The sequence below is a fragment of the Pararge aegeria genome, chromosome 2 (genome assembly GCF_905163445.1).
Source record: "Pararge aegeria chromosome 2, ilParAegt1.1, whole genome shotgun sequence".
Lineage (NCBI taxonomy): Eukaryota > Metazoa > Arthropoda > Insecta > Lepidoptera > Nymphalidae > Pararge > Pararge aegeria.
Window position 1 is genome coordinate 7797122 of NC_053181.1, and position 72089 is coordinate 7869210.

The 72089-nt window shown below is 34.5% G+C and overlaps 1 protein-coding gene across 2 annotated transcripts; it reads right to left on the reverse strand.

Annotated features, from left to right (window-relative positions):
• Window positions 1-43339: 43339 nt before the first annotated feature.
• On the reverse strand, window positions 43340-46786 carry LOC120631479. 2 transcript variants are annotated; one of them, XM_039901091.1, is made up of 3 exons: window positions 46212-46786; window positions 46055-46123; window positions 43340-45816 (listed from the first exon to the last, which is right to left on the reverse strand). In XM_039901091.1, exons 1-3 carry the CDS (start codon window positions 46261-46263, stop codon window positions 43838-43840), a joined length of 2100 nt encoding a protein of 699 aa, XP_039757025.1. In that variant the 5' UTR covers window positions 46264-46786; the 3' UTR covers window positions 43340-43837. The 2 variants fall into 2 exon arrangements, with proteins under 2 accessions (XP_039757025.1, XP_039757033.1); XM_039901099.1 differs by lacking the exon at window positions 46055-46123.
• Window positions 46787-72089: the final 25303 nt, after the last annotated feature.

Below are 72089 nucleotides of genomic sequence, written 5' to 3' on the forward strand. Positions count from 1 at the left end.
CGGTGTGTCAATTTAATTTAAAATCGGTTAAGTTGTTTAGGAGTCCATCGCGGACAAACATCGTGACAGGAGATTTATATATATTAAGATAAGATTATAGGAGGTACTCGTATATTTACATGTGCATTCATACACATTTTATAAACGCTGAACCTCAACCGTTATACAACATAACTTATTAACTGCCAAGTGCTAACCGATAAACGAAAGGCAATCAGAGAAAAGCCAAAATGTTATTACATTTACATTAAAACTGAAAGGCTCAGTGAATATTTTAATCGAACGACATACTAACCACCCAAGTACCGCAAACCAATGGCGACCTCCCTGGTGCAACGGTGCGCTCTGTGAATTTAAGTAGGAGATCCCGGGTTCGATTCTCGGCAGGGGATATTTGGGAATTTAGAATTTCAGAATTTTGTCTGTCTAGTAGCTTTACCCGTGGCTAGTTACCACCCTACCGACAAAAACATGCCGAGTTTGTGGTCAAGGGCTTGTAGAGGAATGAAAAAAAACCAATACCAATGTGTAATCTATCATAAATGTGTGTGTCTGTATATCCGACTTCCGACAATACACACATCGCAATCTAGCCCCGAAGTAAGTGTAGTTTGTGTTATGGGTACTAAGATGACTGATGAATATTTTTATGCGTAGTCTATATAAATACTTATAATATAAAGATACATAAATACTTTAACAATATCAGTATTAATATAATAGGTAGGTACTAATACTAATATTGTTAAATGCTTAACAGGTATTCACAATACAAGATCACCTAGTGTAGGTCGATTTTGGTTAAAATAATAAAAATTACTAATTAATTATTGATTTTTTTGAGTGTCTTATATATCTCTCAATTTTGAATATGGGACCAGAATTTTTTTTTTTTTTTAATATTTGAATTTTTAGGCACGAGGCGTCTGCTATTTTTATATTTTATACTTTAAAATATTTATATCGCTCCTGTATGAGTATGTGTGAGGACCCAAACGATCAGTGATTTGGGATTAAGAGGCATTACTAACATATTCCTAAACGGTTATTCAGCTATAAGGTTAGACTGCATCATCACTTCAGTTGAGAAAAAAATGGCATTTGTAGTAGTAACATAAATATGATTTTATTCATGACCAAAAATCTTCAAAATTATTATTCTATTGATGCGGGTGTAGAATGATTATGTTCAACACCCTTACACAAGGACTTAATTTCGTCTCCATTGTCAGTAGGACTTGTATAGGTCTCAACTCATTCCGGATACGGATTCTTCGCGTCGTGGGCGTGAAATGTGAGTGCGGCTATTCGGAGAAGTATGTGAAACGTTTAATAGCAATTTGGAACCTAAGCGAAAGTGATACAGCGTTATATTGCCTGCACGTTTTGATTTGTTTCCATTTACGTATAGCATCACGGGTTTTATGCACTAAAATCATAAATCACGCATTTATTTCGTGAGGCACGGTTTGCTGTGGCCACAGTACGTGCTTATCTGTTATTTGCAGTGGAACGCAGCGCTCCGACGATTTTGGTAACATGTTGATAAATATTGGAGGGAAGTTTTCGCATCCGGCGTATAACGATTGTATGTAGGCCTCTATAAAGGCTTAATAAGTCTCGTTTTGTGAATATTGAGCAAGCATTCATTTTCGAGCGTTAGAAGCTTTATTTATATTAAGCGGTGACAGCCTAATGCTTCGGACTTCGGCTTTGCTTTCGCGCGGGCCGAGTTACTTTTCTAAGTTATGTGCATTTAAAGCAATTAAATATAACTTGCTTTAACGGTGAACGAACATCTTCAGAAAACCTTAATGCCTAAGAGTTCTTTATAATGTTTTCAAGCGTCCACCAATTCGTACTTGGCTAGCGTGGCGTGGCGACGGCCTAAACACTTCTTATTGTTGGAGGACACCATATTAATAGTGGGGCGGCAATGGGTTGATATGATGACAGTTTTTTTTATGTGAAACATATAGATGGCGAGGGTAAACCTGATTTTTGGCGTGGCGACACAGGCCGTGGCGACGCATCGCCACGCTATGTGATTGAATTTTTGTATTTCGTATGTAACAATAAAAATGGATATTAGTTTTGTAATAAAACATTCATTATTATCCGACTTACAAAAAGGAGTGGTTATCCATTTGGTTGTATTTTTTTTTGTGGAACAAATTTTTAATGTAATCTTTCGTTATGCAATTTCTGCAATAACTTACAGAAAACAATTCCGATGTTTCACATCTGCCAGGCGTCCCGTGACGGCTCACACGTTTTTTTAATTACGAGCATTTTAGCGTATGATGTTATAATATTATGTCGGCCCCAAACGAGGTGGACAGATGACGTCAGGCGAGTCGCTGGGAGCCGTTGGAGGCAAGCGGCCCAGGACCGTGCATTGTGGAACTCCCTACAAAAGACCTATGTCCAGCAGTGGACGTCAATTGGTTGAGATGATGATGATGATGATGATGATAGCGTATGATAACATGAGATACGCTACGGTCCTGAAAAGTAATACCGCTATGCTTACTTCTGCCGTCAAGCAGCATTTTTGAAATGCTGCATCCAGCTCTGAAACGCAAGGGTCTAATTACAAGGCTTAGCACCTAGCAGCGAGCAGCAGCCCCCGACCCGCATTGGAGCACGCAAACTTGAATTGGAGCAGCGTGGTGGGTCTATATCGTTCCCACCAGTGAGGCGTTAATATGCTTAGGGTGAGGCTTAACACTTTCGCCTCAGGGCGATGCAGGACGCGTTTCTTGAAGAGTTTCTTCTTGTTTGAGGAGTTGCTATGTTTATAGGAAATTGTATTCCACATCCGTCCGGTAGACCATCTACATTATTACTAGAAAAAAAGCAAAACGAGGTCCTGCGTTCGAGGTTGGGTAGAATATTGTAAATTTATGACTAAGTATTAGATTTTTCTGTTAACTGGTAACAAGGTAAGTACTATAATATGTTAATCTGTCCTAGAAAAATACCCGTTGGGAAAACTCTTTCGTCCTACCGTGAGTCACTCGAATCATAATAATTTAATATCGCAGATGACTCAAAAATAAAACCTTTTCTATTTAACTGGAATGTGGAAATCTACTTGTAAATTAACTTGTCGCTAATTATGCATAAACAGCGTATAACATACGAGTAAAACCTCATTACAAAGAAGCAGGAAGGGCGCACTGTATGATGTGTGAATGTAATTATTAATTATATATCGTATGTTTTTAAACTTATCTATAATCTTAACAACGGCATTTAATTCATTTGATATGTGACACCGGTTTGTGAGTTTATGATATTATATTTGAATATGAAGTGGTGACAAGTGCGATGCTACTTTTTAAGAAAACATAGTTTTGTAGGTATTGATTGAACACCTCCCTGACGCAGCGGTCAGCGCTCTTGTTTTAAGTTCGAGGTCCCGGGTTCGATTCCCGGAAGGAGCAATTTGAATTTTCTGTTGTCTGGTGTGGTCTGGTGAGAGGCTTCGGGTGTGGCTAGTTACCACCATACCCACAAAGAAGTGAATTAGCGTTCCGGCATGATGTTGCGTAGAAACCTGATAAGGATATGGTTTAAAAATAACTGCCTAACATACTCCCTAACATCATCAAGCGATTTAAATCTCGATTCCTGCCAGGAGTAATTTGAATTTTCTCTGGTATGGTCTGTTCTGGTGGGAGGCTTCGGGTGTGGCTAATTACCACCCTACCGACAAAGACGTGCCGTTAAGTGATTTAACGTTCCGGTACGATGTTGGAGACATGATTTTAATAAGTATAACTGGCACCCCCTAACAGGTTAGCCCACTTGAGTTAGACTGCATCATCAAGGGCTACTAATGATATAATTTTTCTTCTTACTCGTGTAAATGTGGCACACCCAGTTTATTAGGATTGCTATTAACAAACCTAATAAATAATATATACCACGATATAATATATACCACGACAATACACACATCGCCATCCAGCCCCAAAGTAAGCGTAGCTTGTGTTATGGGTACCAAGATAGCTGTTGAATATTTTTATGAATACAATACATAAATACTTTTAATATTCTCGTATATATAATTATAATATAAACACCCAGACACTGAAAAATATTCATGCTCATCACACAAACATTTTTCAGTTGTGGGAATCGAACCCACGGCCTTGGACTCAGAAAGCAGGGTCGCTGCAAACTGCGCCAATCGGCCGTCATAAATGAGGATAAGTTTGTAAGCGTTCGTAATTGTGTTATCTTACCAGATGGAAAGAGCTTCTTATTTCACTGGTGAAACTTCTAAATATTTCTCGAAATGCGTCTTTCGAAGTGAATTTGTCGTGCGCACCTCCATCAATCAATGCTGCCAGGCAACTCAGGCTGGAATTGCTTTCATATCAGCAGATCTTTTTCAAATGCGTTTGATATATTATCGTCCTCTTCAAAATATACCATTAAGTCTTTTGGAATGATATTTTAACGTGTTTAGGAATCCGTACCTAGAGTGTGCTAACGAGTCTTCATAACTGTCAGCGAAATTCTTAATACTATAATATTATCATTTTCAATTGTAACTAATTGAAATTAGTTAAACTCAATCCTAATAACATTTCTTGTCTATCTTAGTTTAAGAGTAAAAAGGTAACGGACAAACAGACGTTCATTATGTGGATCAAACACTCAGTTTCAAGATTAAAAATGTAAAAGCTTTTTGACAGTGCCATTACATTTTTTGTTCTTAAATACACAATAGTCGATAAAAACAAATTTTACGGGAAACAAATGTGTATTTCATTTCAATTTGTGAAAATAAAACAATATTTATTTTGTGCACGAACATGTATTTAATTCGATAGATACCTTATGGGTGATGTGTTAGCAAAAAAAACTTCTTAAAATATTTACGTATTCGTTAAATATGTCAATTATAAATGAATCTATGTCTCCAGAATGCTGATAGATGGACGTAACTTCAGTATTTATTTATTATCTTGATCTCATCAACATGGACTTAATTATTTAGTCAATGAATGAATTTTAACTACAAAAGAACCTATGAATATATTCATATTAATTGCAGACCTCTATTTTCGGAAATCTTTTTGGTGGTCAGCTTAAATCGAATATAACAAAATACAGTAATTATACCTTGGCATTAAAGGTAACTAGGTATAAGAGTTAAATTGTTAAAATGAAATATTTTTTGAGACACGAAAGGAAAACAAAATAGCATTACAGTATTAATAATATACGAGCATGATATTTATATTCAGCTTTATAAAAACACTTCTTTAGCAAAATCGTTAAAACCAAGAACTTTTAAACTGTTTAATTTGATAGTATGAATTTTGCTGAACAATGTTCGGGTTGTGTCTAGAAACGCTGTTGAAACTTAATTATAGTACTCAAACTTATTTAACTAAATTGGAGTAAGTAAAGAAATCAAAATTGACTTCTGTCAACAAATAAAAAAAAAAAAATTAAAATGCACTTATTGGGATATACTTAGTCTTTCAAAATCACTACATTTTACTGGATCATATCAATTTTTGTGTTACTAACAACTCCTTAGGTTTTTCATTTTATATTTTTATTTATTTTATTTATTACTACGTAGGTATATAACGTACTATCCACACTAACTTATACATCCTAAGCCACACACTCTAAGCCACACACCCTATGTCAAAAAAATAACCTAGGTTACATAATAAGGTATCAGCAGCAATTAACAGCAGCGAAATAAACTGAAAAAAATTATTTAGTTTGTATCCTGGAGCCGGAGATGGAATCATTTTAAACCCGAGATAACAAATAGATACTCCAAATTAAAGACAAAAACAAACTACGACAAACTCCTAGGTAATAGACAGTTAAGTAATTGTGCTTCACTATAATAGTACTCACTAGAATCCAGTTGTCACCACCCCAGCTCCCGCGGGTTTCGTACGAGTCGACTAATGGAATATAACGGAGAAAGAGAAGCAGCGTCTTCTGTACTGCTACTGCCTTCTTCTGCGATAACCTACCCGTTTGAACAAACTGATATGATATTGATATTAATATTATTATCTCATCATCTCATCAACGGATACTCCTACTCCGGATCTCCCCTCAGAATAAGACGCTTTTATACGTAGCGCGCTGATTTGGTGGACTTTACATGCCTTTGAGAACATGATAGAGAACTCTCATATAATTATAATTTAGCATAATATCACTATCATACCGCAAGATATTTTAGTATTATTATAATGCCACAGACGTTTCCTAATAATTAATGTGAGTGCAAGTCAGAACTATGTGGGCGGTAAGCCACTGGCGTTTATGACATATCCAATTAGCAGCCCATCCGGGTAAACTAATGCCCGCTCTGAAACTCTATGGTTACGGTTCCTTCAAACAAAATTTTAGAAATTATAAATAAGGCATTCGTCTGCTTCAGTAAATTATGTTACAGAAATCTTTGACGGTTATTTGTGACGCGAACCAAGAACATTGAGACTGATATACCTAAAGGTTTAGAAAACTTTTCTATGTATTATGTTGTTGGACTAAAAGCTGTTCATGGTAATTTTTTTTTATCTATCCAATGTCTACTATAAATAGATAGATGAAAAACATCCAACCCTCCTGCATCGCTAGTATGGGCAGGAGACAATTATCTCCCCGGGGAAATAATAAAAATGTATCTTCTCCCACAGCTTTATCGACTCTCAGAACACTGGCGTACAAGTGGATATAATATCCAAATAATATATATGTGTATTAATAAACGGGGGTAAACTTCTCCTATTCCATGTGCCAGTAATTCAGCAGGTGGACACGTTAATTATATCCCCTGTCAGGAGATATAATCCCCTGTCCCGGAGATATAATCGGGGGATATATTTTTTATCTCCTGCCCGTGCTCCTGCTGTCACACTTTTAATGGCGTCGATCCACCTTGCTGGCGGGCATCCACACTTAGATTGCCTGTTCGCGGGCTCCACTCTTGGACTTCCCAGGTCCAACACCCATGCACTTATGACTAGCATAGCCTGCTTATTGTCATTTCAACCCTCTGATATCTTAAGCAATTTAGTCACTTGTGTTCTCCTGCGGATCTCCTCGATTCTTATTTTATCCTTCAGGGATTTACCTCTGTACAGCTCTTATAACTACTTACTACTTAAAGGATACTGGATACTGTCGAGAATGACATATACTCAATTATGCACCTATAAGGATTCTATTGTAATCGTAAGACGGAATTCACTGGGCGTGAAACTACTGGTGTCTGACATATCCAATTAGCACAGCGTCCGGGTGTTAATACGGTCGTACTGTCGCTTTGATTTCTTCAAAGGGATTTAGTTTAGTATAGTCCTTTGGTGCATTTAAAGTTTATGTAGTCTACACAAAACGCATGAAGACTCTTTTTATTATTCGTCTAATATTATATGTGACACGTTACCCTATTAAATATAAATGTCCAGCATATATTAAAAAGGTACCTGCATGCTTAGTTTTACATAAAAAGTAAGACTTTGCTCACGACTATAAGTTTTTCCCAGAAACCAGAATCTGGGATAACAATCAGTCTAGCAGGATAAAATACCGTAACAAACCCCGACTGAAATGCGAGCAAAAGTAGTAGTATTATTACATTATATTCTTCTAATTAGGATTGAAAAAAGATCGTTAAAACATTGATTGATATAAGAGGATACTAATTTAAGGAGTCGATAGGTGGTTAAAAAATACATTAACAGTATGCGATACTAAATACGACTCTTACTTGAGACTCCATTAATTTTAATACTTATTTACTTAATTTAACGTTTAATGACATTTTAGTGTCGGTGTTTTACAATAAACCTGAATATATCCGAATCATAAACCACATGTCTTAAGTCGGTTTGATTTTCTCAAAAAAATAAGATGTAAATTACTATACAAATGAACTCGTATATAAAATATAATAATTTCCAACAATTATAATAGAAACCGTAAGGAAATTAATGGTAATTTCTTTAAGTTTTTATTTTTATTCTTGAATAAATCCAAAGGCCTTAAAAAATATTGCCCAAGCCTAATAATTCAATTCAGATATTTCTATTAAAAAATTATAGGAATAAGTCGTTATAGCTCACAACAATCACACAATCCGTACTTGGCCAGCGCAGCGTGGTGGGCTATTCCATGTTATGATATTTTAAATCCTTTCACTTATTGAAGAGAAGGCAGGGCCCAGAAGTGCAGCTGTAAAATTACAATATTTGGAACAAAATCAAATTCTTTTTTTTCCACCGACCTAAAAAACGGACGAGTTTCTCATTTTGACTAATTGTTTTTTTTGTATATTTGTAACGCAATTACTTCGCCAATTTTATAAACCGGTTTTGATGATCCTTCTTTTATTTTGTGTACCATACCTCAGAAGCGGCCCCATGTTAGTAATAGACGGGTTGCGCTTCCTTATTGGTATAAAGTCGGTAAGTAATTTATAAATGAGCTGATAATGAAGTGCCGGGAGAACTCCTCAGCCATTAACGCCCCAGCTTCGCGAAAAGCAATATTTAGTCAAAGGTTATGAGTATTTGACATTTGGCTTTATAACTTAGACAAGTATAATTGCATCACTAAAAATTACGAAAATAAAACCGTATAAAAAGAATAGTATCTATGCCAGGTAATTTTATATTTTACTTGGGACCGACTTAAAAATGGTGTAGAATTACATGCTTTTTAGTTTTTTTAGATAGCCGGTTTTTTTGTTTGCCAAAAAAGTATTGGAATAAGCGTATCGCAGATATCGTTGCAGCATTCTTTTTCATTTTGTTTTATGTTAACCGTTGTGTTTATTCTAGTGCTTCTATTACTTGTACAAGTAGACAAATATTTAAAAAAAAAATTATAATACTTGTCGATACTATATTTATGAGGTTGATCGAAAAAACTAAACGGGTGACTTACTGACGCCAGGCGCGCCGCGCAGCGGCAATAAATTCAATAAAAAACCACATTACAGCAGTCCAGATGTCCTGTACGAACTGGTTTGGTTTATTGCGAAGATTTCATTAAAATTCGGTGATCTATTATAATCAGAGCACGGCAAGGTCGTTCCTTAATGAGATTCCGCAAATTCCTTTGGCATCCTACAGCGAAGTTTGTTTTCATCGCGGCCACATTAAAAGAAAAACATAAACAATTAAAAACCTAATTTTAACAGGAAATTTGCATTAAATACAGTTAATTTTATTTTATTAAAAACCTTATAGTATATAATCGTACATTAATGGTGGTGTAGGCGGCTCAAAAAATAGTGCAGAAGGTCTTATTGGAGCATCAGAACCTGTTGCCCTAAGGTAAAAAAAAATATATGTACAGGTACATCCCGTAAAAGTATAAATAGACCACTGCGCAGGTTTACCGCCAGTGTTTTTTTTCTTGACACCTACAATACATAGAAAACAAAACGCAAAAAGTGTGATATCTTTTACATTATTTTAATCGACATATGAGAGACAGTTTTCTAACGGCATACCTTAGAACATTATGAACTGTCGAACAGAAATATAATTCTTTTAACCGGACCTCTTGCTCGCACTTATGGGGCAGGTAGAGTTGTGTGTTGTGTATTTCAAATACTCTTAACCTACCTTAACAAAATAAAAGCAGGCTAATAGCGAGTTGCAGTTAAACACGTCAGGTTCAGTACTAAAATTCACTATTAAACACTACATAGTACCTACATACATAGTATTAACATTACTAAAATGCACAAAACATGCAAGAAAAAACGTTTCTTGTATTAATCTACAATTAAATTTTAGTTTTTTATTATTTGTTGAATATAGCAGAAAATAGAGAAGAACGCATTCTGTTAAAATTTCAACTCACCAGTTGATCCAGTCAACTGACAGACAGACAGCACTGACGATCGGAGGCTCAGTAATAGCATTACGTTAGTCAACCACTATCGAATATCCAGTGCACAGCAACACACCTCATTGCTCAATTATTGAATATCAACGTAGATAAGTGACTGGAAATTATTGCTAATTGAAACTTATCTTATCTTAAAATCAATTGCCTCTAGAGGGATAGGATCCGTTCATTGTATTAATCTCACAGTTTATTGCTTAGGTTCATTCTCTCACGAAGCCTCTGCACGGTGAACTCAGGCGCTAAGAACTGAGCTTTTAAGACATAAAATAAGTCAATAATACAAAAATAACGAACTATTAATTTACTAGAAAAAATAGCTAATGTTAAAAGGTAGAGTAAACAACCAATTTAGTGCGAAATTTTACGTTTAGTTCTGAACCAAAATGCAATATGAAACACTACATAGTATTAACAATCTTATGATCGATAAAAAAAAAACGGACGGACAGACTAAAACAGACAGCGGTGGCTCAGGATCCTCTCCGCACACTTCGGGTGTGGAACCCTAAAATATATAAGTATCAATGATTTTTATACAGCGTATTTATTAAACGTTTATCTAAGTTATTCACATACATTTTTTCTAGAAATTTTTCCATTTGTAAAACGACCTTAAGAAGATTTACTGATGAATTAGCTTACATCAAAGGATTACATGAATATTAATTTAAAAAAAACGTTTATAGACAACATTTATGTACAAATAATAACGCTGAAGAGACGCGCAAATCTTGGAAACTAAAAACCAGTCAGATATGATAATCTTTGGATAGCCGAACTCTTGACCAAAGTTATATATAGGTTATTTAAAAACACGCTACCCTTAAGGGTCAAATAACAAAAAAAACTAAGAAATACGCCTAAAGAAACCGAAAACACCGGCGGGCGATGCGATGCAGTGAGTCGTAGATTAAAAGTTTTTTCGAAAAATGTAACTTATCAGAACTTCGCGGACAACCTATATCAATAAATTTGGTTAACAAAAGGACATATTATAAATAAATAAGAAGAATTGCGATTACAATTTTAAGTACCTAGTAATACCCATGACTATCCCTGAAATAACTCATATTAATATCTTCTAAATAAACTCCTAATAAATTTGGTAAAAAAATAAACAATTACATCCCACTGAAGGTATTATTTTCTTTCGGTTTTTAAAAATCTAAAACAATTTAATAGAAAATTATGTTGGTCACTTAGATGAAAGCTATCTTCCATGCAAAACTTTGTCAAGATTGGTTAATATTATATTGAGCCATTCTCTGGTGTTTTATCCAGGGGCACAAGAAAGCTATGTCCATATTCAGTATGCCAGCTATCTCAGTGTCTAATTTTATCATGAACGCAGTGGTTGAGCTGTTGAACATAGTTAACGAACAAAATATGAACAAATGAACAAACAAACCTTTCCTTTTATTATACAAGTATTTTATAAACTAAACTTTTCGACACTTATCAAACAAACAACAGTTTATAGTGTCATAGCCATAGACGTCTTGACCAATGGACTAATAATGGTAGCTTGTAGATTTCCATAATTCACACACACTGCTTGATGAAGTCTCTCTATTATGTAATCTACCAACGCTGCGTTTCTGGTACTTGGTCGCTATTCTAGCACCTTCAGAATCCAACGTCCATCGGACCTCCTGGTATAAAATTAGAAGAAATAAAACAGGATTACTGCGATAGAGTGTGATTTATTAGTACCACGATATGTTATTAATAATATGCCACAGAAAAAACACTGACTTTAATCTTTTTAATCTGCACTTTAAAAAGCTGTATGTCATCACTGGCAATCAACATATAAATACAATCAAAAATTTTTTTGAAAACCTATACGGTCAAAAATATTTTAAATACATTTAAAAATCACTCAAAAGTTGAGCAACTCAATTTACATACAAACATACCGTCGGAATTATGTAACGTTAATAATAGCTTAATTATTATAATAGGCGTGAAGTCGTTCAGATGACGACGCACGTTTTGTAATATTCGATTGAAAACCACATATTTTCTCAAAGTCACGAGATCTAACATGACATAGACTGACGTTAGTTCTACGTAGGTGATGCGGATTTCGAATTCTTTTCATGATGATCGTTTCCCGTACTTAAGTCTATGTAAATTAAATTCACAGTATTTGGAACTGGTAAGTTTCTGGCTAGATGGCTCCTTTCCGGGTAGAAACTTCATTCCACCGGTAGTGGAGTCACAATATATAAACAGTCGTGACTTTTCAAAAACAACAGTAAGGTAGGCCTACTTAAAATAAGGAAAATATTTTTGTGTTGTTCAACACTGCTTCTTTTTTTTTATAAATCACGAAGCAATAATAATGCCAATCAGTTACAATCGTATTGCAGTTTAATCAAAAGAAGAACCAATAAACAAAAAATCTCATTTAAAATATTAGTTAGCATAAATATATATACTATACTACGATAATACACACATCGCCATCTAACCCCAAAGTAAGCGTAGATTGTGGTTATGGGTACTAAGATGACTGTACTATACATACGTATAATATCCCGTTGAACACCTTTGCACTGAAAAATGTTTATGTTCATCACGGAAACATTTTCCAGTTGTGGTAATCGAACGTACAGCCTTGGACACAGAAAGCAGGGTGCCCACTGCGCCAGTCGGCCGTCAAATAAAGAACACAACTAAAAGATATTGTACTAACCTACTTCGCAATAATCACATTCTGTTGACCAACTTCCTGGTCCAATTGAATCCCGGTTTACGGCGCAATAAGAGGGCCAATCACCCGGAGAATAAAAAAAAACAATTTTTGTGGTCTTTGCCCTGTAGCGGGACAGCAATAATTTTAGGGTCCCGTCGGCGAAATGCTAAATTGCACACGCCAAATTACGAGTATATCCATTTATATACGCTCGGTACGGGCGTAAATTTAGGATTTATCGAATATAATGTGCCTGTTAATTAATGTGTTTAATCGAATTTATAGGTAGTATAATGATAAAATTTAATAATAAGGATTGTAGTTTAGCGTTAATTACTGTTAACGTTAATATTTGTGTCATGATTTTTTAAATCATCAAATGAGAAATAAGTTAGTTTGCGCACATTTAGATTTTGTCAATATCAAATAAAAACAGTGTTCGCTAGTAAATAAAATTTGGTTACGATATTATTTTGTGTAAAGCCGTCAGGATCTGATTGTTATCGTTAAATTGGCAGAATGTGACCTTTATTCCATAACCGCAAGGACGCGAAAGACAAAGAGCTCCAAATAAATATTCATAAAACTGGTTTTCATTCTAAATTTAACATTATAAATATGAGTCTCTCATAAAGTTTGTTGCCTGGCGACTGTTTACCTTATAAAATTTCAAACTCTTCCGCAGTTTTGAAAATAATTTTGTTACACTAATATAGATTAATTATGTCATTCAAATTCAAAATTTCTTTATTCATGTAGGCCTATCACAGGCACTCATGAAGTGTTCATACATATATGATACATAATTGTAAGGGGATGGTGATAACTTCTTTCGCCAACTTAAACCTTAAGCTACGAGGGTTCCAAACGCGCCCTGGTCTAAGAAGAGCCCACAACAAACTTAGCCGGATATTTTTTTTTTGTTATTACCATCTCACAGTAAATTTATATTAAGCTATGAAAATAGAGCAATTCACACCCACGCTTTTTTTTCGCTTAAGTAATCCTTAATATTATAATAGGATTTTTCTGTAAGCTTACGCTTTATATAAACTTCGAACTTATTGATTGACATCTCGGATTTCTTTTGATAATTTGTTATAAAATAATATATAATTGCCCTTGAATGAATTAGCAATTTTGTGTAGCCCACTAAACTGCACAACGAGTTTATTTTTGCTCCTAATATTTATATTGTTTCGGAGCATTTACTTTTTAAATTTTTTTGTTACATTTTTTCATATTAAAATAACCTAATAAAGAAAATATTTGCAAACTTTATTCGTATACATAATTCTCTAAACTTATGGTAAGACAATCAGATCGAACTCATGAAGTTTGTTGTTGAATGTCGTGCTGAATCTGGTGCAACCAAATTTGTAACTAAACTGTATTAACAGGTCAGACAGTATTGTTTTTTTATAGTAATAATTTACGGACAGAGTCGGTAGCCCACCCACAGCCTTTTAACATTTCACACATTTCGATGGGCATGCTGGGAAAACGTCCGGCGTCGTGCCGCACTATGCCCATCAAACAGGCTTTAGTAGGTTAACACCTACTAACGCCTCAGTAGCCGCAATTGCCTGTAATTAAACCAACAACCACGCCCTTTAGACCGAAACACAGTATTGCAACAATATAGCTTGGCGTAAGAATAAGCGCGGTGTTAGTACTTCCTCGGACGAGCTCTGTCACTAAAAGCTCTTCTACTTTTGTCGTTTGCCTTTACACACTATATCCTGTGAAAACAACAGCACTGCTTTAAGACATGTTACTGATATCACCGAAATACACTCATCTAACTCATCATCATCAGTCATTGACCTTTACCTGTCCCACGGTACAGTACCATTGCCATCCTTGTGATGCATTCAAATATTGTTACTAATATTATTAATGCAAGAGTATCTGTATGTTTGTATGTTAAATATGTTTGACTCTGGCTGCACTGATGGTGCTGAAATTTGGTAATGAAGTATCTGGATTGGATAAGAAAAAACTGAACAATTTGCTTCTGCCGCTAAAGAATTTGACGAACTTTTGCTTTTTTTTTATTTCACTACAAGTCAGCCTTTGACTGCCAGCTCAATTAGTGGCAAATGATGATGCAGTTTATGATTGCAGCGGGCTAACCTTCTAAGAGTAGGTATGGCAGTTATTTTAAACCCATATCCCTAGAAGTTTTCTATGTGGCATAGTACAGGAATGTTAAATCGTCGCTAAGCTCCCTTAGAAGGTAAAGCGGACGCTACGTCGGAAGCTACCAGACAAAAATGGTTACTGACATAGGAAGAAGGTAAAAGAAGGCTGAAAATAACGGCACGGTAATTTGTTTCAATTCCACAAAAAACGCGGTAATCGCAGTAGCCGGTATAATAGAAAATTGGTGTTGCCTGACCCCATGCCTCATTGAGCACGTCAAGCTTTTGATCACAATAATAAGAATATATAACATATAAAATATTAATCGTAAAAGCCAGCCAATCTGCATTCGAACAAAGCGGGCCTATCTTAATATATATAAATCTCCTGTCACGATGTTTGTCCGCGATGGACTCCTAAACTACTTAACCGATTTTAAATAAAATTGGCTCATCGTGAGCAGTCTGGTCCAACTTAAGAGATAGGATATCTTAGATCTTTAATTATAGTCGCAATTTTATTTTATTGCAAGTTATTTGTCACGTGTTATATATATATGTATATATATACTACAATACTCACTTAAGGCTAAGCGATACTGAATACTTTAAAAACAAAATCAAACGCAGACGAAGTCGCGGGCAACAGCTAGTGATATAGTATATTCAGTGGGATAGGCTGTTTAATTATGTAATGAGACATACGTGTTAGTTGGAACTACACTGGTAACAGACACAACATTATGAATATCTGATTAGCATCTATTATTTGTGAAGTCATCATCATAAAGCTTGTTACGGATGCCCGTGAGCGAATGCTTTTATACAACATAAAGGCATTCGCTCATTTATCGACTCAACATCGTTCCGACACTGACTCAACGTCGTTGTTCAACTCATACTTCGTCGTAAAAAAATAAACAAGTTAAAACCTTACAAAACTCCCGACTTTAAACATGGTTTACATTATTCTACTACTCAAGAGGGAGTTGTGAAAAAATATGTAAACCACCATTTTGGACCGTTTTTCATCAAACATAGGTAAGAACACTCTCCACTACAACTAAAAAAATCATAATCGGTTCATCCGTTCGGGAAATAAACAGACAGACACACACACAGTTAAACAGGTCGTAGAACAATCTAGTGCACGATCAGTGGGCAACTCGTGCCGAATCATCGTTGACTATTTTCACAGTTAATTTATACCGTTCAAGATAAAGCTCACTTTCAAAGCTTTCATTTTAGTTGAGTTCGTTTAGGATCAGTGTCGAGTGGATATGGTATGCAAAGGCCTTAAACCGGGAAATAGTTAATGCACTGGTCAGTCTAGTGAAACAACCATACTAATTAAGCTACCTTTATTATCATACTAGCTGTGTCTGAGACTACGTGTGTAATAAATATTCTCTGGACATCTGCCAGGACCCTAAAACTTCAGTTATTTGATAACTTTAAATTTATGACATGTAACTCAAACATGAAAATCATGTGTACGGCATGAATTATCATACTGCGCTTGGCTTACTACCAGCACTTAAATCAATAGCTATTTAAACTAAAATTATAAATGCGAAAGATTAAACGGAATGAAAATAACTGAACAAAAGCAGGAATGTCTTTCTTTTTACTTCATAAATTTGTTCGGCTCAACTAATGCCAGAAAAAAATTGTCCAGATAATTTTCCGAGAGATTTTAAAAACAACCCTTGTTATCTATGACAATTGTGTATTAACAGTTATATATTGATACCGTTATTAATTCCTCAAGTGCAATGACATTATTGTTTGTTGACCAATCACAATGGTCCGTATATTTAATATTAAGATATGTATATTAACATTAAATACACTTTAATGTTAATACATATTTAAATAAATCGTAATTAAATATGATACTAATTATCAAGTAGTGACTTTCACTATATAGCTCTGTTGAACCAAACCTGAAAACATTTACATAGATAAATAGCTCGCTACCTAGAGAAATATGGAATACTTTTACTTTTATCCCGGAAAAAGTAACAGTTCTTTCGTAATTTTTGAAAACGGATACGGATGCAGACGAAGTCGCGGGGAAAGACTAGTTATTTAAAAATGATAGTCTATATGAAAAACAAACTATAACTCTAACTCTAAATCCATAAATCAACAAACTTATTAAAATAATACTTTTTAAGCGTTGGTTAGTATACCCTTGATTGGTGAATCGATCTCATTTATTACAGTAGTAGAGTAGCGAAGAAAACTAGTACAGATCTACCGGTTGATAGTTCAGATACTGGTATTGAATGCTACAAATCTAATGCCAAAAGCAAAAACGACGTCAACAGTTAATCAAAATTTTCAAGAGACTTCTTAAAAGGTTGTGTTGTAAGGCTTATATTTTGTATGATATAAAAATTGATATATATATATATATTTAATTTGGTAACTTCGTCTTGTGTACAGCCTAACCTTAGTCTGTGTTTTTTTCCCCTTTCCTTTGTTGGGTTGCCTGGCAGAGATCGCTTTTTAGCGATAAGGCCGCCCATTGTACCTACCTGTGTGTTTTATTTAGTGTTTTTTTTTGGTTTATAATTTCATTTCTGTTAGGTGTACAATAAAGTGTATTTTCATTTCATTTCATTTCAAAACAAACTGGAGATGTCACAGTCAACTATTTAAACCCTTAGTAAAAAATGGTATGAATTATTTATCACACGGCCGTGAATATTTTATTATTACTTAGCCCTAGTAGCCCAGTAACTTCGACTTCACTTTTGGGGGGCTGAGTTCGAACCGCAGCGCGCACCTCTAACTAGTCAATGTTATGTACGTTTTAGCCAATTAAATATCACTTGCCTTGACCCATAATGTTCTCAAAGGCATGTGAAGTCAACTAATCCGCACTTTTCCAGCGTGGTGTAATACGGCTTAAATCCTTCTTATTAAAGAAGCGTGTCGCTTAAAGTTTGATGATGTTATTTACTACAGTCAACAACAGAAGCATATAAAACTTGTATAGATTTACGGATACGATTGATAGTGCAGATACTGGTATTACATGCTGTTAACCCCAAAGTGTTTAGCATAATATTATGTTAAACAACACTGTTAAGTGAATACAGCTACCTTATGCAAATTATATTGCCATAACGTTTCCAGAGAGTACCATAGACGCCGGAGTTTTTTAACTATAATATCATTAATTAATTCATTATACATCTGTATCAAATCGTAGCCCCAGCCTTTTGTATTATGATCTATGACTTATGTGTATGCTAACTTTCTGTCTTAGTTTCGTTTCATTTCAATAATACGCCCATTATAGTTAAATTTGATGAGTGAATTTTACATTTGCATTAACCATTTTTTCGGTTAAAATTTATCATCATGTATTTTTATTGAAAACATCATATTTTTAGACTGCTATTTATAATTATTTTTACGTAAAATAACAGGTTCACTCATTAATTATTAAACTATTAAAAGGGTGTTAATATAATAACTATTAAAAAGTACCGTTAGCTAGCTGTCACGCTTTCCATCTGAGAGAGCAACTCTATAAAATACCCATAAAACGAACTATTAGCCTGTTTGGGTGTAGTTTATTTTTTTTATCAATTACCTTTGCGTTTGATTAAATTAAATACTATACAGACACATAGGCATCTTAAACATTATTAAGAGTAATATTTTATATTACGGCATTTTATGAAACACTTGATACGGTAAACTTTAAGCTTAATTTGCTATAATCTGCGTCCAGGAATTTTTTTACGGTGCAATTTGTAATTAATATTATACAATTTGGACGGTCGATTAACGCAGTGGGACGCCACCCTGCTTTCAGAGTCCAAGGCCGAGAGTTCGGTTCCCACAACTGGACAATGTTTGTATGATGAACATGAATGTTTTCCGGTGTCTGGGTGTTTGTTTGTGTATTATAATTATATTTTATTTATATTGCTCAGTAAAATATACATCCGTTACCTTATTACCCATAACACAAGCTGCGGGGCTAGATGGCAATAAAAGGCAATTTAATTTTGTCTGCTGTCAAATGATATATTAATAAACAAAAATAATCTATGCACCAACATAAAAATAAATGAAATCTTAATGTTACCAACGCAACAAGGTATAATGAGCAAATTGCTGCCTAACGAATTCTTTGGCCAAGTTAACACTTGGATCCCTATAGACTTAACGATATATAAGACCTTTAGCAATTTATTTGTATGTTGTTTAATATGCGCCTCGGTTGTACCTAGACTACTTCGAGTCTTAACAGTCGAATTAGCGCCAGCGACCAACAAAACTTTTCTGAAAGAAAGTTTAAAGAAAATTTAATAACCCTTCTTTTGGAAAATATTTGATTAGACGTCGACGTCGTCGTCGAGGTAGAGGCTCTACTTGTTCCATTTTATTAAATCACGTGTCTTTGATTTCGTCTTGACACTTCGCTTGTTATAGACCGTATTATTACGTGGCTACCAATTGCAAAAGATGAATTTCATAGACAAACAGGTGAAAATAAAAAAAAAAATTAAACAAAGTTTTAATAGTACGTATCTTACTTTATTTTAATTGAGAGGATACTTCGACGAATACCTCCTAGTCGGATAAGTGTTCTAATTTTAATAATATATGTCTACGAATACCCATATATGTCAACGTCAACATGTTATAAATGAAGGTATCTCCCACACAAAATTTGGGTCGCAGTATATGAGGCAATCTGAAACGAATCGTTTTGAGAGTTTCAATTTGTTTAAGACGATCTAGAAATACGAGTTTCATATATCGGAGAACGTGAAAAATTCCCGGGCGAATTGTAAACGTATTCGAATGCGCAGTATTTTCCTTCAATCTCAATCGCTTCCCCACATATGAGTCGTCTAGAGACTGTTTAATTTAAGACGCAATTGTAGCAAATATCAATATTACCAATAAGGTTTATGAAGAGTTGCAATAATATGTTTTATAATAAAATTCAAGAATAATATTTTACCTACATCCCCGGCGCAGTGGTGAACGTAGTGGTAATATTAGCGGATCCTTCCGGGTTCAATTCCCGGCCCCGTGCTTTCAATTGTGGATTTATAGCTTCTGAATTTTCCCTGGTCTGATCTGGTTTGTCCGTATGGAGTTACCATTTTACCAAAAAAACGTTGCCGCCTAGCGATTAAACGTTTTGATACGATGCCGAGTAGAAACCAAACTTTTTTACTTTTCCAAATTTAATGAAACATAGTAAACTTATACCTCTATTTAAATCTGGCAATAAAAACGACATTAACAATTACAGACCCATTTCAATCTTACCAGCTCTTAGTAAGGTCTTTGAAAAAATTATATTAAATCAACTTTTGAATCACTTCAATGTAAATAACTTACTACATCCGGAGCAGTACGGTTTTACTAAAGGTCGTAGCACCACGGATGCAGGCGCTAAACTTTTAAAACATGTGTACGATGCCTGGGAACGTTCGCAGAATGCCATTGGTGTTTTTTGTGATCTATCCAAAGCATTCGATTGTGTCGATCATAAAACCTTGCTTCTTAAACTAGCCCATTATGGTATCAAAAACGTTGCACTAAATTTGGTTGCCTCTTATCTCAGTGACAGAACCCAAAGGGTTTGCATAAAAGACATTAAGTCGCAGGGGTCGGCTACGTCAATGGGTGTCCCACAGGGTTCAATCTTGGGTCCCTTTCTATTTTTGGTGTATATAAATGATCTACCACACCATGTCAGTGAAACCTGTGACATTGTACTGTTTGCTGATGATACATCTCTAATTTTTAAAACTGATAGAGGTAGAGACAACTCTGACGATGTAAGCCGTGCTATGTCGCATGTGTCGCACTGGTTTACTGTCAATAATTTACTTTTAAATGCAAAAAAAACTAAGTGTGTGGAATTTATTTTACCAAATGTAAAGAAAGTTAATAAAAATATAATAATAAATGGAGAATCACTAAAAATGGAAGATTCCACAGTTTTTCTGGGCATGACCTTGGATTGTAAGCTTCAGTGGGGTACCCATATAGATACACTAGCAGGTAAACTAAGCTCGGCTGCCTACGCCGTCAGGAAAATTAGACAGATTACTGACGTAGAAACAGCAAGACTTGTTTACTTCGCGTACTTTCATAGTGTGATGTCTTACGGGATCTTATTATGGGGCAAAGCTGCTGATATTGAAACTATATTCATATTGCAGAAAAGAGCTGTACGGTCAATATATAAACTTAAATCACGTGAATCCCTCCGTGAAAAATTTAAAGAAATTGGTATACTTACGGTAGCCTCACAATACATTTATAACAATATAGTATTTGTAAGACAACATATTAGTCTTTATAAACAAAAAGTGGATATAAACAGTCGACTTACAAGAAATGGTCATAAATTAGTGACATCTGCATATCGTCTGCGAAAGGTGCAGAAGTCATTTGTGGGATTGAGTATACGCTTTTATAATATGATTCCTAAGGTAATTTTGGACCTACCAATCCATAAGTTTAAAGAATGTGTTAAAACACATTTATTACAGCGAGGTTATTATACAATTGATGAGTTTCTTAATGACAAGGTTGCTTGGAAGCATCCGGCTCCGCTTTCATCTCTCACAAGATAGAAAAATGAATGTTAAAATATAAAATGTAAATTTTTGATGTTGGAAAAGAGCAACTGCTGAGTTTCTTGCCGGCTTCTTCTCGGTAGAATCTGCCTTCCGAACCGGTGGTAGAGTCACTACACACGGACAGACTTGACGTTTCAAAAGTGCTTGTATTAGGCCTACTTGAAATAAATGAATTTTGAATTTTGAATTTGAAAACCGATTCACACGTAAATATGATTGCCAATATTGCGCATAATGACAATAATATTGACTGGAACATATTGAAGAGTTGAAGTTTTAGTAAAAAATATTTACAATATTTATATTGTCAATAATATTGACTGTTTGCGGGCAGCAAGCAGTCATCAGGGTTTCGAAGTAACTGCCTTGTTAACATCTTAGAAAGCGTTAACATTTAACAAATTGTGAGATTCACGGTATCACGGAAACCTGCATGCCTGAGAGTTCTCCATAATACTCTCATTATTTGACTTATATTGAGAAATGTTAATTATGGAAGAAGAAATATTTCGAATCATAATTCTTCGTTAATAATGATCGATAAATCTCAGCGGTTAATGAAAGTAACTCATACTCGGAGTATTTTATCTTAATACTTGTATATATTTGAAACTTCCAAATAAAGTTAAATAGGTGCATAAAAGTAAAGAATCTCGTAAAATCTAGACCTTGCTATACATAAAACGTATCAGTTTACGAGTTTCAATTTGTTTAAGACTAAAAAGATCTGGGAACGTGAAAGATTCCCGAGTGAATTGTAAACATATTCCAGTGTGCAGTATTTTTATTTCAGACTTGTTTTCCACGAAAGATAAGCGAGGTAGCTAGGCGGTGCGAGAAAGTTAACCAAAGCTGAGAAACGCGTCCTAGGTTGCAACTGGAACAATAAAACAGTGAAAGGACTTCGAATTAACTTTCAGGAGTACCAAGTTTAAACCCCAGCACGCACCTCTTAACTTTCCAAATTTATGTGCTCTTTAAGCATTTAAGTATCGAGGAAACCAATGCAGGTTCTCCAGAATGTCCAAAAAGGCGTGTAAAGTCTACCACTCCGCTCTTGTCCAGCGTGGTGGACTACGGCGTAAACCCTTATAATTCTAAGGAACCTATGCTACAATGCAAATTAATAAAATGATTATGCTGGTTTTTGTCAGCTTGTTCAACAATAAAAATTAACAATACAATGCAGTAAAATATTGTGTTCATCATTTTGTAATTTCAACTTACGTTCAACTTATGTTCATTGTGTTGTCGTTGTATGTATTTCTTGATGTGCAACAAAGTACACTTTCTTTCTTAAAATCTAATGATATATCGATTTAAGACGAAAATGTCTTTGAAAAAATGATTCGTTGGGTCATTTTTCACCAAAGCTCAGCTAATATGTAAATTTTCACATGCACACCCAGACACATTTCTCGCCACGCATCGCATTCGCACGGAATGGTAGCTTAAACCTCAACCGGTTCTACGATTATGTGCCGCCTAGGGGACTGTTTAATTTAGTGCAATCGTACCAAGATAGTGTACGTAAGTGAAGTGAATTTAGTAAATAGTTAAGTTTGTATAGGTATGGTTTGGTCTTAACTCATCCAAAATTCCTGAAGGAAAATTATGGAAGGAAAATGGAAACTATATAGGTATTGCGACTTTGTCCATCCGTCCGTTCATGAAATACCATTATTTCTTGTAATCAAACCAAGATAGTGTAGTGTACAGTGAAGTGAATTTAATAAATAGTTAAGTTTGTTAAAGGCAGGATTTTTTCTCATCATATCCAAAATAAGAAAAGTAAAATATAAAATGTTAAGAATCGAGCCATTATGGTGCGATTTTGTCCATCGTCGGTACATCCGTCACAGCCGATTATCACGTGCAATCGTTGTTTATGAAAAAATCGTGAAGTAAAATTTTAAATGGTAAAAATTGAGTTTTTATCTTGCGACTGAGACCGTCCGCCCGTCGGTTATTATTTAGATAACTACTAAAGCTATGGACATTCATGACATACTAAGTACTGCTAACTCTTGTCTCTTCTAATTTTATTTTCATAGAAATTAGTTCGTCTAGATAAGTACTCCTTACACGCTTATTTGTGCAGCCTAGCAGCATTGCTTTGTCTAATGACAAGGTTGCTTGGAAACATCCGGCTCCGCTTTCATCTCTCACAAGATAGAAAAATGAATGTTAAAATGTAAAACGTAAATTTTTGATGTTGGAAAAGAGCAACTGCTGAGTTTCTTGCCGGCTTCTTCTCGGTAGAATTTGCCTTCCGAACCGGTGGTAGAGTCACTACACACGGACAGACTTGACGTTTTAAAAGTGCTTGTATTAGGCCTACTTGAAATAAATGAATTTTGAATTTTGAATTTTTGAATTTCGGTCTGAAAGGCGTGGCTACCGGCGTAATTGCATGCACATGAGGCTTAACACCTACGCCTCATGTTGGTGGATACAGGATAGAACTTTGTAAGATATGTTATCTGCGTGCCTTGCAAAGTGTAATTGGTTTCACATACCCTCGTCTGGGTTATCCACTTAATCCGTCAATGATTACTATAAAAACGAACTTTCATGCAAACTTCCAATCCAAAGTCTACCCACTTAGGAAAAGATTTTCATTAAAATTTTAGGCTAACGAACCATAAACAAAACTACTTTCTTTTCAAGTTTGTAGACTCCATAAATAATGTACAAATTCAGTAAACATAAAACAGATTTTGATAAAAAGTTAAAATATATACGAGGTAAATGTAATAAGTATTTATTAATTTTGGTGTCTCTAACTTCAAAAATTTATGACTTCCCTAAAAACCATTCCAACCCTTCGATAAGAGGTTGTTAAACTTATTGTGTGAAACAATGACCTTCCACTTCTATTTATGTAAGACTAGCTGGGTCCACGGAGTTACCCGCGGTGAGTCAGACACCAATTTATTATTGCAAGTAGATATATCTATAGACCCGTTCACTCGTTTTTTTTTTTTTAGTAACAATATTAATTGGTGGACCAAGCAGTTTTATAATATAAAGTGTAGGTTATAGCTTATAGACTATCTATACTTACAATAAAACTGTAACTGGAAGATTTCTGTACATTCAATATATTTTGAAAATTTTAACCGGGGGATGCTTTATAATCTGATACTGAGTCTAAAACAGATTTTTATTTAATTTTTGTATGTCTGTCTGTCTGTCACGTGAAAACTACTGATCGGATTTAAATAAAATTTGGCACAGTTTTAGCCGGTATTCCGGGTCAACTATAGGATACTTTTTATCCCGATCAACAATAAGTTTCCTCTGGGAAGCGGGATGAAAATTTTTATCAATTTGACTTCATAGCTCCGTTAAATTTTAACTAATTTTATTAATTCTTTTTTTATTTGAAAGTGTATACAAGCATGTATTTTCTATTTTCAATGGAGATCTGCTAAAAATTGTCGGAGATAAAGGACATAACTCTTCACATATAACAGCAAGTCGCAAGGCATATGGGACAACGATCGAATATGCATGCGTACTATCCTAATAATATTATAAATGCGAAACAAAAAATATATATATATATTAAGTTTGATTATATTCCTGCAAATTCAATTTTAAATTATTCAAATTGAACATATAGCTTAGAAGTTGCTACGGGTATAGAAACGCAAAAAACAAGAAAAATGCAGCAGGCCGCCCGGCCGCGATAAACATAGTTTGGAAATAAAACTGGACCTGGTAGGTAGCGCTGCAATAAGTTTCTTGGTTTTTTTAAGATATTAAAACCTCTAAGATACGATTTGGTGCAGACGAAGTTGCGCGGGTCAGCTAGCATAATATATAGTTGTGCCTTTTTGATTTTAATCATTTTGAAGTATAATGCAAAGCTTTTATAATACGAGCATGACTTAGTACTTACTACACTTGATGAAATCATTTACCTAATGTTCAATAGACATTCAAAAGATTGATTATTTTACCTAAGGTTTAGGTAATGCCGTGATGAATTGTCTCGCAAAATTAATAAATTTCAATTTTAGCAAATGGGTTATCAATTTACTGTGACAGCTTATTGGTAAAGTAATTTGCAAATAATTTAATTAGGGTAAAAGGGTTATTTAATTTTAACGCTCCTATAATAAAGGACGGTTAGAATATACATAATCATTATTGTTTATTCCTATTAGTTTTGAGTTATTTATTTTATATAGGGTTTTCAGTTGAGACTTAGCATAATATATATAATATAAAATCTGCATTCTAAACCGTTGGTAGAGCCACAACAAACATACAGGCTTTACTCAGGTCTACTTAAAATAAAAAAAAACTTTATTATTATTAAAATAAACCTATACAATATATTATGAGCACATTTGAAACAATGCTAAGTTTTTTGCCGGCTCCTCTTGGTAGAATATGCCTTCCGAACCGGTGGTAGAGACGCTACAAACTGACTGACTGGCTTATAAATTAAGTAGGCCAGCCTTGAAATAAAAAAAAATTGAATTTTTAAATAAACAATTCAATAAAATATCTGGCACGTGTATCAAGTTATATTTATCAAAAGTAAAATCATTTTCTCACATTAATTTCAACATCAACAAAATATGATGTTTTGATAAACCGTCTCTATGATTTGAACACATGTCTTTACCATATATTATATACGTGGCATTAGTAATGCACGGGATCATGACCACAACAAAATTCTTAACGGAATATGAGTCGACGCTTCTCACCAATTCTGCATAAACTCACATACAAAAAAAACAGAAGATTCATCTTTTAGGTTCACAATTTATAATGCACACTTAAAACATGTATAAAAAATTGCAGCCATGGTTAAAAAGCCTCGTATTATTATTAATCAAACGGGACAGTGCCGTAATACCCAAATAAGTTCACTTAATAAAGCTCATTACAAACTCTTAGCGTGAAATGTAAACCTTAAAAAATGTAAGAGTTCCGAAGCACATGCTGATAACACGACAAATTCGTATAAAATCTTCAGTGAGTAAGTGCTTTGTATCCACAACTTATTTATCTGACAAGCTCTTATAAAAATGAATTTATTTTCATTTATTATATCCTTTATCCGCCTGCAGAGTTCTTTGTTCGTTCGACGCTATAAAATCGAGTCGAAATAGCTATTTCATCGAGATTCTTTCGCTGTTTTTATTAAACGTTTTTAATATTTCCTAAGAACGCTTATGAACTATAAAAAGAGTTAATAGTTCATCAATCCGGTGTTCAAAGAGAAACTTGTAATCATAATTACTTATCCGTACAAATCTGATTATTTTTTTATTTTTTGATGATGAGTACGGCCTAAGGTGGTAACGGGCTAAATTAAACCTATAATCCTGATTCATTTCTACGTGATGTCTTACCGGACCGCTAAATTGCTTATTCTTTGTCTTTAGGGCGGTAACTAGACACGGCTGAAGCCTCCCACCAGACCAGATTAGAGAAAATTTCCTGCCGGGTATCAAACCCGGGACCTTCTTCTTAAAGCGCAGCGCTCACCGCTGCTCTAGAGGGGTCGTCAAATAATTATAAGGATTAAAGCAGTTTTACTAAACCTAAATACCTCTAATCATTAAATCTCTTGACGGCACGTCTTTGTCAGTAAGTTAGTAACTAGCAACCATCGTACCAGACCAGAGAAAATTGAGAAATTTGAAATTCCCAAATTGCTCGAGATCGCACCCGGGATGCAAGAGGTCGATAAACTTTAAAAGATACATCGTAAATTTACTTTACAAAACTGAAATCGTAGAATTAGAACGAACTATATAAAACAGCAATAAATAATAAACAAGTTTACTTGCTTGCGGCTTTGGTCTAATCAAGTGTTCACAGTTTCCCATGACAAAACACAATAGGATTTTAGTTGAAAACTTTGTTAGAGAGGCCAAGATTGCAAATTTCCCACCGGACATAAACCAGTTTCAAGTTACGGACTGTATCGATAACTTCCTCTGACGCCCGCTTAGATATTTATCACTGACGCTTAGAAATGCTAATGTTTATTCGTCTTCAAGTGCCTTGTTTAAACGTGGCATAACGTTGGAATATTTTTGTCTATTCAATATTTTACATTTGAATGGTGATATATTTCAAAATATTGCATATGTATTCCAACTTTGTGCCACATTTAAATAAGGCCCGAAGTGCTATGTTTTCTGTACGTTTTCATACTAAGTACAAATCAATCATGTTCTCCTTCCCAGAAAACAATAATTGCTACTTAGTTTAGCTTTAATTATACCTCATCTTGAGCTCATAATATCTCTCTGCTCTCAAGCCTCAAACCTTCTGCTACAAGCCTCGTCTGTCATTAAAGTGCAAGCTCTAAAGCATATACCCGCCACGCTGCTTAAATGCGTATTGGCGAGCTTTAACCATTATGATCACCATATTAGTTATAATAACCAGAACCAGATGCTTAACGTGCTTTAAGCACGCAACGGCTATTACCAATACAAATTTTAGGCCAGACCCTGTCCCAGGAACTTTTAATTAGCTTTGGGGGAGGGTCTTGCTAAGTATCAATATGATCAGCGATATAAAAATCTATATTCTAATTATGCTGTCAGAAAAATTAGACAGTTAACAGATGTTGCAACTGCTAGGCTTGTTTATTTTGCATAATTCCATAGTGTAATGTCGTATGGGATCTTGTTATGGGGCAGAGCTGCTGATACAGAAACTATATTTATACTACAGAAAAGAGCTGTGCGATCGATATATATAAACTTAGATCACGCGAATCCATTCGTACCAAATTTAAAAAAATAGTTATACTTACAGTAGCTTCGCGATATATTTATAATAATATAATCTTTATTAAAAAAAAATTGTAATTATAAACAAAAAGTCGATGATATCTGCATATCATCTGAGAAAAGTACAGAAATCCTTTGTGGTGATGGGTATATGCTTCTATAACATGATACCGAAGGTAATATTAGATCTTACTTTATCTAATTTTAAACAATATATTAAAACACATTTAACAAATCGTGGTTACTACACGATTGATGAATTCCTTAACAGGCCTTCACCTTAACTTGAAGCAGGCCAAACGAGGTGGACAGATGACATCAGGCGAGTAGCTGGGAGCCGTTGGAGGCAAGCGGCCCAGGACCGTGCATTGTGGAACTCCCTACAAAAGACCTATGTCCAGCAGTGGACGTCAATTGGTTGAGATGATGTTTGTATGAAGTGATCCTACTAATATAATCAATGCGAAAGTTTGTATGGATGGATGGATAGATGGATGTTCGTTACTCTTTCACGCAAAATTACTCATCTTATCGAATTATAGAGTGGAGATAGATTATACCCTGGATTGACACATAGGCTGCTTTCTATCCCGGGAAAATGTACGGTTCCCGCTGGATTCATGAAAAACCAATAAAACGCAGCCGCGGGCAACAACTGGTATCTATATAAATAAATATATAGATCTTTTAATATGCACAAGGATATTATTGTTACACGCTACTAAATTTGCTATTTGAATGTAGGTTCATAATAATTTTAACCACCTGTCCGCTCTCGCTCATGTTGTCCTAATCAAAGGTTGCCTGGCTGACAAGGCCGCCTTTTGTATTCTACTTCTGTCTTTGTATTTCTATTGTTTTTTTTTAGTATTCGAACTTCATAGTGGTGTACAAATAAAGAGTTAAATAAATAAATAAAAATTGATATTTTAAAAATTAAATTTCTTTAATTTTTAAAATATCAATAATATTACCTTGCACTACAAGAGCTCCGCGATTCTAGAGAAGTAAAAATTTTAAATATTATTTTTATTGCTTTAGGTAGGGTATCCGACCATATACCACTGCTGTTTGCATTTTGATAGTTTGTTAGATAATATAGTCAGTCATTCCCTTTGTTTATGGTAGACTAACCTCTAACGTCTTATAGTAAAACGCTGAAGATATTATAAATATTTTTATTATTGTATATGTCAACCATTATCATAGGAATGTAGATAATGATAGCATTTTCGCAAGGTTAGATTCTGCTAGATGTTAAATTAAATTAATTTCCTACATTTTTACAAACATAATATTCACTTTTTAACTTCCACCACACAACAAACGAGAACAAAATCACGGGCAAGCTTATATTTTTTTAATGAAAATACTTAAGAAGTGGTGTAAGTTATTAAGTTGGACTCCCGTTCATCAGCAAAGATGTTGAATTACGGTTTTTTTTTATTCCACTACAAATTAGCCCTAGACTGCAATCTCACCTGGTGGTAAGTGATGATGCTGTCTAAGATGGTAGCGTGCTAACCTGTACCTGTAACCTATGGAGTCTGGTGGTCATACCTAATCGGTTTCTACGCGTCATCGCACTGGAACACTAAATCGTTTAGTGGCAAGTCTTTGTCGGTAAGGTGGTAACAAGCCACGGCCAAAGCCTCCAACCAGACCAGACCAGAGAAAATTCAGAAATTATAAATTCCCAAATTGCCCCAGCCGGTAATCGAACACGGGACCCCCTGCGTAAATTCACAGCGCTTACCGTTGCGCCAGGGAGGTGGTCTTATAATTCCACCCTGTTCATCTGAGAAGAGGGTAGTGGGTTGATGATACAAGGCTGCGAGGCTAATCCAAAACACAGGTCTAAACTCTGTATATAGCCCGATTTTATGACGTCATCCTTGTTACAATCGCAATAAAGTTTAAGTGGATCAATATGGATAGACCGCAGTTTGTGTGAATCCAATTCATCTTGCGGCAGGATGACTGCGAAGTGCGAACCGTACTAACTCTAATATGAATTGGAAACAGATATCCGAAACTATAAAGGTCAATATGGACAAAATTATATGGCTCGAGTCATTTTCATTATGATCAATCTTAACTTATTAATGTCCTACGTCCAGTGCTAGACCTCTTTCATCATCAGGGATAGGTATGGAGATTAGCCTATGATGCTTAATTCGTGTTGCCAAACTTTGACGATAATTATAATCACACATTTGTGGAACCGATATGTTAACTTGCACTCCGAGACACGGTCAGTAGTGAAATTTTCTGTGTGAAATTTCCTAATTATGTTTCTATGTGAGTTTCTATATTCCACCATAATTTCTAAATGCCGGGACGGACATTGAAGCCTTACAGCATCCCGAGCGACACTGGATATAATACCAAAAAAATTACAAAACGGCGGCCGTTTAGCGCCATTTTCAAATGTTATAATCCCTACAGTATACGGCAGTCGTGTTTTTTGAAGTTATAATTCTTTTGGCACATTACGGATTAAATGAGTGTAAATTTTTACGATGCGCGCGCACAACGTCACAAAAAACTGACACTCTGAAGTTAGCTATAAGGTTTGACAGTGTACACTTTCAATTGTAAAAGTCTGCGGGCTCATTCCGGTGATTGAATTGATTCAATTGTAGGAAAATCTTAAATTTAAATGTTGAGTGAAACTTGGTTGTCTGATAATGATTATTCCAAATTTAATTTTGTTTATTAAGGCCATTTCTTAAATTACGTAGAAATATTATTTTGTGATATTTGAATAAACTTTATTTGACTAGATAATGCGTTATAATAAAACTTTCAATGTACCTATTACATATCTTTTTTCTATTGTCAGTGCCGTTTTTTCTAGAAAAGTAGACTAAGGCGAAAGATAAAATTTTTGAAAATATTTTTATTTTGTTACGCCAAAGAAGTATAACTTTTTTTTATTTCCTTATGACATATTTGTTGTACCAACCGGCAGTGGTTCAAAGGTTTTATCACTGACATATGATATTGCACAAGGTGCGAGATTACACATATAATAGGTTCTTTCTTACGAAATAAATAATGTTCGTGTACTGCGTAGGATTACGGAAAGTTGAAATAAATATATTTTAAGTGAAGCTTAGTGGGTTTTCTTAGAATAAAACAAACGTATCTAATTTTTAAATGTCTGAATACTAGACAAACTCTTGGTAAACATAAATAAAACGAAAAAAAGATAAGCTAATAAAACTTCGGAATTTTTATCAAGAAATACGAAACGAAAGTAGAAAATGAAATTTTAAAACTGAATATTACGGCCAAATCACGAAATTCTCCTAATTTAAACAAAGCAGTGAATGCAAAACTAGGGCTAATTTCGGTAGGAGACGGGGAAAATGGTAAGCAAATTTGTACATCGTGTTTTTTCTTCCATTAATCTTTCGCATGGAATGAAACTTAAAGGTGTATTTCACTAGTCATCATCTTTATAAATGCAGTCGGGTATAGAAAGAAACGGAAACGTGTAACACCAAATGCAGAACGCTGAACACTATAACCAAAAGCGCATCATAATCAACTGACCCTGAAGGTACTTGAAATGAAACTGAATCAATTCATTCCAACCAATCTGAGACAAATAGAATTAATGTATAATACTTTAATATAAATTGTTAATATTATATAGTAGGTACACTTGGGTAAATTAACCTTTTATGAAATATGGAACTGAGAGAATGCTACGGCTACTAGTATTCCAAACGCTGCAAGCTATCTGAAGCAAATTATCACATTAATAGTTCCGAGTTGCACCACAGGCTATCGTTAAGTTTATGAGGCAAGACTTGAGTACAATTTGTATTACCATGCGATATTGAGGAAAGTGCAATGTATGCTACGATTTGCTATATTGTAACTACACCCAATCCTACATCTGCGAGTAGGTACCTAAGTTTAATTTATTATCTACACACAATAGCTTGAAAGTACTCAAAAAAATCATACTAACATGTAATCCACCCTATTAATATGAAATATATTAGGTACACTTCAAATACTTGTTTAATTCTTTAAGTTTACAAAATATGTTAATCTTGCTAACCTTAAAATCGCGAATGTATGTTTGCAGGTATGTCTTTATTTAACACAGCGACGGCCTAATTATACACGGTGATTGACGCAGGCTGTTTTTTATGAACTATGCACTGAAATATTACTTTTTATCTAGATATTATGTATAACACTTCTAAATAGCCCGCCAAGTGACCGAGAAGGCCTACCCAGCAAGTATTGCAGATGATAATGATTTCTCCTTAAGTTTTATTTTTAGCAATAACAGTATTACGAGAAATAGTTTTTGCTTAAAATTATTGTACAACAAAACCTCACCTTAAACGAGGCAAAAAAAGAAAGATGGGACACAATAAAAACGGCTTTATTCTGAAAGTGTAATTAGGAAATTAACGACGTAGACTAGGAAAAACAAATGGCGTTTCCCGTCCATGTGGGAATGTCGATGTCGCCGAGTTTGCGGCTACTTAAAAATACAGTTAGAAGGACAACACGAATAAGCTTTTACGTTCTTTTACTTAACGTGTATTTTATTTCAATTGTTGTCTTTTTAAAGTGCGGGTATATTATGTACTACGTAAAATGTTAACTTTTTAAACCAATTTTAAGTGATTAAATGTAGAACACACTAAAAATATTTAAAAAGCGTTCAATGTTATTTGAAATGAGATAAATATTATTTTGTTAATCAAATACCTTTTTTTAAAGTATCGGCCAAATCGTTTCATTTGTGTATTGCTATTAATTAATAACAGGAGGTTGTGTGAGGCGAACCGTTTTTTTCCACTATCATATCATAGCTCTATATTAAAAGAATCATCATCATCTTTTAAAATCCATTATCGGCCCACTGCAAGGCCAACCCACGCTGATATTGTTGTGGCGCGTGACGAGGATCGAAATCGGTCCCCTAGATAGGGAAGCTGAAGTGTTGGTACTAGGCTATCATAGTTCTATGATATATAAATACAAGAAAGTAATGCAAGAAAAATAAATAAATAATTAAAAACACCAATAAATCTGTTTAGCAGTCTATACGGAGACAAAGCTCATGTGTATGCAGTTGCTTTAATGCCATGTATTATGGACGATTCAGACCACTCGAGCTGCAACTCGGTCACTGATGGCCAAGGAAATTTAGTACGATGCATAAGCTGCTTTGGATGGTTGAATAATCATTGAAATGGGCCACATTGTGAGACTTGCATGCTCTATTCGCTAGAGCCTGTCGGTCCGATCTGAATTTACTTAGCCGCCTTCAAGCTGAAACCTTCATTTGAAATTTACCCATTAGAGTACGAGTGTGACTTCAACGTACAATGGGTAGGTTAATACCTATTAATAATAAGATTATTTATATTATTATAATTAAAAGTCACAATGCTTTTACGGCGAAGGAGAACATCGTGAGTAAACCTACATACCTGACTCTCCATAATGTTCTCAAAGAATTGTGTCAATCCGCACTTTGCCAGAGTAATCGAAAATAAGTAATAAATCAATCTAAAAAATACTTTGAATGCATAAACACCGCCAGTGTGATGAGTTATGTTCCAAAGTGTCTTCAGAAATAAAAAACATGGTGTATAATTGAGCCTTAGTACAAAGTTTTCAAGTTCACGAAATTGACACCTGCATAAAAAAATCTGATGACATTAAAGCAAGAAGTTGAGAGAAAGCGGCCGGAGTTAATAAACAGAAGGGGTGTGGTTTTTTATCATGATAACGCTAGACCTCACACATCTTTAGCCACTCATCAAAAATTAGGAGAGTTTGGCTGGGAAGTGTTAATGCATCCGCCGTATAGTCCTGACGTTGCATCATCAGATTTCCACCTGTTTCGGTCTCTTCAGAATTATTTAGGCAGTGTCAGGTTAAGATCACGAGAGGACTGCCTACAAGATAGCAAAAAAGTTATCGAACAAAATGGTGCCTACATACTCTAGTTAAATGTAAATAAACTATATTAAAGAATGTTTTGAATTTTCTTAAAAAATGCGAAGAAACTTTTCCACAACCTAATATTATCATAATAGTCATGGATCTCCTAGATCATAATAGAAAGTATGTAATGTTATCAAATATTATTTTATGTTAATGAATAGGACCGACGAGGACAAACTCCTTAACGTGCTCTTTACAGCTTGGGAGTGAACAAGATTTGAGACTCTCTCTCAGAAAACTCCAATACAATAGGTACCTAAAAATGTTTGCCTAAGCCTCAATAATCTTAGTTATTTAGCACTTAAAGTTCTCGTATTATACCATTTTGACCACTAGACCAAAGAGGAAGTTCTGTACTACCTGATGTACCTGCGGTTAATGTTGTGTGTTTACTTGAAAACTTAAACTAACGGTTTTGCGGGTGGAAAATCGGGATGCAAGTTGCCCAAATTCTATCCAATCGTAAATAATCGATGTTATTACTGTAATACTACGAGTTTATAACCAAACCGCCGATTGACGCATTGGGCAGCGACCCTGTTTTCTGAGTCCAAGACTGTGGGTTCGATTCCCTCTACTGGAAAATGTTTGTGTGATGATGAGTGCTTTTAGTAGTTGGGTGTTTATTTGTATATTATAAGTATTTATGTATATTATACATAAAATATTTATCAGTCATCTTAGTACCCAACACAAGCTACCTACGCTTACTTTGGGGCTAGATGGCGCGGTGTGTATTGTCGTAGTATATTTATTTATTTTACTTGTAAGGTTATAAGTAGTCTTGGCTTGTTTTAAATTAAGCAATTGTTACTTGACTAGAAGAAGAGTAGAGAGAAGAGTAGTAGAAGGCGAGCGGAGGCGAATCCCGTGCGGAACGCGGGACCAAAATTGATCGCGCCTATAGGGTCAACTAACTCGTATGGAAGTGTACAATACAAATAATAACAGATTGATTGGCTTAAAAGTACAATGTTTTTTTCTAAAACTACCCTGGACACCCAAACTACGAAATCCCGTGTCTTGGGGGTCAGTATCTTCCCATATGATCGAGATTAGAGAAAAAACAAAAATAAACAGAGAGAATACATATTTGGAAGTTTACATTATCAACATACAATTTAGTATGTGTATAAGTGTGTGTGTTTATGCGAGTGTGCGAGCATGCGTGTGTGTGTGTTTGTGTGTGTTTTCGTGCATGTGTGTCTCTACCATATTTTTATTTATTCAAATTAATATTCAATAAAAAATGATACATATTTAGTAAATTTACCTTAACGAACGAATTCTATTTTCGGTATCTTGATAATTTAGATGTCAGCATATTCTTCAGATTATTTGTAACATTGTTATTATTTGAATGTGTTATTTTTTAGTTTATTATTAATGTTTTTATATAAAAATGGCCCTAAATACAAAAACTGACGCTGTGCAAATGCACTGTTTGTTCGAGGAATATGTATTGTAGGTCGACGACGTAAATACAAGTAAATAATACCTCATTTGGCGCAAAACTAGCTGCAGTTATTTTAAACTCATGGGTTAAACTACGAACGGTAAGGTAGTTGGGAAATCGCGCCAGTTTAAGAGATTAAGTGAGCGAACTACTCGATCACTTCAGTTTGTTATAACATTATTGAAAAAGAAAAACTCTATGATTGCATTTTCTTGAAAACTGATTTGTCCACGTACAATAGTAAAATATTTCCATTTAAATCAACTGGAAGAAATTTAGATAAGTTAATCCTTACTAATAATAAATGATAAATTCGAGAGTGTATTTGTTTGTTTATTTGTCGTTCCTTCCCATCCGAACTAAGCAACCTGTTAGCTTGATTTTTAGCATAGAGTTAGCAGAAAAGATGGAGAGTAGCAAGGGCTACTTTTCGACCCAGGTAAAAAGAACGGCTCTTACGGGATTTGTTAAAAACCGTAATAAACGTGGCCACAGCTATTGGATAGATATATATAAAATAATAGCTCTGCAATAAGGAGATCATAGATAAATACATTTTAAAATTAACGATCACGTTAAATATTGGATAGAAGCAGGCGTTACTTTGCGGAAATCCTCAGGAGATGTTGACTTTACAATGACTTAACAATTATTCATTGTAAAGTCAACATCTCCTGAGGATGCTCCGGTTTCGGAGCGAAACGTGCGTAGAGGGTACATTGCCGATGATCTGTTTGGTGTGGAGTATATGGATTGAAGTAATTATAAATTACACCATACAGATTCTGCTGCTGTTCGCGGGGTATAGCAAATTCAGCTTAATTTTCATAATAGATCACGTTAAAGGCAAAATAAGCACTTGCTTATCACATTTGCTTTTTATTCCACTACAAGTTAGTACTTGTGTGCAATCGCACCTGGTGGCAAGCTTTGGCGTGCATAGAGGGTATGCACAGGGTATGAATGCATAAATGAAGAAAATCTCCCGTACGAGTTATGAAAACTCAAGGGCTTTGCCTATACTTAAGTTTTTTATAATTCGTACTGGAGATGATTTTATCATCTGCATACCTTGTGTATGCCCTATATGCCACCGGTGGCAAGTGACGATGCAGTCTGAGATGAGAGCGGGCTAACCTTTTAGGGAGTATGGTTGTCATACCTCTTAATCGGTTTCTACACGACATCGCACCGGAATACTAAATCGCTTAGCGGCACGTCTTTTGTAGGTAGGGTGGTATCGAACTAGCCACGGCCAAAGCCTCCCACCAGACCAGACCAGAGAAAATTCAGAAATGATAAATTCCCAAATTGCCCCTACCCCCGGTAGAACCTGGGACCTCCTACTTAAGTTCACAGCGCTCATCATTGCGCCAGCGAAGTCGTTAAATTCTGAGTAACTGCAAGAAGCTACAAGCGACTGACCTGTTTAATTTACATCGCCGGCTGTTGCAGCCCCGGATTGACTTCCTGTTTCGAATTTCTATTAACTTCTATTTGCCTTTCTACTTCTGTCTCCTACAATAACTGTGTTAATTTATGTAATCATAGGCAATTTGTAAGGCAAGTTTTATACTTAAATTAAATCATTTATTAATGAAATGTATTTATTTATTATAACTACGCCATCATCATCATTTTCAAACTGTTTAATGATCTGCCGTAGGGAGGGTACCGCTACCATCTCAGACTGCATCATCACCATCATAAGACCTTGACTGCAATCTCACCACCAGGTGAGATTGCAGTCAAGGTCTTACTTGTAGTGGAGTAAAAAAGAGTTTCAAACCGTCTCGCTACAGGCTACTATAATCCAGGTTGGCAGGCTTTTAGGATTATAATCAGATGTGAGTTATCAATAACGAAAAAGCATTTTTCAAAAATTAATCTGTTCAAAAAACTTTCTAATGATTTTAATTGGAATTAAAACAGTATTGGGAAACTTTCCCAAAAGAAGATATAACTAATGCAAAAACGTTCGATACAAATTATAAGAATGCTGAGTAAGTTTGGGTCGCGGAGTTTTAAAGTCTTTTATTACTTGTTTATTTAAGCACGTATTGTTTTAAAACTTAGATAAAAGTTTAGTTCACGTCCTGTTTCCTAAGATAATAGAACTTTTATCTACCATAGTAGTTTACCATAGCACTTTGATAAAGTACAAAACCATACTTCTTTTATCGTCTAGTCGTTAGAGACTTTCATTATTTTCTTGAATGTAAAACTCAGTCTAGACATGTTTTTGTCTCCGAAAGTAAATCAAAGATTGATACTAACATTTATTTACATCTTGAACAAATGTGGAGCCGTAAATTTTTATGACAGGTAAGTTTTACTGCGGGGGTTTTACGAAAAAAATTGCCCCTAAACTCAAGTAATAGTTTTCTAAAAATGATAGAAAGCTCCTTTGAAGCGCGAGTGAATGATCTAAAAACTTCGCAAAATATATTGAATAAAAGGTATTTTACCCTTTCACACTTAATTTACGATTTTTATTATTGTCTTCTGTTCAATCAAATTTGATTATTTTTCATTATCACGGTAACCTCTTTATGTTCTTTTAATATGCGTTGTTAACATCGCCGCCGGTCCAATTCGTCCCAATGAAGGAAACTTGGATTTCCAACGTTCGTTGGCAAAACCGTCAGTACCCCTAAAGCTGCATCCCAACTAGGAATAAATACATTTTTGTTGTCTAGTAAGCTGTCACTTATTTGAATAAATAAAAACATTATGCGTTTTATTTCAAGGTAACGTAGCGCAGACTTATTCTTGCCGGTTCTATGAATTTTAATGATAATTATTTTATAAATGTAACGAAAAATTTTACCGAAACCGAAATAATACTTCACACAAATGCTTTAAAGGAACATTATGTACTGTCTCTGAGTCTCATCTTTGAAACCGAAACGTTAATATTTTTTGAGCAAACTCGTAGTTTTTACTGAAACAAATTAGATACAGCCCTAACATCACATGCAAAATTAAAATCAAGTTACTCCTGAAACTTTATTAGATACGTGTGGCGTAACTTATATCTTCAATAGGGTTGATATATAAGTAAAAACTTAGTTTTTTTGTATGGAAACAAAAATATGGTTCTTTTGATTTATTATTTTTAAAGCGTGATTTCTTGTGAAATATACAGAACATGAAATATGTGTATATGAAATATATATAAGAGGTAGGGACAGTAGTTCAACAATATTTTGTGATTCAGTTACGTTTACCTAAAATAAGCAAGTGTATGCAATGCTCCGTTTATCTTATTTGTCTGCATAATACTTCACTGTATGAGTGGGTAAAATACCTGATGAGGCACCCATTGGCATTTGTTTGAAACTCGGTAACGAGTTCAGCGGTTCTGTGATTGATGAATATTAGAGCTCGTCCCATCTCGTATTGATAACATTACGCATTAATTTCGCCATCAGGACCTCAGGGAGACGTAAAACGTATTTTTCACGCACTCGGATTGGGTGCCATTAACTGATAGAATGTTTAGACGCTTTTATAAATGACACCGCATTTCAACTTTTACTGAAGAAGGTAAAGTTATTTGGAGAGAAAATATCGAACAATTTATTTTTATAATGTGATTTGAAAATACTAGGGAGTATCTTCACTATTTTTAGAATTTTTTATTAACACTAGACAGTCTTCTGTCACTTTAATTTTGTCTACAATAGCGTCAATCTATTCCATTTAAGCGCTTTACAGGTGAACGTACTAAAGCAGTGTGGTCAAAGAACTAAAAACTACCATATCACTAGTAGACACTTCTATATCATATTATGTGACGCTTCAAATGGGAACAAAACAAGTCCTCTGTTTATACTAGAGGTAAGATAAATTTCTTATCGGTGAAATGAGGCCAGTTTACTATCCATTATAAATTGTGTGAGCTCGGCCATTTTTCACAAGTCAGCCCAGACCTCTTTTCTCGAGAAGTAGTTAGACCGTTGACCAACCACGCTGCTCCAATGCGGGTTGGTGGGCTTATCACATGTTGATTATATATAAGCTGGACCGGCGCGATACCTTAACGTGCTCGCCAAGGTATGCAATTGGGTTTTTGAAATTTTTTTTTTTAAGTTTTTTACATCAAATATCAATATTATTAATAACAAAGTTTTAAAATGCATAAAAAAAATCAATAATTTTTTCAGAACCCCAATTGGAAAACGCCACCTTACAAACTCCACTATACTAAGTCTAGTATAGTTTAAAATTTATCGGACAAAAAACTCATCACCCGACACTATTGTGATACGTTGTCAAATACGTTAACCACAAGACCAAGCAAGCTTTTTTAATTTTTTATTATTTCTACGCCTCAACACGTCTGGACTTATATCTTTTATGAAGGTTTCCAAAATATGCTGCATTGGTGTAGCTTGTTCCCATCAACTTCCCGCGACTCTTTAGATGTTGTATGCTTAGAGTCTATTGCAGCTGCATTTTGTGAGGTTTTCGCAGGGTTTTACGAGCATAGAAAAGTCTGCCTTTTCAGTCACTGAGCTAGTGAAGTTTCTATATAGTAAAAACTCATAATAATACCCAGTGTTTTTGCTTTATAATGTTTATACCTATAGGTGGGTCGATCTCATATCATGATAGGTTATCAGACGTGTTATAAATCAAACGCCCCTCGTAAACTGATTATACGAGAGATATTTGAATGTAAATCATACATTTGTTCTGGAATAGCGGAATGTTGTGGGGGAATAATAAATGCCTTAATTTAGAACCCCTTAAATGTACCTAGTTAACTTTGTTATTGATAAAGTAATTAAAATCTGAACAATTATGATTTCAGAAGAGTGTCTGATCAACATAATTATTATCATTGAATTTTGTACCGGCCCACCAAGTGTAGGCTCTCCTTGAATAATAAGAAGTCTTTTGGCTGTAGTCCACCACGCCGGCCGAAAACAGATTTAATAGACTTCACACGACTTTGAAAAAAACTATGCAGAAGAAAGCAAGCAAATTTCCTCACAATGTTTTCCTTTACAGTTAAAGCAAGATATTTAATTGATTAAAACGCACATCGTTCATTAATATTATTATTAAACTCTTTATTTGTATACCACAACATTAACATATTTAAAATATAACAAAAACAGAAACATCGAAAGAAGTAGTAATACAAAAGGCGGCCTTATCGCTTAATAGCGATCTCTGCCAGGCAACCTTAGAATTAGGAAAAAAAAGAAGAGGAGAATAGACTGCTGGTGGTACAAATATTACCATGTTCATTAGACAGTATTGAGTGCTTATTCTTATTCTTCTTTAAATTTTAATTTTGATTTAATTTATTTATTTTTGCCATGTATTTATTTTAATTGCATTTAATTTAATTTTGTAACTGATGTACTTGTTGAACTGATGTTAATTTTTTTTGGGTAAAGCCTGAAATAAATTATTATTATTATTATTCCGAAAAGATAGAGGTGCTCGGGCATTCCAAAAGCGAGGCCAGTCTTGTCTGGAGTGCCTTTTCATCATCATAACCATCTTCAGCACATTAGCATTAACTCCTATAGGACAAGAGCTAGATGGGGTTTCGGTTACTAGTCGGACATGACTAGTGAAATCAGTTGCCTAGATAATGATGGGAGAATTCTTCCACATAACTAAGTATCAAACATATACAGAAGCAAATAGGCTTATGTGACTTCACGAGAACCACGACCATTCTGCCCTGATAAGAGAGTACGATTATGGAGAATTTATGAGTTTCCTTGTATCTCATAAATACACTCCAACTTCGTGCCATTTGATTCATAACAACAATCTATTCCGTCTATAAAATTAGGAAATATAATATAATAAGTTGGAAAGGGTATTGATAAATACGCGTAGACTTTATAAGTAACTTAAGACTGAGATGAGTTCACATAAAATTAATATCGCTCTTAAGTTTAGTACTCAATGTGTTGATTGTAAAAGCAAAATATGTTTTAATATAAATCTATAAATAAAACATCATCTGTTTAATTTAGGCTTAGTTTAGGCTTATTCGTAAACTTAACTGATATTTCTCCTCTCTTTCAAGTAATTAAACTTAAGACATCAGTCTGTCTGTATGTCGAGTGTGACGAGCACAGAATGACAAACGAGACAGGCATCGTTGACCCGCCATAAAAGTCATCATCATTTATAATATTTTTTCATATTATCATCACAATATCAACTTATTACCGGGTCCACTACTGGGTACGGGTCTCCTCCCATAATGAGAAGGGATTAAGGCCATCCACCATGCTGGCCCAGTGGGGATTGGTGCGGACTGGTGCCATAAAAGTACCTAAAAATATATAAAGGTTCCTATTATAACAAATTCATTTGATAGTGGTATGTGAACATACAGTGTTTTGAGTAGATTAATGCATAAAATCATTGCCATTACAATAATGTTCTTATAATAAGCGATTCAGGAGGATATTTCAGTTTGAACTTAAAAATATAATCTGTCTGCCTTTCTTTGTGTACGCAACTGTACTTCATTATTCCATCATAATATTATTATCCCTCTAGAAAACCCACCTGCAGGTTAAACACCTCTTATCTATTTGGAGGCCGAGACGTACAAGTCTCCTCCAAATCTGGCTGGCGGGCTCTTAAGAAACCAACCTTGTCTTTTTCAGGTTTTTGCCGGATTAAAGGTTTCCAAAATTATTACTGAGGCCTCCAGAGTCATTTACGCAATGAACAAGTTAAGCTTCAATGTTATTTACTCTTAAAACCATGAATGAAAACTTTTTCGTGTGTACGTCTTAATAATAGCACTAGAGATGAACTGAATTGCATCCAGTATTTTAAACTGCCAATTCCACTATTCGAGTTGGTAAAGTAGGAGAAAGTTGGAAGTAACGCTGGTAGACTAAGAAGCAAATGTCTTCGGGACCATTCAAAGGGTGTGCCCGTCTAAAACACGATCTAGCTGCAGTTTAAAGTTTGCAGTCGTCTACATAACAAGGATATGAATTTATAACTGGATGAACCATTGCTTTAAAGGTCCTTTATTAGTAAGGCTAAGTTGGTTATGCTGAGATTTGCAGGCATATAATGGTTGGCAATATACTTATTCATTTGGAAAATTACGTAAAATTATCGTCAGATTATATTTTCAACCAACTTAAAAAAAGGAGGAGGTTCTCAATGTTTTTTTTTTGGTATATTTATTACGCGATTACTCCGCACATTATACACGGATATTAATAATTCTCTTTTTGTTTGGTATGTTATACCTCAGAGGTGGTCCCAGTTTAATTAGGTGAAGATTTATTGGAGGAACTCATTGATCAATAATAAAAAGGAGACTCTTCAAATGTTATAGACAAACCTATAACGATTTGAGTATTTTTAATGTAACTGAGCATATTCTTTAGAACGTTTGTTCACGTGAAACTGATGATGAAGACCAAGGATGGTCACCGAAACTATACAACAATAAATTTTACATGACTGCGTTTCGATTATACATAATAGATTTACACAATTTATACTCGTCACGGGAAAGTGCTGGGAGAACTCCTCAACCTAATGGACCCCTGGCTTCGGAATAAGAAAAATATTTTGTAGAAGGTTATGAGCAGTTGACATTTGTCTATTATAAGCTAGATATAATTTCAAATCTTCCCACTAAAAAGAGTGAAAAAAAATGTCGTCAAAAAAACCGACTTAGTAAAGCAACTTAAAATTGAGGCCACCAGAACCAGAGTGACCCAAACACAAGCTACTATTATGTGGATATGTGCCAAAATAGTTAAGGTGAAATTTTAAGTAGATGTAATTAAAAAAAAAATCATAGACACTGTATTCAAAATTTGTAAAATATGATATTAGTTATTGATAAAATTTAGATGAACTGTAAAAATAATCAGTATTTTTGTTATTTGTAATTTTTTTTGCAGATAGGCCACTATGGCACTTAGCATTGACAATATATTTATAAACAGTGTATAAATAATAGGCCAATATGTATGAACCTTATCACCTTTTTTATTAATTTAAATGCAAATTGTCATTTTTCAACTTAAATACTACAAATTAAACTCAGAACTAGCTCCTTTATTACTGTGTAATTTTTATTAAACTTTAGATTTATCTTAAACTCATATATTATTAATTTATTATAGTTTTTATTTCAACTTAAGACTATCTTAGGCATAACATGACAAAGTATTAAATTAGCCAGTCAGTTAATCAGTCGAAGAATCACTAATTGCACCATCTAGTTCATTCCCCGCATTGGAGGAGACTTTGAGTTGTTCATAGAAAGGGTGATAGATAGGTGGAACATATTCCAAAAGGCATAGAAGGTCTTTTTTTTTCTCATGGCTGATTTTTCTTCCCTCTGGAAATAAAATCTCGAGTTCAAAGTTTGACGTATCTTTGGATGACCTCTTGCTGAAATTAACCTCTGCGAAAAGAACTTCTGGCTCGTTGGAATATTTGAAGAACATCGAGAATGGATGGCTTTTATTGTACAAAAGCCACTGTATTTTAAGCCATTCAACTTTACTTCGATCAACGCCGATCTTCCTGTTTGTGATATTAGTTTCCAAGGCTTTGGTGGATATAAAGTCATCTCCTTTCATTTCCACAATTTTGAAAGGTTTCTTTTTTCTTGCTGCTAATATCACATTGTTCCAATGTTCGGGAACGTATATGTCTGGGAAATACTTCTTTTGTTTTTCCACCAAGCCAAAAGCCCGGTCGCAAGATGAAAAAGAATGTCCGCTGACCGTAAATTTGTGGTCTATATTTTCCACTGTAAATTGAGGACTAGAAACAATATGCATACATAACGCTGCAACTTTTATGTTGCGGTTTTGCCCGCCACACTGGTCAGAGTACATGATTAGCCTCTTTGTGTGTACATGTTCTCTGATAAATTTTAGGAGGCATGAACCTATTTCTTGTGGTCCCCTGGATGCTGTCGATTCATCCCAGACATACATAAACATTTCGTCTGTACCAGCATTATGAATGCCTAAACAGTAGGTCCACAACTGACGCTTGTAGTAGCAAATACCAGTTGAAATTACTGGTGTTGGGAGAGTCTTCATTAAGTCAAAGATTATAACGGTAGTATCGTTATCCTGCTTCGCATTTTGCATGTCAAGTTTTAAATTTTTCATCGCAGATTCTGCTTTTCGCAAATGAAGTTCTTTGGCGATAGTAAGCTCATTTTTTTTAGAAAGCTCGTTGTTATCGCAAGCGTCAATTTTTACTTTGAAATTGTCACATCGCTTACATGAGTCAGTTACTGGAGCATGAAATGTGAGGTTGAAATTTTCATTAAATATTTTTTCGAATATGTATTTTGAAACTGGTCCTGCAACCTTACTTTTGTATTCAGAGTACATTATTGACAAATTTAAGTGAGGAGGCAAGTACTGTCTCGATTCACTTTTGTGTCTTGTGTAGTGAGAATCATATTTCGGAAAAGTATTGATGAAATCCTTTACTTCGTTTACTTTTGTTTCTGGAGTTTTATTCGACGGAATGTGCCGGCCTCTTTTATCAATGGGAGCGGGATCGCCAAGAGGCTTATTTTTCAGAACCCTTGTAAGGCGTCCGTCCGATACTTTAAAAACTTGCTTAAAAAATGACTTACACACACGAATATGTTTTCCATTCGCCTCTGGTAAGTGATACAATCGAGAAAATTCCTTGGGCTTCGATGTGACGTTTCCAGCTACCCGATCCGATGTGGTATCTCTAACTCTCACATAAGACCTTGCTTTTATCACGACATGTATGAGTGAATATAGGTATGCACTTTGCAAATCAAAATTTGCTAGGGCATAAAACTTTGAAAAAAGTTGTTTTTGTCTGTCATGTACAATTTTGTCATGGCATTTTTGATTACAGGTGCATTGAAGACCTGTATCTATTTGTTTAGCAGGAATGAGAACGCCTTTTGTATTTACGTATGCCTCACCTCTAGCTCGTTTATTTTTTCTCACATTCTTTTTCCATAAACTTTCTTTGCGCATACGCTTCCTTGTATCTTTGTTTGTTGAAAAAGATGGCTGACCCTCTTCATTGTTTTCAGTAGACGAGTCCCCAAGAATGTCTTGTAAACTCCTCGATGAGCTCCTGCTACGTTGTTCTGGGACATACTCAGAACCCGAATCCTCATAGGGCTCCACCGGACTCAATCCAAATATATCTGCAAAAATAAAATTATTAACTAATTATTATAGCGTAAATTAATAGCTAAAATATATAAAAATCAGAAAAGTAAGTAACAACCTACATACATGACGAAAACTTAACATTAAAACTTCTCATAAGCACCCTCAATTTTTTTCAAAAGATCTATCCAAGAACGCCTCCTTCAATAGTCTAATACGCGAAAAAAAAATCCCACATTGTTTTATTACGGAACTCTAAAAACGTAAGCTTACCACGTAAGTCACCTTCAATGTTGTCAGTAGCTTCATTCTCAGTTGCACTCATTGTAGCTTCTGCTGGGTCTGGCCCAAACAAAAATAGTCAATGAAAATACAGTAACAAATTAAATAATAACCTAACGAAAACTCAACATTTAAAACTAAGAATTACCTAGTATGTCATCCTCAATGTTTTCAGCAGCTTCATTCTCAGTTTCAATCATTGTAGCTCCTGCTAGATCTGTTCGAAACAAAAATAGTAAAAATTAAGTTAATTTGTAGGTTACAATTTATTGACATCGAAAAAACAAGAAAATATCTGACTAATAACAGGTATTCTTACCTCTTAAGCTTATTGCTGTACCGCCAACACCTTTCCGCACGTTCACGTAGATTAATAACTAATCTATACACACTTATTGCGTAAAAACACCAGTTTTGTACCCACAACACCAAAAATGTTTACACGTAAGTACCAAAGACCAGAGTGGCCCATGTCACATGAGCCGTAATGGCGGCAGATACTATAGTGACTCAAGTGATCTGGGCCACTATGCTCTATTAATATTCATTTAAGAATCAAAATGCCAGAACAATTTTTTTAACGCCATCTATGATTGTTTACTGAAATTACCTTTGAGCCACTCTGGCTATGAACTTAAGGGTTTGAAAAGGAGCATTGCCGTGGTCAACTAATATATCACAAATTGTGGTTTGGGCCGCTCTGGTTCTGGTGGCCTCAATTAAGACATACATTTTGTTCAACATTTTTAAGTCGGTGCAAATTAAAATGTGAAAAATAACAAGATACTATATAAAGTATATAAAGAGAATTTTAATATTTAATATATGTAAGTTTATAATAGCATAAATATATATCACATATATCTATCATAGTATATATAAATTTATGTTGGTATTTGTGTAGTTAATATGTAAATGTAGTATGTATGTTCATGTAAGTTTATATTACATTTCTTTTTTTTTTTTTGTTTTTTTTTTGTAACTTTATGCACCATCCATTTTCCACTCTTTTATCGGCCTCGTACGCTCAGGTTGCCTTTAAAAGATCACTTTTAGTGATAAGGCCGCCTTTGCACCCTAGCACTAAGTCCTATTACTGTTTTCCTTGTATTTTCCTTTTTTTTGTTGTGTTGCAATAAAGTTTTTCTATTCTATTCTATTCTATTTTTCGGTAGATTCTACATTGCCAACCATTGGCAGATCCAACACAGTATCATTATTAGCATTTCGAAACAGTAGGCTCACTTGGTGTAAAATATTATAAGCGTTTGGGTAGCACTTCCAGCAATGATCTTATTCATTAGAATATTTATCTACTGACATAACAGACTGGACATAACTTTGGGTAACCTTTAACTTACCATGAAATAGACTACATTTATTTAATACTAGTCTCAGACTAAAACTTTGACCGCAGGGAATTGCTGTGGGTATAAATAAACAGTTAATTAGGACCTTAATTGTTGCTTTGCTTTAGAATTAAGTTTTTTTTTTTTAAATAGAATTTAATAAAAGGCTTTTTGAAATAAATTCGCTAAGTGCCATCTAGCTCCATCCATCATTCAGAGGCTTGGCGGCCGTCATTATCGCACTTTAACGTAATGTAACATTAGACTGATCGCTAGCAGCGATCTAAACTTTACAATAATAGAATTATTTAAAAAAAAATTAAGATAGAAGTCTTTCTTAATTCATTTTTAAATACCAAGATTTAAGTGTGGGACGCTGCAAACGATCAGTGTAATGTGACATTTCGCTAAAGTGCGATAGTAACGGTCGATGTGCGCGTGATTTATGGAAGTAGATACGTTACGACGTTAAGCGATTTTTCTCTATCCCTCCATTAATAAGTAAGCTGCTTTCGGAAGTTTGCTCAATCATAAAGCAAAATATCACTTAACAGTGTACAATTATTAGTTACGTTTCTCATAGGAGAGAGGGTTACAGAGAATGGACCACGGTGGGCTTTTTTACTCTAATCAATTACCTGCATTAAGCCATTGCTGGAATACAACTGAAGTTGATATAAAATATAGAAATTGTTTATAATTTATTAGTCACTACTTCAATCTGATACTTATGTCAAATTATATTAAATTAAGTTTGTGTTTATATTTTATAAAACAAATATATAAAATAAATATATTAATAATTAAATTTAACTATTATTATTATCGCATTATCACTTAACGTTAACGTAAGTAGCCTCCGAGGTACGGGAGTAGACTTCAGTAGAGTAGACAGATTATTTTTGCAGAAATATTCAAAACAAATTTAGTACCCACTCCGGAGTCAAACCAATTACCTCCTGACCCGTAGTTGAACATTCATTCTAATCATTACAAGGCAATAATTATAATAAATATATAAATAAATATACTACGAAAATGCACACATCGCCATCTAACCCCAAAGTAAGCATAGCTTGTGTTATGAGTACTAAGATGACTGCTGAATATTTTTATGAATAATATACATAAATACACATAATTAATAATATACAGAACACCCAGACACTGAAAAACATTCATGTTGATCAAACAAACATTTTCCAGTTGTGGGAATCGAACCCACATATGTGAGAGGCATCGAACCGACATACAATATGTGAGAGGTCTGCTGTGATGTAAACCTCCAACTGAGGTAGAAGCTTTATAAAGCTTTTATACGAAAATAAATAGGTACTAAATTCAGAAGCATTTATTGGACCCAATTTATAAAATCAAGTTATGCTCAATATTCAAAGAATAATATTTATAAACGTATTTCAAATATGATTTCCCCATTGCGGACGAACCTACTATGGCGTCAGCTGGTAAAACTACACAAAATATCTCCCATTATAAAACATGTTTTCTCATTATTTTGAGTGTTTCAGTCCTGTTTATAATAATTTGAGTAATTATTGCAGTCTAGAGATTCGAGTACAGATTTAGTATCCAGTATCTGCATATCTCACTGATTTTAGTGGTAATACATTTCATTGAACACGAGCTATCAAAGTACTTGGACATAAAGGCATGAAAGCTTCCAAGTAAATTCACACTGGACGGATATACTCCAGTGAATTGAATATGCAGTTCTGACAATGCGCCTATTTCAGTTTATTCAACTGTCCTGGCCGATTATGGGCATACTCAATTTCTTAGTCTGAGATAGATTTCCATAGTCTTAAATGCTCATTGTAATAAAAACAGGGTAATTGCACAAACCAAATAAAAAAAAAACATATAAATTGAGCCTAGCAAAGGAATCGATATAGTAACTCGAATTTGAGAAAAGATTTTTTTTTTTTATTCCACTAAATAAGTTAGCCCAGTAACGTTACCCGGGTAGTAGGATATAAACATCTTATATCCATCCCCAGAATGCAAGCTATATATTTGACTTATTCTTAAAGATTGACGCCGTTATGAAGCAGAACATAGGTAACAGACAACCAAACACAAATCATTAAGAATTAAAAAAACAGATACACTTACTTATTTATAATATAAGTATGTATTTTACAAAAACATCCTTCGTAAAAATCCTAGATATTTTTCCGTTATTTTATGCCACACATATATTTATCCTATGCAAAATAATTATGTCAAAGCGTTGCTTTTTTGCTGTGTGATCCTCCAAACACACTTTCACGTTAAAAGTAAAAATAATTAAAAAAAATATTTTAGAATAAAATTAAATAGATTTAAAAAATTAGAAATAGAGACATAAATCAAGTAACGGTAAACAGCCGGAAACCCAAAGGGTATTCCATATTAATTAACGTCGGCTACGAAGGCGACGAAGACAAATGCTAGAGCCTCGCGTAATGTATTTTTCCAGGCCCTTCTCAGGATAAAACAAATGATAATCGGGAAAGAATGAAGTCAACGGTAATGAGTTTCGATTAATTACGGCGCTTCCGCCCTTTTAAATGGACTGTGTAATACGATGAAGCGGTAAATCATTACCGGTTCTAATCTATTAACGTTTTGTGCGATACGTATAATTCTTTGTACAGAATAAAATAAAAATTTAATAATTAGTTAGAAAATTAGACATCTGGATTACACTTCCTCGATGTTGCTAGAACTTTTCATCGTAATCACACACACTTATTATGATTCTTGCGAAGTAGGTTAGTACAATATCTTTTAGTTTTGTTCTTTATTTGAGGGCCGATAGTCGCAGTGGGCAGCAACCCTGCGCTTTCTGAGTCAAAGATTCGATTCCCACTACTGGAAACTGTTTGTGTGATGAACTGAAATGTTGTCAGTGTCCTGGTGCTTATCTTAATTTTATGCATATTTTTATAAGTACATAATTCAAAAAAATGACGGCGACTTGCGTATTTTGTATTATGTTTATTTATATATTTACTTAATAAAAACATGTTTATTCACGCAATGATGAATCTCAAAAAGTAATACTTAATTGCGAACTATGCAACGACGTCCCAGCAAGGCACTTTGATAGTCAAGCTGCCAACTTGAAGCTTCAAGTAAATTATAGAACCAAAAACTAAATAAAAATAGTATAGAACCTTACATACAAAGTTTATTCTATTCTTTATCTTTCGCTTCGCTTTCTTCTATTATTCTTTATCTTTTCGCATTACACGATTCAGTAAAGTTTTCTCGATGTGAGAGTTACCTACTGTTACAGCCAGGTAACTTCTTAGTTATTTAAAAAAAAACTGGAAAGAAATATTTAAGAAGCCTTTGTAGAAATTAGTAGGCATTTTGGTTGTTATAAAAATAAACTTTTTCACACTTGTATTCATTGGCGTGCACAGGTTTTTTGACTGGGGTATGTATAGAGAAGGAAGATGGCAGAAAATGGGAAGATCCTTCGCTATGAGTATATATGAGTTATACAAAAATTTTGGGGTAGGCAGTGCTTTTATACATGTATGAAGTGCACGCCACTGCTTGTATTTCCTTGAAATGTCATAAGAAAATAAAATAAAATTTATGATGAACTCTACAACTCCTAGAATGCATCAGAAATTGCAAAAAAAAAAGTAAATAGTAATTGTATCCCATGCAGCGTTCTGAAATCCAATCACGATATTTTAAGGCAATATAAATTAACAACGATCGCAATAATAACGCGAATATACAACAAAACATTTCCCATGCTCAACTTCTTGTATAAAATCAATTCTTGGTGAAGTTATTGGAGTTTGGCTAGAATTTGCTGACGAGTTCAATGGTTCCGTGATTGATGAATATGAAAGTTAGTCTCGTTCCGTATTGATAACATTACGCATCAATTTCGCTATCAGCCCTCTAGCTATTCACAAAACGTATTTTTCACTCGTTCCGATTGCCAGCCATTATGGAGTGTTTTGAAAGCTTTTATTAATGACAGGGTTTTAACTTTCATATCTAGGTTTTTTGTAATGTGAAAATAAAAATTCAATAGCCTTAAAAACACTTGAATAATTGTTTTTTTAGGATTATTAATGAGGTTATAGTTGTGAAATTAACAATTTCTGCAAAATATTTAATTTTTGAAGAAGTAAAATAATACATACTCATCTTATCTTTAAAAATCCACAATTACAATATCATGGTCAGTGCATTTTAAAATAGCCCACCCGCATTAGTTCAACGTGGTGCGCTAAATCTCTTATTTTCTCTCGACACTGACAACGTCACTCAGTCTGTGCACAGCAATGCGAAAATATTAGAATATTAGATGAAGCGATAGTGACGAATATAGTTAAAGTTGAACACTAACGTGAAGTGTTAATTTGATAGAATACCTAAATAATGAATTCAAAGATACTAATTTGCTATCTACAAACAAGTAGTTTGTACATACCAAGTTTATTAAGGCAAATTGAATGTTTAAAACTGTCAATTGCAGTAGTAGCGAGTTAGCAAAGTAGAAGTTAATGATAACATTGGTTGGCTACAGTACGGGGCGAATATCTTCAGGCCATTCGAACGTCTTGAACATAATGTTCTTGTTTAAATTCACGGACGGTTAAATTCTTATTGATCTTAATATATTTAAGTAACAAATCGAATTCACTACCTAATTCAGAAATACCCTACATTCATTCAAGAAATTGATACTACACTAGTTAGAATTACAAAAAAAAAATACACATTATTCTCAACTGCATTTACTGTCACAATGTCGGGCATATGCTTTTTTTTTCGTATAATTAAGCACTTTTGAAACGTCAAGTCTTAGCAGACAAATTTTTGCAAGAAACTTGTTTCAAAATCGATCACGTAATTAGTTACAGCTTTGGGCCTTGGATAAGCATAGTTGACCAATGACAAGTTCAAAATACTAAACATTCAAGTAATACTCCGTAAAACTTAAACAAACACAAAGATAATTTGATTGACAAAGGGAAATTCATTCGAAACAGGAAGTTAATCAGCGGATGCAACAGACGGCGTTGTCAAATTAAATGAAATAGGTCAAGCGTTCGTAGCAGCTCGTATTTTCTCTGAATAAAGGAAATAGGTGCTCACTGTCTTGCTGTATCTTATTGTCAGTATCCTTTTGCTGAATGTACTAAAAGAAGATGACAAACTTTTTAGTTCTATGTAATAAAGTCGAAAAGGGAGAATTTATGTTCCCAAGTCAAATTAACGATTTAAATTGGAATAGATTTAAAATTGCGATATGGCATTATATAAACGCAGTTCTGGTTTTTGACTGAATCTTTGGCACTTCTTCTTCTTCTTCTTCTTCTATCCATAGTCAATTACTAGTAGATATTTTGTGTTTTGTTGCAATAAAATTTTGTCTGTTTTCTTTTCTATAGCTATATAAGCTCCTTTTTTTTTTTTAATTCTTTATTTATTTGGGACTTTTCTTAACAATAAGAATGTCAGCCCCATCGTTCCCTTTACAAAAATTGATACTTCCTTTCTCTTATCTTAACTTAAAATCGAATAGCATTCTGGCTACCTCTGAATAAGGTGCCGCCAGTGGTGATTATTTACCTGCCTGTATCTTGAGTATTTATTTCATAATCGAGTTAACAGCAAACTTTCACCAACTTTGCTCGTCATCAAATGCAAGAGGTGTTTAGACATTCAAAATATTTCGTGGACTCATTAATTATTCTGTTGGAAGGGAGCGGTGCGTGTCGGTATTCCCCACTTCTTACAAATTTATGGTACTAATGTAAATACTTCAGCGAACTCGGGCGTGATGAAGTGTTTAACCCCATTTTGTTTTCTTTTTATGTCAAAAACTTTTTTTATTGGATTAAAGTTCGCTGCGTATGTTACATATTTCGGGCATGGGTGGGACGATAACAGTGTAAATACAGGACAAATTTCGAAGGAACAGACGGGTTTTAAATGCAAATATATAAGTCTCTCTCTAGTCGTACTCTCATGACTAAGGATTGGATCACTGCTCTGGCGAGTAACCTTGTGATATAGTATGATGACTCTCCATCGGGTCCTGTCCGAAACATATAATTACAGTAACATTAAACAACTCGTTGTATTCTGAAGAATTTAAAGAAAAATGACTTCTTGTTTAGAATCGGCATCAATTGCTAATATTTATTGCTGTTTTTGTTAATGTATTAAGTTGTCTGTAAATCCAGGATAGCAGAACAAAGAAACCAAAACGATAGATAGACATTAAAGATTTTTTTTTATTCCACTAAAAGTTTGCCTTTGCCTTGACCGCAATCTCACCTGGTGGTAAGTGATGATGCAGTCTAAGATAGTAGCGGGCTAACCTGCTAGGGAGTATGGTATTCATACCCCTAATCGGTTTATAAGCGACATCGCACCGAAACACTAAATTGGCAAGCGGCACGTCTTTGTCGATAGGGTGGTAACTAGCCACGGCTAAAGCCACCCACCAGACCAGACCAGAGAAAAGTATTCACAATACTTTAACTGTTGCGTCGGGGAGGATATTTTTATTACTTAAGACTCCATTTTGTAAACGCGTTTAAATGCGTTACTTATGCATCGATCATCAACATTGTATTTTAACTATTATACGAACGCAGAGTTTTTTATTCGTTTGAGTCAGTGCGTAATGATATTAGAGTTTATCTACCTAGATTAATGATTAAATAAGGTTAAGGTTCCATCCTCTTTACATTTAAGGGGTAAATGGATTTTAATAAATAATATGTCATCAGATTCAAACTACAAATCATTCTCATCATACTTCTCATCCTAAGCCCAATAATATTCCACTAATGGCACATGCCTCTATTATTATAAAAGATAATACAAACATCTTAGAATATTTTTTAATAAATACATACTACTGACAATAACCGGGAACAACTTCTTAATCCTTTAAAATGTTTTCCGAGGCACGTGGTCGTAAAACGCCTATAACGCAACTACAAATCACAATATTTAAATTGAAAGTTCTCCTTCTCTACAAAAACACAGTATTTAATACTGTGTTTTTGTTAAAACGAGGAGGTGTTCTTAAATTACCAGCAGGATCAGACGTATTAGCAATGTCTGATCCTTCAAATCAATCTGATACGGCTGTAGCTGTTTGGATTAGAGGTGAATACCTCCTTCTGATATCGAATGACAGTCTTTGTTTCTGAAAATGCACTGTTTTGAAAACTACTTAACGGTTTTGTGTGGTTAAAATACTCGGTTTATTGAACGACGTTTTTCTGGGAAATATCAGTATTCAACAAGAAATATTTCGAGGAAATTGCCTTAAAACTTTTGATCAACTTCTTCCCGCAACTTTACGGGGTCGGGCCAGTGATTGATTGGGTCTTTCTACCAAGAATTTTGTAGTACCAGTCAGGAGTTTAGCAATTGGCGGCGTTGCAACCTCGTGCATCGGAGAGCACGTTAAGTTGGTCCCACACCTGATCTGCGACCGGTCTTGTTGGAGTTCTATCGGACTGTGAAAATCAGCACATCCACTTGTGCATTATAACTTCTCCCAAGTAGTTGGAAAATATATCTGGAGTTTGACCACTTTTACGAAATCGATCAGAGAAACTGTTTATGTATTCCAGAAACCTTTTTAATTGGGATTGATCCTAAAAAAAATAGGAGTTAAGTGTCTACTCTACGTTTGAAGAAGGAAAATTACACTCAAAAAGTCAGAAGTCTCGGAACTGTGACATTGTACAGCAAAAACGCTTACACTGTAATATTCTGGGCGCGGCGTTGAACGACATCAGCATTAAAGATAATAAGAAAAAGTTAAATTATGTCGATGTGGCATCTAAACCGACGACCGCACTCGCTCTACGGCAATAAAAGTTGAATTTATGGGCAGAATTATTTCACTCTTTCCCTCAGTTTTGGTACTTTTCTTCCAAGAACAGGTGCATGATATTGAGGTAAAATTTAAAATGGGATAACGGTCAGTAAGATTACTTTAAGTTTTAGTGGGCATAAAAAGTTATACTCGTATTTTTATTGCTACCTACTTAATTGTACTCTTTATTTGTACACCACAATGATTTAAGAAATGTAAAGAAAGAAGTAGAAAACAAATGGCGCCATTATTGTTTGGCAGCAATATCTGACACAAAAAATTACTCAGTTAAAAGAAACTAAAAGGGACATAGATTATTTTGGTATTTCTTATACTTCAATGACATGAGTAACCTATTTAGGCGCAATGAGCGTCCATTTTTTCGTACCGCGAGAATATTGTCAAAAGATTCGCCGCGGTGTTATGGCAGTGTGGACATTGCCTCTGTTAGATACTATTGATTTTTAAGGCTTGGCTGAATGTCTAATTTCTCGTAGAGGAGCAGTTTAAGAGTTAAAAGACTATATAGTGGCAAGGACGGGACATAATCTCCTAATAAATACCTCAATAGCAATTTAACTGTTAAATGATGTTGAAAAAAAAACAATTTTCATACTAAAACTGCGTGCCGATGATCAACCAACTGTCCAAACTGGTTAACGGGAGCACTGGATCAACTGAGTAATATGGAGTCACAAAACAAGATCCTGAATGGTAGTTATTAAAACAATAATTGACATTGATATTATTATGTCGCTAAATTGAGAAGATTTGAGTTATACCCATTCTTTCCAAGGAGAGAGAGGATATTGTATTATATACTAATAATAATTGTCTAGACGAAAAATTTTAAATAGAAGAAATTTTATAAAACAATTAAAAAATAATCAACCCTTTACCGGCCCACTACAGGTCTCTTCCCACAATGAGAAGGGGTTAAGGCCGTAGTCCACCACGCTGGTTCAGTGGGGATTGGTGGACTCTACACACTTTTGAGAACGTTATGTAGAACTCTCAGGCATGCAGGTTTCCTTACGATGTATTCCTTCACCTTTAAAGCAAGTGATCTTTTAATTACTTAAAACGCGCATAACTTCGAAAAGTCGGAGGTGAGAGCTGGGATTCGAACTCGACCCCTCCGAAAGTGAAGTCGAGCTATCACCGTTTCCATTTAAAACAACAGATTTGGCTTTACTTTCTTTAAACAACCAGCTACTAGAGTTCAAAAATATCGTGCATTTCACAGGAAAATTACAACCCGTAATGTACCATATTATTTAATGAACGAAATATTGTAACGGTTAAACTGTAATGAACCTGGGTCAGATGTCCGGGATTGATCCAATTGGTCGGGACGCTGACCGCATTTTCCAAAGCCTTAAATTCAAACATGTCTGTTAAGCCCGGTTAAGCATCGGAGGACCGGACAGTGACGAAGTGTGGGTCGAAGGATTAATATCCCGGGCGTCGGTCACTGGGCCACTTGTTTTATTTACCAGTAATATTCCTTAGCCAATAAATAGGTTGCGAGAAGAAAATAGTAAACAAAATAGAGGGTGTTTGAAATTCTTGTTTTAATTGAATATGTTCTAAGCTTTCCTTACCTTCAACGTCAGAGTATTTAGGGCCTCATCATTGAAGAGAAAGATTAGAGCTTTGCCCCTACACTTTGCGTCAACGCGGCTTGGATAACTTTAACAATTAATATCTTAACTAGCTGAGGCCTATATTACTGTCCGTCTTTTTAACTAACTCCCAAAAATCAAGTTAAGTGGTTAGTCAGGCCGTTGCAAAAACAAAAAAAAATAAACAAACAAACACATTTTTGCTTTTATAATATTATAAGGAGAACCTCTGGATCAATAAAACTCCGTTGTTTGCATCCACCATTCAATCTTTTAATCCCATTTCTTTTTCGTCACCACGACACACAACCGTTCTTGATGCCCGCGCTGACTCGAACCCTCTTTTCCCTTTTGTTTTTAGCTACCCACTATTAATTTCCTTTAAATTATAAAATAAACTTAGGTGGATTGCTTTTAATATTACGCAAAATTAAACCTAACAAAAAAAATTGGTTGTCTGTAAAGTCGGCATACTGACGATAGTTGAACGTGGAATGATGGAATGGTTGCATTTTTCAAAAGAAAATTTTAATTTTATTTGTTTGATAGATATTATCGTTGCTATAAACAATTGACACCACATTCACTTTTCACTGCTCTTCATCCTTGCCGAAAACATGTAAATGTATTATTGTATAGAAGCTGTCCACGCGGACACATCGCTCACTCAAGTAGGAGAGAGACAGATGTCGAACGCGGAGGCCGACTGTGCCTCTTTGTCGCTCGTTCCGCTCTCTCGCTTGCACTTCAAGCCTTGAATGGACCGCCTCAGAGCGAGGTAACGCCGCATACGTCATGTTTTTTCCTGCGTGCAGCCGGCTCCATCGAATTATAAGACGTTGTCACGTCAAAAACCTAAGATTAGGATTAGTTAGATAGATTTTATATTTTGTGATAATAAATCGTTACGGAACGTATGTTAGCGGAAATTGTTTTCTGAAATCTGTGCCAACACTTTTTCCTCAGTCTGTGCTTGAAATATTTAGATAAAAGAACACAATATTAAACAATTTTGGGCTATGCTAAGTGATACATACTAGAGAGGTACGTAATAGTAATAGTATTGAAATTCTACATATTAGAAATTATACGCCTATATTATGCTCTTAACTATTGATATTTTATTATGATTTTGAGGTTAAATAAAACCTGCTCATAACCCTCAAGAAATCAATCATTCAACTTCAACAAAGCAAACGACAATGTCTAGAGACTTGTTGAGCTAATTTCAATTGAGAGACGCGATATTTTCCGGTGGATAAACTTTTGTCACGGTCTAGCGAATCATATTGAGCAACAAATATCTCAGAAATATTGCAATAAAATAATATAATCTCCTCTTAAAAAGCTTCTGCTTTTTAACAAACTCACAAATAGCTTTTGGGTTTTAGTAATTTGGGTTAGCTCAATGTTCTTCAATTCTTAGACAAATACTTAGTTTCGTAATTTACATACTCTCAGCTCCAAATACTCGCGAAATAGAGTCTAAGTCAAAAATATCTTTATTCAAGTAGGCACTTTTGATGCGTAAATAATTAAATAATTTGTAAGACAATTTTATTGTGCGTAAATAGTTAATTCATAAGTTAAAAGGTAAAGCAAAGAAGCTATCTCTGCAATACGCAGACTTACCATAAAAGATAATAAGAAAAAGTTAAATTATGTCGATGGGGCATCTCTGCGAGACGAAGATCGCACGCGCTTTACGGTAATAAAAGCTAAATTTATGACACAAAATATTTTGGGAGTCGGGCTCCCCTAGTTTGTGACACAAGATAATTATTTGGTCCGAAAAAAATTTAAATTTTTTGCTCTGATGCGATTAGATATACCTATCTAACATTTGACACAATTTTAGGAAAATACCTTCTTACTTACGAATAAAGTTCACGGCTGTTTCGCGGAGTAGCAAATTTAGCTTAATTTTCATAAAATTATATAATAGCCTGGACTTGTACAATAAATAAATAAATATACTACGACAATACACACATCGCCATGTAGCCCCAAAGTAAGCGTAGCTTTATCGGTAGGTACCAAATTCAAATTCAAAAATGTTTTATCATGTAGACCACAGGGACTTAACATTTAACACTAATGTTAGTAATGGTGATAACTGCATTCGTTAACTTAAAACTAAACATAGGAGAGTTCCGCGCCCTGGTCTAAGAAGAGCGCACAACATACTTAGTCAGGTTTTTTTTTGTTATCACCATCTCACAGTCGAGTTAATGTTGAGCTATGAAGTTAGAGCAATTCTTACCCAAGCCTTTTTATCATACATGTAAACCTTAATATAATTATAGGATTTTTCTATAAGATGACTACTGACTGATATTTTTATGAATAATATACGTAAATACAATATACAAATTAACAGCAAACCTAAAAATATTAATGTTCATTACACAAACATTTTAAAGTTGTGGAAATGAATCCACAGCCTTGCCTCAGTAAGCAGGGTCGCTGCCCACTGCGCCAATCAGTTATTAGAATATTATCTATTATTCGTTACATAAAAAATGGCACAACACATGTTTATTCCAGCTAACTGACTTTTATTGCATTGTTTATTATGATCTAAGTTATAAGTAAGGTAAACAAAGGAAAAGTTGGGAAAATAATGTTAAAGAGGGGATGAGACAAACGTTACGCGGAATAGCACAGACAATGTGGAAGTATCTGGAGGAGACCTATGTCGCAGGACAAGCTCATTGAAAGTCAGAATAAAATGATTATGATAATGAATAAGTTCTAAGTAATTTTATGGAAACTAAAATGAAAAATAATAAAATAAATATAATTTAAAATGTAACTAGAAATGGCTTCGGCTTTTACGCTTACTATTTGCTTATGGATATGTTGATATAATTAAACATCTCCATTAATTTAATAAACAAGAAAGTTTTTGCGTGAAAAAAGGACAAACCAACAAAATTACTCTTTAACATTTTAAAGATGTAGCAGGCTCTTAGGTTTGCAGTCCAAAGAGACAAGAACGCTAGATTCTTGGAATCTGTGGGACTTTAGATGGAATATTTTTCTTGTAAGACATTTTTTAAATATTTGTTTTTATACTTCTCTGTATTTCGTTTATAGAGTAAGTGTGCAAATATAAAAATACACGTTCTTTTCTTTAATAATACACTGTGTGTAAGGTTATATTTTCATAAAATAGTAATGTATAAAATATGAAATAAACGTGACTAAATTTCCTTAGCTTACAAACTCGGTTTTTATCACGTGTTCGCGAGTATTTCAATTTTCAAGTCAATAATTAGTTTATATATAAAGCTATGCACGCTGCTTGTTTGGTCCACCTCGAATTGGTTTCTATGCGGCTTCGTACCAAAACGCTAATTCGCTTGGTGGCTCATGTTTGTTGTTAGAAACAAGCAACGGCTAAATTTTCCCACCGAACAATATTAGTTCGCACTAAAAAAAATGGAAACAGGAAATCTGGATACTCTGGAACCCTTATAACAAAATAAACTTTACTACCTAATCATACCTACCAATTAATCATAAAAATCGATCTAGCCGTTTTGGAAAAGTACGATCACAAGCACCCTGACACGAGATTTTTAGGCAAAACAATTTTTGTTTTCTCTCTTAATCGCACAACCAGAAATCGGCTTACAAAAGGCGGATTTAATGCTAAAGCATATCTATATATATAATTATATATATATAAAAGAAAGTTGTGTTAGTTACACCATTTATAACTCAAGATCGGCTGGACCAATTTATATCATATTTGATTTTTTGGCTTCCTTTTAGACCGGAATAGGATAATAAGTATTAAAATATATATACCCATCAAAAAAAAGATCCGCGGTACGAAATTCGCCGGGACAGCTAGTATTTTTTTAAATTTTAAAAATCGTTCGAGCTGTTGCAGGAGTAAAATTAAATAAAATAAAATATTTATTTTGCTAAATATGGGTTAGTTATTGGTGTTCAGGATGTAAAGTTTCAACATATTCTGTTGATACATCAAAATGCAATATTTATACATTAAATAATATTAATAATAATCTTAATTGTTATAAATTATATAAAATAACGTTCCGAGATTTATAGTGCCATATTAAATCATTGTATTAGTTATTATATCACAATTCTAAGTTTTACTGTCAAATAAATACAATTAAAATTAAAATTTAATTATAATGTCAGAAAATAGACGTCACGGACACATGCAAAATTCAGCAGACCAGCGTGCCAAAACTTTTATTTTAAGATGCAAAAAATGTAAAAATATTAAATATCCCTTCTTGCAGCTTATAGTATCTGTGAGTAAAGTAGGTATACCTACCAACCCTTGTAATGAGTTCTCTCAGTGCTTCGATTGACCGCCTTCGCCAGGGTAGGGCTATTCAATTGCTTTTCGTACCCTTCACGCTCTCTTTGTCGGTTTTTAAACATCTTAGTCGGCTGTATTGACGCTCTGCATTTAAAGCTAAGTCCTGTTTACGCGGTTACTGTATTTTGGATTACGTGCTCCAACTTTTAAGTTATTTAAAAGAATCTCGTATCTCTTATTTTTAAGAACGAGAATCCTTTTTTATTATTCTATGTATTGTATGTTGTGCTGTACAACAAGACTCTTTGGTCATATTTATAGATTTATTTTTTGTTCTAAACACGAGACACTACACGATATTTATAAGCCCTGCGCAACTTCGTCCGCGAATGAGTCGACTTAAAAAAATACTCGTATGTCCAATATAAATGATTCCGGAATTCCAACATAAAAGAATCCTTGCTTGATCAATTTATCGCCCCCGAAACCCCCTGTATACTAAATTTCATGAAAATTGTTGGATCCGATTCCAAGATTCTAATTATATATATATATATATATATTTATCGTTAAAACACGAATAAAATGACATATCTGTCATATTATAAGTCCACATCAGGATTCTTATAAAAATGTTTGGGCTGTTTTCCGTTGTCCTAAAATTGCTGAATATTGACTTAGCTTTTTACACACAAAAAAAAGTAACTTAAAATATACCTAATGTGTATAATAAAAGTGTGTGTACAATACAAATAAAATTCATTAATTAATATTCATGCCTAAGTAAATTAGAATATAGATTTTCCGACAAGCATTTTCATGCTGCAGGTCCTACTTGACTTGTGATCCCGTAATACGGATTCTAGAATAATGTAAATTCTTCACCAAGCATTTTTTTTTTATTTGATTTATTTACTCATTTCCGACCTCCCACTGCTGGGCACAGGTCAGGCATTCTAATATAAAATAAAAATAAAATATGCACTAACAGAATCGTGAGAAACAAAATGTTACATTCAATAAACGTCCAAGTACAGTCGGTCGGCAAATTGTAGGCCGCTTCTAAACAATGGTCACTTTCATTGCCCCTAATAACCCGTAATAAACACATTATATGGAGCCCTTTATTATTCTCACAGGCCTGAGGATAAAGGCAAAATACCAATAGGTATTTATTATTATAATTTAGACTTCCTTATACGAAATAGTTGACAAAGGGCCTTCTAATCTTCTGATGGTGCATATAAATGTATACCTTGTGTTACTATGCTAATGTATTCACGTAGGTAAATATTAGTGGAAAATAGGTATTTATTATTATAATTTAGACGTCCTTATACGAAATAGTTGACAAAGGGCCTTCTAATCTTCTGATGGTGCATATTAATGTATAACCTTGTGTTACTTTGCTAATGTATTCACGTAGGTAAATATTAGTGGAAAATAGGTATTTATTATTATAATTTAGACGTCCTTATACGAAATAGTTGACAAAGGGCCTTCTAATCTTCTGATGGTGCATATTAATGTATAACCTTGTGTTACTTTGCTAATGTATTCACGTAGGTAAATATTAGTGGAAAATAGGTATTTATTATTATAATTTAGACGTCCTTATACGAAATAGTTGACAAAGGGCCTTCTAATCTTCTGATGGTGCATATTAATGTATAACCTTGTGTTACTATGCTAATGTATGCACGTAGGTAAATATTAGTAGAAAGCGTGACAGAGTTCGTCCGGGGAAGAACTATTTCCATTCTTATTTCAGCCGCTAAGCAGCATTGTTGCAATGCTGTGCTCCGGTCTGAAGGACGTGGTTGCCGGTGCAATTACATGCACATGAGGCTTAACACCTTCGCCTCAAATTGATGGACACGGGACAACATTTCGCATTTTGTGTTTCATTCATGCTCTGCGAAGTGATGCTATGCGCTTTTTATAAGTATACCTATTTCTTTAAATTTTTCACAGAGGGATTCACGTGATTTAAGTTTATATGTTGACCGTACAGCTCTTTTCTGCATTATGTATACAGTTTCAATATCAGCAGCTTTGCCCCATAGTAAGATCCCGTAAGGCATCACACTATGAAAATACGCAAAGTAAACCAGTCTTGCGGTTTCTACGTCAGTAATCTGTCTAATTTTTCGGACGGCGTACGCAGCCGAGCTTAGTTTACCTGCTAGTGTATCCACATGGGTACCCCACTGAAGCTTACAGTCTAAGGTGATGCCCAGAAAAATGTGGAACCTGCCATTTTTAGTGATTCTCCATTCATTATTATATTTTTATTAACTTTCTTTACAATTGGTTAAATAAATAAATTTTCATTTAAAAGTTAATTATTAACAGTAAACCAGTGCGACATATGCGACAATGCACGGTTTACATCGTCAGTCTCTACCTCTATCAGTTTTAAAAATTAGAGATATATCATCTGTAAACAGTTCAATTTCATAAGTTTCACTGACATGGTGTAGTTGAATATTTATATACACCAAAAATAGAAAGGGACACAAAATTGAACCCAGAGCTAAAGTAGTATATTAGTTTATTTATTTTTTATATCTTTTAATACTAATGTATATGGATTTATTCGTAAATATGTTTTTAATAGTGTACGCTTTTTTCTCTCTGTTTTTATAATCCTAAGGTTGCCTAGCAGAGAGCGCTACTTTATGAATATACTTACTTTTGTATCCTACTACTTGAAGTGTCTGCTTTTTTATGTTTTTCTTATCATGTTTTGGGTACAAGTAAAGAGTATAAATAAATATTACAACTCCGACCATGCTCATTCAGTATTAAGTTGACGTGACAAATATTTACGTCATTTTGGCAAACTTTATAAAAATTATTGCCTGAAGTGTGATTACATTACATCAATATAATCGCACTTCAGGCCATGATTACTCAATCCTGATTCAAATCTGAACGAATTTAACTTAAAATTATGACACAGCCATTCCTTTTGATAAATACACAGGCTGTGTCCTTTTTATCCCTTTAAAATTATTTGAACCTTTTATAGAAATACTCCATAACTACATTTAGGCACAGGTGGAAAGTAGTAAGTTATTTCAATGTTTACTATTTAATTTAAATTCATAATATGAGGTAAAAATCTCCAACTTTGCGTTGTAATAACAAGGGTCTGAACTTTGTAGTACTCAAGTAAGTTAAAAGTTTTGAATACCCATATAAGAGTATGCAGGAGTGAGCCAAGCCCCTAATGTTGGGGAAGTTTTAAATGTTCTGTTTTAATACAAAATGCAGTAAATTATTACGCATTAAAGGGTAAGGCTAATAACGCCAACTGCTTCGCTTATAACGGTTGACGAAATTAATAGCGGGTGTAGGGTTGTGCACGATGATTAACGAAACTTTTTAAATGTGAATCTGTTATGAACGACAACAATATTATAATAACACTGCTATAAGTGATGGTAGTAAGATCCCTGTACTTCGTCAGCTATATCAGTAAAAAATTACGTCAGTTATTTAATTCATTCAATTCTATCTTATGTCGCTAGTCTAGAGTAAAAGTTGTTTAAATTAAAGCAAGCTACCACACTTCCGAAAATATATTAAACTACCAATTACGTTATGTTTGTGTAATATTTTTATCGATAATTATTAAGATACCGGTATTTCAACATTCTGTTCATTAGAGGTGCGTGGAAGCTTGTACTGGGTACTGATATAATTTCAACAAGGTTTCCCAATCAAATTTCAAGATTTTACAATAAATATACCTAGATATAAACCAAATACGTTAGTAATTTTTAAGAATTTTTAAATAATTTTTTCTCGATAGTTCTGACTTCCGTACATCAATATGTTTATTTTACAGAGGTCGCATAGTAGAAGCTTTGTCAACTTTCAGTCGCTATTAATGCAGGCTCGCTTTAGGCTGTGGCAAATAGTCTGTCATAAATTGTAGGTTCGAAAAAGTAACCATGCCATCAATTAATGAAGATGTAAGCTTACACGTAGTAAGCTTTAATCTACTAGCAACGTGAGCAAAAATGTATATACTGCAATATTACGTTTATTTTTATCGATAGCGCAGATTCCGTTACAACATTGTGTTTATTTTAGAGGCCGCCTAGTGGAGGCTTTTCCGACTCTCACTCGCTAATGCAGGGTTGCTCCGGGCTGTGTCGCTAGTCTAGCGCAAAACTCATTAAAATTACGACACCCACAAAAGGATACGCAGTGTTCACGTACCATTCCTGCCCTTGATGAAAATTAAAACGTACCCTCTGCTCTTTCAAATTAGGATAAACAAATTTTGAAATACCTAGTGCATGCTTGGTAAATTTAGCCTGGCTTTTGATTTAAGGTAGGTGTAGATTTTAGATGATGCTTTATTATTTAACAACTTTTTATCATAGTTTGCTACATATTTTATGGAAGTCAATATTATAATTCTAAAGAAAACACAAACCGTAGTGTCATTACTTTACAGATGAAGCTAGAACTCTAAAAAAAGAAACTCACATACTAACTTACATAAACACTGAAACACTACCGACAATCCATTTAAAGGCAGTCGTGTAAAAAATTAAGTACATATATAATGCAGAAAACCCAGAACTATCAACGCAGCTCGGAGAGTGAATGCAAAGATATGGTTATGGAATAAGAACAGACGATATCCAGCGATACGATACGTGGAGTGTCACTAGACACGAGCATAACGAGACTTTGAAATTTGGAAATCCAATGCCCTACAAAAGTCTAGCTTTGGTAATTCAGTCCATTTGTTGACATTATTACCATTGTACCATTAATAAATAAAAAACACGAATATAAACATATAACGCATGCAGACAGGGGAGGGAGCGCTTCGGGGCCAAAGCGAACCTTGTCACAAAATACAAGGCCCCCGAAATTCAAAGAGTAGGGTGGTTATACACTATGAATTAAAGAGCCTTCTTTACAGATGGAAAGCTAAGGCTCTCGACACTATTTCAAAAGGTACTGTATCATAATAATGCTTCCAGAATTTATTCACTATACAGCAAAAATTACGAGAGTTTGGCTGGTATGGTATAATGCATCCGAAATAAAGCACTGATCTTACACCTTCAGATTTCCACCTGTTTCGGTTTCTTCAGATTTCTATAGGCAATGTCAGGCTAACATCGGGAGAGGACTGCGCAAGCTACTTGGGGTTCTTAATCAGAAGTCCCAAAATTTCTTAAAACAATGTCTTGAGTTTCATATAAAATGCAAAAAATATTTACCAACCTACGAAGAATACTAAAAAGTGCCCTGCCCAATATTAATTATTGTTATTTGAATATCTTATATTAACTTAAATAATAATAATTTTATTTATTGATTATTTAATTCGATGAATATTTAAATAAACTAAACTTGTTCTGGGCTTGTTTTTTTAACACGCTTTTATTAGCTTCACCTGTATGTTTGTATGTTTGTAACCGACTTCTTTGGACGCTATTTTGACCCACTTTAAACGGTCAGATTTCGTTCGAACTTTGTAGACATATCGAGGACCGATGACAATAAATACACTAATTGATTTAGAGAAGATTATTCCAAATTTCAATATAAAAAATAAGATTTTTTAGTTTTTTCGAGCTATTTTTTTTTCATATTCTCTAAGGAGTATTATTTATTTACTAGAGAAATAATAATTACAAACTAAATTTAATATTGGCTTATTTATATATGGGCTTGTTTATATATCTCCATTAGAGTGAGTTCTTTTGGTTCCGTACATAGGGTATAACGGGATTCTATAACCAATACTCCGCCCGTTTTTGTGTCTATCTGCCCGTCTGTGACCAGGCTGATTGTTAGACAGTGGAAATGTTCAGAAATGGAATAAAATAAATATTTAGGGGGCTCCCACACATTATTTTTATGCCATTTTTATAGATTATGGTAGGGAACTCGTTGTGCACAAGCCCAACTCCCACTTGGCTGCTTTTTTATTTGGTTTTGTTGAGACTCCGGGATAATCATAATCATACAATAAAACACACCGAGCTTTTAAAATATTATATTGTAACAGATTATGCGAGATTTATTTGGTAACACATTTGTTGTTAATGGCCATTGGCCTGCAACACGAATATAAATCCAGCCTTCGAAAGCGGAACGATTAACTGGGTTCGTGACACTGCCAAAGCATCACTCGGGACATAATTAACATGTTCTGTTCTGCACACAATGTCGAGGGCGCTTGACCAATAGCTACGTGAAGCATGTCTACAATACATGGTTGCTCACAACACAATCTGGGTAAACGTCATAGATTGGAGGACATCTCAGTAGCTAAATCTATAACATCTCTTACTCTCTTATTGCGCCACGGTTAAATAATATTAATAAAACATTGTAGTAAGAACAGGGGTGTGGTGACAGGGGATAAGGATGTAGTTGTCACCAACCCCGCCCCTACCTTTGGGTATCGTACGCGACGATTAAGGCAATTTTATGGTGTATGGGCAGCAGCGTCCTCTGGGCTACTACTACCAACTACCTACTATCTACTGCGATCGTCTACCCGTCTGCCCTTTGGGTGAGGCCTTTAGTCCAGCAGTGGACTGCTATAGGCTATTGATGATAATGTGATACGGGATTCTGGGCAAGGCTGCAAAGCGAATTCGTATAAGTTATATTACAGACAGCTGTACAATCAATACAGAACTCTCAGAACTTCTTCTCAGTAGAATTTGCCTTCTGAACAGAGCACGACTACTATTTCAGGTAGTTACTACAAACAGACGTAATTTACGCGCGACATTTCAAAAGAGTTTAAATTAGGCCCGCTTGAATTATATGAATTTTGAATACGAATTTTTAAAGTTGACCTGAAATAAATAAATATACTAAGACAATACACACATCGCCATCTAGCCCCAAAGTAAGCGTAGATTGTGTTATAGGTACCAGTACCAATTTATATATTTGAATGCATGATGACTTTTTTATGAATAAACAAATATTATACTATACAGATAAAATCCAGACACTGAAAAACATTCATGTTAATCACACAAACATTTTTCCAGTAGTGGGAATCGGACCCACAGCCTTGGACTCAGAAAGCAGGGTCGCTGCGACAATCAGCCGGCAAAATTTTTAATGAATGAACTTGAAAAGGCATAATATACCTATATCACAAAGCTAATACATTACATTCTACCCTATAAGCTCAAGCGGTTGTGCGAATTTCTCGACATTAGAAATTATTTAGAAATCAATTTGTGGCACACAGTGCGGTGGCAATCAAATCGCGCCTCGCTTCGCAGCCCGGAGTTTATTGCGAACGTAATAAACTGCTTCGCCGCGGGATTATTTCGACTTCTGCCAATACTGGGGGAATTCTAGGCCACTAGTGACATACGACCAATATGGTGAAGGATTTTAAAGTGAAATACCATTTTGCCATTCTAATCCATACTTCTATAGCTATAATATAAATGCGATTATTTAAAACATAATATTTGTTTTTTATTGGGGTACCTAAATTAGACTGAACTATCAAACCGATCTTAACGAAATCTTCCACAAAGACAGTTTCTATGTTTTTTCCTTTTACGCCATTGATTGCCTGGAAGAAATCGCTATGTAGCGATAAGGCCACCAAATTGTACTCTCTTTATATGTATTTATATCTTTGTAACTGAGCGACGCGATGGCTCGCAGTACAGAATTCCCTACACTGGATTTATTAGTGTACTACCTGCTGTATACTGTATTGCTATTTAATGGTTAATATATGATAAACTTATAAACTTATGAGATTTTAGAGGAATGTGCAGCGTCCAAATAAACTCATGTGAGTTTCAGGATGCGAAGATTAATAATTTTAGTAGTTTGTATAATAAATAAATAAATAAAATAAAAAATAAAAAAACTACTTTTTTTTCTTTGGTGTAGAATAAAAGTGTATTCATTTATTTATTCATTCATCCCACAGACAGTTTGCATCCTAGAGTGGATTTTTATACCGGAATAGCGCGACCGGAATTTAAAAAACAACCTTAATAATGGACTCTATACTAAATTAATTAAAATTATTGAAAGCGTAAAGATCACTCAGCAGAACAGTACACAAAACATGAAAATACAATAGAAAAGTTTATTGCGTTACCCACGAATAAGTCAGGTTTCTCGTTAAGGGGTAAATATTTACAGAGCGAGAAGCAACGTGTGAGCACGAGTAAATAATGAAGCCTACATTTCGCAACGGGATGGATGTTTGCAGACAACCAGCAAAAGTAATTAAGAGCTTAACAAGAATTACAAAATAGGTACAAGCAAGTTTATCGAAAACTTAGCTTTGTGTAGCAATTTACAACTTCCTTATTAATATGACAAATTCTTAATGGAGTTTGGGAGCTAAATTAATAACAAGGCGCCGTAGGTAGTTGTCACTGAAATTCCTAGGGACTTATGAAGTTAACAATGTTATTAAATTAAAAACTACAAATTACCGCACCTTTGCTGCCTTTACCTATAAAAACAATATCTAAGAATATATTTTCTGGGATACTTTAAGGTGATAAAAATCTTCCAAGTCGTTTCGCAGGAAAATTGGAGCTAAGTAAAAAATTATTGTCGCCTTATGGCCTTGTGGTATGTCTTCTACATAAAATATTACAAGTCACATCTCAGTAATTACTTATCTATGATATGGAAGCAGCTATTTTTTTATTAATGTTTCGTAAGTGAATGCAAATTTAAGTTTAAAATTAAACATCTTCCGACTGGCAATAGCTCGTACACTATTATTAGGTATGAATAGTTGTTAATTAGGAAATATATATATTGTTGTATGTCCCCTTGGTCATTGAAAGTTTATCCACGAGGAAGTCCCGAGATGGTCAAAAGTGCCCTAAGAAGTTTCGATAAAAGCATGGTATGGTGCACTTTGCTTTCAAGACTTTCCAAGACAGAGATAGTTCAAAGAACCTACCCAGAAATTATATGTAGATGCATGCACAAATAATATATAACATTTTCTATAAATCCGCGAAGAAGACATTCTGGGTTGTGATTTTTATTATAATACGCAACACCAAACAGATTGCTACCACAGCTATAATCTATATCTATCTACTTTTATTAAAACTGTAGCTGGAAGATTTCTATACTTTTAATATATTTTGAAAATTTTAACCGGGGGATGCTTCATAATCGATACTGAGTCCCAAACTGAATTTAATTTAATTTTTGTCTGTCTGTCTGTCTGTCTGTCCGGGCATCACGTGAAAACTACTGAAGGGAATTAAATAAAATTTGGCATAATGGTAGCTGGTATTCTGCGTCAACATATAGGATACTTTTTATCCCGATAAACAATAAGTTTTCTCCGGGAAACGGGATGAAAATTTTAATCAATTTTACTTCATAGCTCCGTTAAATTTGAACCGATTTTAATAATTATTTTTTTATTCGAAAGTGTATACTACCAAGCATGTACTGTCTCATTTTAATGGAGATCTGCTAAATATTGTCGGAGATAAAGGACTAACTCTTCACAGATAACAGCAAGTTGCACGGCATATAGGACAGCGATCGAATGCATGCGTACCATCTTACTAATATTATAAATGCGAAAGAAATAATATAAATATTAAGCTTGACTATAAACCTGCAAATTCATTTTTAAATTATTCAAATTGAACCTATCGCTTATAAGTTGCGACGGGTATAGAATAACACGTACGGCGACGACGGGCCGCGAATAACATAGTTTGGAAATAAAACTGGACTTAGTAGGTAGCGCTGCAATTAGTTTCTAGGTTTTTTTTATATATTAAAACGATTTGCTTACGCTATAAGGATTCATATGTGAGCCAATTCCTCATAATGTTTGCTTGGAAGAAATCACTATAAGTGATAAGGCTACCTTTGTTACACAAATTTAATTGTACCTTTGTTGTTTTTGTCTCTTTTATTTATTTTTTTCTTGTGTGCAATAAAGTATTTTTGATTGATTGATTGATTGATTTGGTGCAGACAAAGTTGCGCTGGTCAGCTAGTAAGGAATATAATTGTTATCGTAAACACGAGCGTTAGACGTAAACAAAACCGTAGATAAGCAGACAATATCCCTTTGTAACCTTAAGTACCTATGCCATGGTTTTAAACCTAGACGAAAAGCAGAAAGTTAAAAGAAGAATAAGTCCCGTAAAACGTTTAATGGGTTATTTTTGGCCCAAACTGTAATATTATTAGCTTTGTAGCTATATCAACTTTTTCATATATCTCTATTAGAAACGTTGTTATCAACAGCTATTTGCCAATGTTTAATTACACGCGAATTAATATGCAAATCATGCTCGCTTAGAATGGTACCTACAATAATCTAGATAGTATTACGTATATTAGGTTAACTCGAGACTGCCAATGATCATATTATATTATTAACAATTAAAATGACGTAAATAAAACCATTATTAGTATTCGCTTAAACTAAATTTTGAATACATTATTTATTATAACAAAATAACGTGTACAATCTTCATCATCTATATCACCTATTTCGTTCTACTTTTGAAGGTAGTTCTACAATCCATTGTCCTGAACCAGCAGCTCCCAGCGACTCCTTTGAAGTCATTTAACCACCTCGATGGCGATTCAACATCGTTGCTTTTACCGGTGCGGGGTCACCATGTCCAGCAGCTTGGGACCGAAACGTCCATCGTTCCTCCGAGCTATGCCAGTATGCGGGGCGCCCATTGCCACGCGACCCGTTGAGCTTAAAGTATGTCGGTAACTCTAGTTTTTCTGCGGAGCTCCTGATTTCTGCGCATCATCATCATCATATCAATCCATTTACCGGGTCACTACAGGGCACGGGTCTCCTCCT

Coding starts and splice junctions, on each gene's coding strand:
- LOC120631479 (XM_039901091.1), bottom strand. CDS start 46,263: ATGATTGAAACTGAGAATGAAGCTGCTGAAAACATTGAGGATGACATA. Junction 46,124..46,211: donor CATTGAGGATGACATACTAG/GTAATTCTTAGT, acceptor TGTTTGGGCCAG/ACCCAGCAGAAGCTACAATG. Junction 45,817..46,054: donor CATTGAAGGTGACTTACGTG/GTAAGCTTACGT, acceptor TTATTTTTGCAG/ATATATTTGGATTGAGTCCG.